Source organism: Salvia splendens, chromosome 12 (assembly GCF_004379255.2).
Source record: "Salvia splendens isolate huo1 chromosome 12, SspV2, whole genome shotgun sequence".
In the NCBI taxonomy this organism is placed as follows: domain Eukaryota; kingdom Viridiplantae; phylum Streptophyta; class Magnoliopsida; order Lamiales; family Lamiaceae; genus Salvia; species Salvia splendens.
In genome coordinates this window covers 31519629-31591717 of record NC_056043.1, presented here as the reverse complement: position 1 = coordinate 31591717, position 72089 = coordinate 31519629, and the positions used below count along the sequence as shown (strand labels likewise).

The following is a 72089-nucleotide window of genomic DNA, read 5'->3' as shown; positions in this document are numbered from 1 at the left end:
GAATTTCAAATTCAATGCATACATGTAACTAACAGTACTACTACAAAATTGATTTAATGCAAAAAGTAGAGTAAATCGCACTATAAATAGTAGTGCATTCCCATAGATTGAAACACAGAAAATCAAAACAAAAACACAATTAAAGATTTGGTCGTAGCAAAGCAATGGGTTACAAGCAATCCCCGGCCTTGATTGTGGTGGCTCTCCTCCTCTTGGCCACCGCGACTCCTCTCGCCTATGGCCAATTACTACGGAATCCTACTGGCATCATCACTGGTGCAATCTGCTGCACAATCAGCGGAGCCTGCCCCCCTGGGGCTGTAGGGATCCCAGGAGTGGCGGTGAGGCTGAACTGCACCACTCTCCTGGGAAATGTGGTGACGCTCGCCCAGGGCGTCACCAACTCCACTGGTGTTTTTAGTCTCACTTTACCAAATTTACTTGGCCCGTTGGGCCCTGTCATCAACACAATCCTACCATGTAACGTCGTCGCTGACCTTCCTCTCAATTCCACAGTCTGCCCCATCCTCAGCACCGTCAATGGCACCCTTACCGGCATTCCCATTCTTCTAAACACCGTCCTTAACGGGTTGCTCGGTCTGATTTTTAATTTTGTTGTGCCGGTGTTGAGCATCGTGAGGATTAGTTAGGGGGTTGTATAGTAATAGTCTTCTCCATTTATGCACCAACTAATAAAATAAAATGTACGTAGATAAACAAGCACTAAGCATGCTTATATGCATGCATATAATATTATAGCTTGTTTTGATGCTTCATTTTGTATATGTTTTAAGTCCTATGATAAATAAAGCATGGAGAAGATTATTGTATATGCATTTTGATTTACAAATAACTACAATGATTGCATGCAACACTTATTATTTGGATGTGAAAAATAGCCCGACAATCTGATGATTTGAAATTTGAATGGTTATCGGGTAATGCAGGAATTTTATTTTAAAGAAAAAAATAGAAATGGGGAAATAATTATTTTGCTGGTTTAGAGAATCGATGTTTATGGAGTTGTGTATTGTCTTATTGTTATGTTAGAAGAGGAAGTGTAGGAATGATATCAAAGAAAAGATCTAACTTTATGTCAATAGTAGTGATCGTTGGTTTTCTAGATTACAAGAGATAAACACTAGCAGGACGTAATACAACCTAAAGAAGGAATAAAGAAAAATAAACTGAAATGAAATTACAAAGAATAATTCGAAACAATAAACCGTAAAATAGTGGAAATAAGCCGAGTCAAGGAGACATCTTTCTGCAAGACGAGATACGCTCCGGTAGCGCTCTCGGATTGGCTTGTCGTCCCAAAAATAAAACGACTTACGTCTTTGATGAAGGAGCACCGCTATCAGCAGAGCTTCGATAGAAGAACAATGCAAGAGAGGGAGAGAGCTTTTGCTTTGTATGCTTGTGAATTGATGTAAGGATGCAAGAGTATGCACCGCTATTTATAGGCCAAGTCCAATGCATGTGGAGGTGGAGTCAAATCACCCATTAAGCTTATTGTACTGGTCGACGGTTATAGACATTACAAACGTCAATCATAGAGCATGAACCTGGACGAATGTATCTGACACATCTCACGTAGTTATTCATTCCAGAAATGTATCTGGACGTCGCGATCAATGTGCACGCATTCTACAAAGCTTTCTACGTGTGCTAATTTTCCACATTGTTTTGTCTACGTGTCCAAAATAGGTTAATTAATTAATTAATTTCATATCTCCATATATCATGACATATTTTAATATATTATTTCTCACTAACCGAGAATTGGTTTAGAAAAAAGTGAATATATCACAATCATCTACTCTGAGCGTAGATCGATTATACAATATTTAATTGTTTCAAAATAAAATAATCCGTCACTTGTACGACCGGGTCCAATTGTGTTAACCGGACCACGATTCCATCAGTGATTTTTTCTTGGTCGGCTATGTTAATATTGAGATAAAATTGAGTATAACAAAAGAAGAAACTTTCCTTAAATGGATGATCTGGTCTTGAATTGTGGTCTTGAATTGTGGTCTAGAATTGTGGTTATGGCTGGAGGTATGAGCATAAATAAAGGATTATTCATTTTTTTTACCTGCTTTGCACAACTCTCTTTCTCTCTATCAATTTATGTTTTAATGTTAGTTTATGACTTTTTTGGAAGTTCTGTTTCTGTGCAATTCTCTTGGTCTATTAACATTGCATTCCTAGAATGTATAGTTAAAAAATGGAAACATTTTATTAATTGAGTTCATTCCCGTTCATTGCTTTATGTTAATAATAAATATTTTAGAACAGGCAGTTCATGTTGCTGCTCAGTATGGCCAAACAGCATTCCTCAATTACATTGCACTAAAGTGATAACTAATCATTTCAGTTCACAAAATTGAATGAATCTTGGATAAAATTCACTGTTAATTTCTACTGTCAATTATGCATTCCGTTGTTTATTCTTTATGATAAAATTATGCATTATTTTTAGTATTGAATCTGTTATGCATTGCATTGCATGTACTAAATCTGATATTATTTGAAAACTATCTTCTCTTCCCTCTGACCTTCTCCGCTTTGTTTTTTTTTATTCAGTAGTTTGAATTTATGATTTTAATGTTGCTTCTTTTGTTACAAAAATAATCCAAAATGTTCAATATTGTGCTAAGTTAATTATCAAAGCTGATAAGTATTAGTGTAAAGTAAAACAGAAGAATGGAAAAATAGTTAAAAGTAAGTGAGATGAAGAGAAAAAGTAGTAAAATTAATGTTAGTAGAAATTGTAGTATTTTCTATAATAGAAAGTTTCTAGACCAAAAGGAAAGAGTTTCTATTTTTTAAAAACGGAAAGAGTACAAGAAAATCGAATTATTTTGTAATACAAAAACATCAAAAAAATTACCGAAATAAAATAGTTTTGGGAATTTCCCAATTTAGTATTTTCTTTTTTTTTTGGAAAATAAGTGTACGTAACCTTTAATGTTTCAAAAGTTTGGGTGCCCGAAACCTGGTGGTTAAGGGTTAGGGTTGAAATAGCCTGACAATCCAAGTGGTGGACCCGAACTGGTTATTCCGATTGACATCCATGTAACTGTAACTATGAATAATTGTAACAACGAAAATATGACTTTCAAATTCAACGCTTTACATGTAAATAATACAAAATTAATGAAATGCTGAAAAAAGGAGCAAATAGCAGTAGTGCATTCCCATAGATTGAAACAAAGCAAGTCAAAATAGAAACATAGCAATGGGTTATAAGCAATCCCCGGCCTTGATTGTGATTGTGGCAGCTTTCCTTGTCTTAACTCCTCTTGCTTACGGCCAATTACTGCTGAATAATGGCGGCATCAGCATCGTCAGCGGCAGAATCTGCTGCACATCCACCGGAAACTGCGCCCCTGGGTCGGTAGGGATCCCGGGAGTGAGGGTGAAGCTGAACCTGAACTTCACCACTCTTATCGGCGGCATGGTGACGCTTGGCCAGGGCGTCACAAACTCCACGGGAGTTTTTAGCTTGAGTAATATGCCATTTAAAGTAGTCGTTAACCTTCCTCTCAATTCCACCGTCTGCCCCATCCTCAACACCGTCAATGACACCCTTATTGGCATTCCCGTTCTTCAGTTTGCAATCGGAAACTCGGTCATCGGTCCCGTTTATTATTTTGTTGTGCAGGTGTTTAAGATCGTTAGCATTGGTAATTAATTAAAAGTTTAAAACTCTTCTTCATTTATGCACGAGGTCAAAAGATAAGAATGTAAATAGAAAGGGTGTCAGTCGTTTATACTTGAGATCATCCAACATGTAATGGTGAAGGTTATAAAGAAAGTTATGAATAAAATAATCTCTTTGGGGCCTTGGACCTTCTTTGAAAAAAATAGAAAGCCATTAGCTACTTCGATCAAAGCAACTTCCTCCATCCCGCCATATATATCCACAACACCTGCATTAAATGTACTACTACATGTATGCCTATTGCATAAATATATATTCTTGGTAAAACAGAGTTTCATTATTCACAAATCTAGTCTTAAAGACCGAACTAGAGATCAAATTAGGGCCCTTAGATCGAGATTTTAATGGATGAGATGACATGATGTAGTGAAAATTTTTGCATTCATTAGGTAGCCAAATTACTTCAACCGAGGGTCATTTTTGTCAAATTATATTCATAGATTATTACTTCATTCTAGCAGGTTTATTACTTCATTCCATTACTTAATTACTTCATTATAGTAGTTAATTACTTCATTCCACTTTGAATATGAAATCATTTAAACTTTTTGCAAACTTTAAAGCAAATTGACTGTATGGAGTGTTTTAAAAATGAACTATTTTTTTCTTTATTATGATTTATTCGTATGTCAATGTTGATAAAGTTATAACCCCACTGGTAAAGTTATAACCTCACTTAATAAGAGAGCGAACTGAAGTAATAACGCACTTGAAGTTCAATGAAGTAAAAATCTATTTTGATGAAGTGATATACTTGTTGAATAATGTAAATGCACGTATGAATGAAGTAGTGATCACTCTTCCTCATCTGCTCCACAGTCATTTAGACTAATAACCTAATTGAATGAAGTGATGCAACTATTTGAATGAAGTAGTAACATAAAAAATGAAGTAATTACCTAGTCAAATGAAGTAATAACCTAGTTGAATGAACTAATAATTTAACTGAATGAAATTATAGCCTAGTTGAATGAAGTAAAATCGAAATCTAAATAATGACGATTTTCACACTGCTCTGCAGTTTCTTCCTCTTCTTCGCCACCAATGGCAGCTCGTCCAACATCCTCTCTAGCTTGTTCCCCTATGGCCCCATAACCTCATCAATTATCTCCTTCTGCATCTTCTTATTCACCATTTTCCCTATGTTGAACATCAAGTGCTGCTTCACTCCGCATAGTGCTGCTTCTTCCTAAGAGTGATGCTTCTCCATCTCCACCAGATCGGAGATCCACTCCGCAGAGTGCTGCTTCTTCCTCGACTCTGATGCGGTGGGGCGGGGAAGGCCGCGCGCCGGAGGTAGTTGGCGTGGGGGATGAGTGAGAATTGTAGAGAGAGAGAAAAGTGGGTTGGGTTTGGGAAGATAGGAGGAGATGCATACACAATAACTGCATACTATTTGATCTACCAAAATTACCCTTTTGTTAATAAAAAAAATCAGATATTTTGTAATTATTAATAACCATTACATGTGATTAATGGGTGGATGAGATTTGGTCTCTAGTTCGGTCTTTAAAATTGATTCGACATTGATCACAACTCTATATAACATACATATAAGAAATACTACTACATATTTGTATTCTAAGGAATAGTAGGACTTTTGAAAGAAGTAAAGGATTCAATTTGGCAATGCCTATTGTTGCTATTAACTTCTTTTTTTTTTTGCTTTTACGTTTGACAAAATGCACTTGATACAAATTGAAATGCTAAAATTAAATGTTACAACGATTGTATTGAATTTTCCTATCTTTGTTCCTTGTTAATTGAAACATTTCTTTTCGGTACAGATATTAAGAATATGGTTTTAAGTAGACGGTGAATAAAGTAAAAGAAAATAAAGTAAGAGAGGGGATTACTTTTTACCAAAATTAAAAATGACTTGATTATGTTGAAACTTCCCAAAATAGATTAATGACTCAGGTAACATGGAATTAACAGAGGGAATACAACATTAGGCTGACTTGTAGCTTAGAATTATTTGCATAATGAAGTAAAAGATAACAAGGCATGCATTCATTATTTTTAGATATGATATAATTGTACTATTCAATAATGAACAGACGACTTTCAAATTCAACACTTAAAGATGAGTTTCAAATTCAACATTTAAAGCATTTTTGTTCATAGAATTTCATCCCTGGATGAGTTATCTAGTCTACCAAATGTCCGCTTAGATGTAAATAATGCAAAAAGGGGGGATGAAATTAAATCAAAATAGAAATGGGTTGTAAGCAATCCCCGGCCTTGAATGGTGGGTCTACTTAACTAAAATGAAATAAAGTAAATGGACACGGACATCCAAAAATGGCAAAATGAGACTCTAAATTATGGACGGAGAGCTGTTAAGGCGTGTAATAAATATTGGAGAATAGTACTTCCTCCATCCCGTCATAGTTGAAGCGCTTCTTTTCGGCACAAAGATTAAGAAAATTTTTTTTATTGTGTTGAATGGAGGGAGAGAAAAGTGAGAGAGTAAAAAGTAGAGAGAAAAAAGTAAGAAAGATAATGTAGTAGGCAAGGAAAAGTGAGTTAATTATTGTCATATACTTTCTTCTTTGGTGCCTCGACTCCATTGACGATCGTGCACCGCACCTCCTTTCAAGACTGCATTTTTCTTCGGCCATATAGCTATCCACTATTGTTGGTCCTTTCAGGGCTTTCCTCTTCTCATCGCCAAAGTCCTTAGCCAGGAATTTTGTGTATTCTTCATCTGTCACCCCTTGGATGATGTGAAAGCTATATGGCTGCGTAGTCCAAAGGGTGACTAAATGAAAATTAGTATTAGTGGACTGTGTGGTGCATTTGTTAAAATGAAAATTTTCTGTTTTTAGTAAACGGATCAAAAACGTTTTTTTTTTTAAATTTTAGGACCAGAAGTAGCACATTGGGACGTTATTTCATGGCCGGAGTGAGTAACAATTAAATTCCACGAAACATGAACACATATGAGGATATACAAGAATGATTTGCATAAATTAAAGTACAAACAACGAACCAGTTGACAATACATAGATTGAATTATTGGATAAAATTTGGCAGTGCCTATTGCCTAAATATAGAAGGCTATCACATAAGCACTAATGTTGCCAATAACTCATTTGGTATTACTACGTTTTACAAAATGCATTTGATGAAAAAAATTACAATGTATGAATCCATTATTTGTAAATATGAATAATTGTACTCCCACCGTCCCACTAGAATATGCACTATTTCCTTTTTAGTCCGTTCCACAAGAATATGCACTTTCTAATTTTGGAACGTTTTTCTCTCTAATGAGGTGGGACTCATTCTCTACTAACAATACTTTATTTACTTTTTCTGTCTATCTCGCTCTTACTTTTTCAATTTTGTATTAAAACTAGTGCCGAACTCAAAGTGCATATTCTTTGACGACGGACGGAGTAGTATTTAATAATGAATAAATGAATTTCAAATTCAATGCATACATGTAACTAACAGTACTACTACAAAATTGATTTAATGCAAAAAGTAGAGTAAATCGCACTATAAATAGTAGTGCATTCCCATAGATTGAAACACAGCAAATCAAAACAAAAACACAATTAAAGATTTGGTCGTAGCAAAGCAATGGGTTACAAGCAATCCCCGGCCTTGATTGTGGTGGCTTTCCTCCTCTTGGCCACCGTGACTCCTCTTGCCTATGGCCAATTACTACGGAATCCTACTGGCATCATCACTGGTGCAATCTGCTGCACAATCAGCGGAGCCTGCCCCCCTGGGGCTGTAGGGATCCCAGGAGTGGCGGTGAGGCTGAACTGCACCACTCTCCTGGGAAATGTGGTGACGCTCGCCCAGGGCGTCACCAACTCCACTGGTGTTTTTAGTCTCACTTTACCAAATTTACTTGGCCCGTTGGGCCCTGTCATCAACACAATCCTACCATGTAACGTCGTCGCTGACCTTCCTCTCAATTCCACAGTCTGCCCCATCCTCAGCACCGTCAATGGCACCCTTACCGGCATTCCCATTCTTCTAAACACCGTCCTTAACGGGTTGCTCGGTCTGATTTTTAATTTTGTTGTGCCGGTGTTGAGCATCGTGAGGATTAGTTAGGGGGTTGTATAGTAATAGTCTTCTCCATTTATGCACCAACTAATAAAATAAAATGTACGTAGATAAACAAGCACTAAGCATGCTTATATGCATGCATATAATATTATAGCTTGTTTTGATGCTTCATTTTGTATATGTTTTAAGTCCTATGATAAATAAAGCATGGAGAAGATTATTGTATATGCATTTTGATTTACAAATAACTACAATGATTGCATGCAACACTTGTTATTTGGATGTGAAAAATAGCCCGACAATCTGATGATTTGAAATTTGAATGGTTATCGGGTAATGCCGGAATTTTATTTTTAAGAAAAAAATAGACATGGGGAAATAATTATTTTGCTGATTTAGAGAATCGATGTTTATGGAGTTGTGTATTGTCTTATTGTTATGTTAGAAGAGGAAGTGTAGGAATGATATCGAAGAAAAGACATAACTTTATGTCAATAGTAGTGATCGTTGGTTAATACTGATGTAAAAAATGACTTAATTATATTAAAACTTTCCAAAATAGATTAATGATTCTAGTAACATGGAATTAACAGAGGGAATATGACATTAGGCTGACTTGTAGCTTAGAAGTATTTGCATAATACTGAAGTAAAAGATAACAAGGCATGCATTCATTATTTTTAGATATGATATAATTGCACTATTCAATAATGAACAGACGACTTTCAAATTCAACACTTAGATGAGTTTCAAATTCAACATTTAAAGCATTTTTTTCATAGAATTTCATCCCTAGATGAGTTATCTAGTCTACCAAATATCCGCTTAGATGTAAATAATGCAAAAAGGGGGGAGGAAATTAAATCAAAATTGAAATGGGTTGAAAGCAATCACCCGCCTTGAATGGTGGGTCTACTTACCTAAAATGGAATAAAGTAAATGGACTTTATATCACGAACATCCAAAAATAGCAAAATGAGACTCAAATCATGGACGGAGAGCTGTTAAGGCGTGTAATAAATATTGGAGAGAAAAAATATTTATTGTGTTGAATTGAGGGAGAGAAAAGTGAGAGAGTAAAAAGTAGAGAGAAAAAAGTAAGAAAGATAATGTAGTAAGGAAAATTTAGTTTATTATTGTCATATACTTTCTTCTCTGGTGCCTCGACTCCATTGACGATCGTGCACCGCGCCTCCTTTCACGACTGCTTTCTTCTTCGGCCATATAGCTATCCACTATTGTTGGTCCTTTCAAGGCTTTCCTCTTCTCATCGCCAAAGTCCTTAGCAAGGAATTTTGTGTATCCTTCATCCGTCACCCCTTGGATGATGTGAAAGTTATATATGGCTGCGGAATCCAAGGGGTGGCTGAATCACACTCAGGTGAATCACACACACTCAGGTGAATCACACACACACTCACACTCACAGTTGTATGATCACTCACAATGCAGAAGAACACACACTCACACTTAGAGTATCGAAGATGGTAATCTTGGAGAGAAAACTTGAAAACTCTTTATTGATTTTCACTACTAACTACGTACATGGTTTTGAGCTATTTAAAGCTCTACAATCAAGTAGCAACTGCTACTAACTAACTACAAGAAGAATCAAGAAAGCAAGAAGAATAACTGCTACATCTCGGCTAACTAACTGCTGCACCAACGGCTAGTTTCTCTAGGCCGAACTTCCTTCTCGGTTCAAGCCCGAACTGTTGCTTCTTCTTTTCCCGGCTCAAGACGAACTCTATTCTTGACTCAAGACCGAACTTTCTTTTCGGCTCACAACCGAGCACTCTCTTCGGCTCACAACCGAGCTCCCTTCTCGGTTCATAAACCGAACTCCTTTCTCGGTACACAAACCGAACTCCTTTGCTTCTCGGCTCAAGACCAACTGTCTTCTCGGCTCAAAGCCGAACTCAAAGCCGCGCTCAAAGCCGAGCTTCCTTCTTCTTCTGCTAGTTCCAAGCTAGTTCCAGCTCGGTAAGCCGAGCTTACCGAACTCCTTTCTGGCCGAGCTTCTTCCAACTGAAATGAGCACTCCATTATTACAATTCTCCACCTGAGGGCTCATCTCAGTTCTTGCACAAACATTGATCAACTTCTTGCAATGATCAAACTTGTCTCTACTTAGAGATTTAGTTAGCATATCTGCCGGATTGTGCAAGGTGTTAATCTTAACCACCTTCACCCTTCCCCTTTCAATCTCATCTCTAATAAAGTGCAACTTTATGTCTATATGCTTGCTCCTCTCATGGAAACCCGGATGTTTAGCCAAGCATATAGCTGAGCTGCTGTCACAATGAATCACCATTGTTTCTTGGTCAAAACCAAAATCAGAAATTACTCCCTGGATCCAAAAGCTTTCCTGTACAGCTGCAGTGAGAGCTATATACTCTGATTCTGTAGTTGAGAGAGCAACTACACTCTGCAGACCTGATTTCCAACTGATCACAGTTCCAAACATGGTGAACACATAACCTGTTTGAGACTTTCTGGTGTCCAGATTTGCAGCATAGTCTGCATCACAATACCCCTGCACAACCTCCTCAGATCCACCTTCCCAGCCACTGAACACAATCCCCCAGTCCTTAGTTGACTTCATGTACCTCAATATCCATTTAAGAGCATTCCAATGCTCCTTCCCCGGGTCTGCCATGTATCTGCTAGTCACTGAGATAGCATGAGCAAGATCTGGTCTTGTACAAATCATAGTGTACATGATACTCCCAACAACACTAGCATAAGGGATAGCCTCCATCTCATCAGCCTCTTGCTTAGTTTTAGGAGCTTGTTCCTTTGATAATCTGAAACTCTGGGACAAGGGTGTTGAGGCAGGTTTAGCATTCTCCATTCTGAATCTCTGCATAACTTTGTCAATATAATCAGTTTGCAGCATCCACAGCTTCTTGCAGCCTCTATCTCTCTGAATATGTATGCCTAGGATCTTCCTTGACTCTCCTAGATCCTTCATTTCAAAGCTCGACTTCAGATCTTGTTTAACTTTCTGAATTTCTGTCATAGAAGGGCCTGCAAGTAGCATATCATCCACATAGAGTAATAGGTAGGCAATGGGAGTCCTGCCTGCCTTCTTGATGTAAATACAATCATCATATTCTGACTTGGAGAAGCCAATCTTCTTCATCTGTGCATCAAACTTCTTATTCCACTGTCTAGGACTTTGCTTAAGTCCATAAAGACTTTTCTGTAGCAGGCACACCTTACCTTCTTCTCCAGTCTTCACAAAGCCCTCTGGCTGTTCCATAAAGATAGTCTCCTCTAGATCCCCATTGAGGAAGGCTGTCTTCACATCAAGCTGTTGTAGCTCCCAGTCTAGCTGGTTCACAACTGCCAACAAGATCCTAATAGAAGTGTGCTTAACAACTGGAGCAAATACTTCATTGAAATCAATTCCTTCTTGCTGTGTGAAGCCCCTAGCCACCAGCCTTGCCTTGAATCTGATTCTATCTTTATCAGTGGTCTCAATCTTTTTCTTAAACAACCACTTACAACTGATCAGCCTCCTTTCTTTTCCATCTGTAGTCAGTCTGGATTTATCCACCAAGATCCATGTTTTGTTCTTGAGTAAAGATTCCATTTCCTCATTCATGGCTTCAATCCACCTTTCTCTGTCTTTACTCTTCATGGCTTCTTTATATGTGAGAGGATCTGCAATATCAATGCCCTCAGCAGCACAAAGTGCATAGTAGACCACATCAGAGAACCTTTCAGGTGGTCTTGTATTTCTTCTGCCTCTATCTCTTGCTATCTGGTACTCTCTGGCAGAGTCTGCTGTAGGCTCATCAATTTTTCTACCTCGAGCTAGAGCACCATCATCCTCTGGTTCAGACTCACTTTCTGAGTCAGAGGCTCCACCTGCTCCTTGGCAAAGTCCCACTGGCTCCACCTTGAGGAAATCACTCTCAATTTCATTGGAGTCCAGCTTCCTTTTTAAGTATGGCATCTGATCCTCCAAGAACACAACATCCCTACTCACCACCACCTTCTGCCTACCAGGCTCAATGCACCAGAGCCTATACCCCTTAACACCCCTCTGATACCCCAGCAATATGCATTTTAGAGCCCTAGCCTCAAGCTTACTTTGCCTAGCATGAGCATAGGCTGCACACCCAAACACCTTGTATTTTGAGTAGTCACTATGGGCTCCATACCACATGTAATCAGGAGTCTCAGACTTAAGGGCAGTAGATGGACACTTATTTATGAGATAGGCTGCTGTATACACAGCCTCTCCCCAAAATCTGTTGCTCAGACCAGAACTGAGTAACAAGCACCTTACTCTCTCTAGGATAGTCCTATTCATCCTCTCCACAACACCATTTTGCTGGGGGTTACCAGGAACAGTGCGGTGCCTCTTCATCCCCTTCTCTTTGCAAAACAGATCAAACTCAGTAGACAAGAATTCCAAGCCATTGTCAGTTCTTAGGCATTTAACACTCCTTCCCTTCTCTAGCTCCACCTCTTTACACCATATCTTGAATTTTGTGAATGTCTCTGATTTTTCTTTCAGTATATACACCCACAGTTTCCTAGTGTAGTCATCAATAATAGCAAGGTAGTATTTCCCACCACCAATTGAGCTTACAGGTGAAGGGCCCCAAAGATCACTATGTATGTAGTCTAATGGGGCTGTAGAAGAGTGAATACCTGTAGGATAGGGTGCCTTCTTTGCTTTTCCAAGTATACACTGCTCACAGGGGTCCATCTTGTTGAAATCTCCAGAGATCAGGCCCTTCTTGATGAGTTCTTTCAAGCTTCCTTCTGCTGGATGGCCCAATCTCTTGTGCCATAGCATTATGGAATCATCTGACACTGCATTGCTTTCTCCATCAACAGCCTTAGCCTTCAGATAATAGAGAATGTGCTCTCTGTCAGCCTCCATCATCACTGCATTCCCAGATTTCACAAGCATCTTTCCCTGACTCATCAATATGGTGAACCCTTTCTCCTCCAGCATTCCTAATGAGATGAGATTTCTTTTCACTTCCGGAATATACCTCACCCCAGTTAGGATCTTTATAGAGCCATCTTGCAAACTTAGCTTCACTTTCCCTATCCCTTTGATCTGACACACATGGTTATTTCCAAGAACTACAGTCCCTGATGCTTCCTGAAGATCATGAAACCAAGATTTGTTGGGGCACATATGGAAGCTGCACCCTGAGTCCATTATCCACCTGTGACTGATCCCATTATCACTTACATTCATGAGTTGAGCAGGGGGATCAGTACTCTCTACACAATCAGAAGTGTTGTGGCCCTCAGAGGCTAGTTTTCTCTTCCAGGCATGGCAGTCCTTCTTCAAGTGCCCTGGTTTCTTGCACCAAAAACATGCTCTGGTTTCCTTCTGAGCATCAGAACTTGAGGGTTTAGAGCCCTCAAACTTTTTCTTGAAGTTCTGCTTTTTGAACTTCTTCACATTCAAGGCCTCTGCAGTTTGAACATTGGAGCTTGCAGAGCTTCTGCTGGTAGTCTTCTGGAGTTCCTTAGCCATCAAGGCCGAGTAGACTTCTGCATAGGTGATAGCCTTATCTCTGCCATAGATAATTGCATCACTCAACTGGTCATACGAGCTAGGCAAGGCATTCAATGTAAGAATGGCCTTGTCTTCATCTGAAATTTTAACATCCACAGAGCCCAGATCATCAATGATCTTATTGAACTCCTCCAACTGCTCTATGATAGATTTTTCACCAGAAAAACTATAGGCATAGAGCCTCTTCTTGAGATACAGCCGGTTAGCCAAAGATTTTGCCAGGTACACTTCATCTAACCTGTTCAAGATCTCCACCGCAGTCTTGGCTTCTTGAACTTCCCTCAAGACCTTATCTCCAAGGCACAGAATCACTGCAGAATGTGCCTTGAGCTGCATCTCCTCCATCTTTGCCTGAGCTTTATCATCAAGCATTGGAGCCTTTCCTTTCTCTTCTGTATTTGCAAGAACTGCGGCCAAGCCTTGTTGAATCAAGACCGCCTTCATCTTCATCTTCCACAGGCTATAATCATTCTTGCCTGTGAACTTTTCTGCATCAAGCCTTGCTGCCATCTTCCCACAGACGGCGCCACTTGTTGGGATTCAATACGCACAAGACTTTCACACACTCAGGTGAATCACACACACACTCACAGTTGTATGATCACTCACAATGCAGAAGAACACACACTCACACTTAGAGTATCGAAGATGGTAATCTTGGAGAGAAAACTTGAAAACTCTTTATTGATTTTCACTACTAACTACGTACATGGTTTTGAGCTATTTAAAGCTCTACAATCAAGTAGCAACTGCTACTAACTAACTACAAGAAGAATCAAGAAAGCAAGAAGAATAACTGCTACATCTCGGCTAACTAACTGCTGCACCAACGGCTAGTTTCTCTAGGCCGAACTTCCTTCTCGGTTCAAGCCCGAACTGTTGCTTCTTCTTTTCCCGGCTCAAGACGAACTCTATTCTTGACTCAAGACCGAACTTTCTTTTCGGCTCACAACCGAGCACTCTCTTCGGCTCACAACCGAGCTCCCTTCTCGGTTCATAAACCGAACTCCTTTCTCGGTACACAAACCGAACTCCTTTGCTTCTCGGCTCAAGACCAACTGTCTTCTCGGCTCAAAGCCGAACTCAAAGCCGCGCTCAAAGCCGAGCTTCCTTCTTCTTCTGCTAGTTCCAAGCTAGTTCCAGCTCGGTAAGCCGAGCTTACCGAACTCCTTTCTGGCCGAGCTTCTTCCAACTGAAATGAGCACTCCATTATTACAGGTGCCTCGACTCCATTGACGATCGTGCACCGCGCCTCCTTTCACGACTGCTTTCTTCTTCGGCCATATAGCTATCCACTATTGTTGGTCCTTTCAAGGCTTTCCTCTTCTCATCGCCAAAGTCCTTAGCAAGGAATTTTGTGTATCCTTCATCCGTCACCCCTTGGATGATGTGAAAGTTATATATGGCTGCGGAATCCAAGGGGTGGCTGAATGAAAATTAGTGTTAGTGGACTGTGTGATGCATTTCTTAAAATTAAAATTTTCTATTTTTAGTAAACGGACCAAAAATGAAAGAATTTTTATTTTTAGTAACAGAAGGAATATTAGATTCATTGTGAAATGCGAGTATAAAAATTTAACGGAATGTTGGTCCAGTTTCTAAAAAGGGATAAAAAAAAGCAAGTATGATTAAAATTGTGGACGTCCCAAAAGTAGCACATTGGGACGGTATTTCATGGGTGGAATGAGTAACAATTAAATACCACGAAACATGAACACATATGAGGATATACAAGAATGATTTGCATAAATTAAAGTACAAACAACGAACCAGTTGACAATACATAGATTGAATTATTGGATACAATTTGGCAGTGCCTATTGCCTAAATATAGAAAGCTATCACATAAGCACTAATGTTGCCAATAACTCAGTTTGGTATTACTACGTTTTACAAAATGCATTTGATAAAAAAAATTACAAAGTATGCATCCATTATTTGTAAATATGAATAATTGTAGTATTCAATAATGAATAAATGAATTTCAAATTCAACGCATTACAAGATTGATTTAACGCAAAAAGGAGAGTAAATCGCACTATAATTAGTAGTGCGTTCCCATAGATTGAAACAAGCACTAAGTATGCTTATATGACGCCCCGCTGGGTCGGTAGGGATCCCGGGAGTGGCGGTGAGGCTTAACTGTTAGGGAGTTTAAACAAAAACGTGAACAATTTGGATATCCTGAAAGGCGTGAAATACTTTCAGATCAAATCAATTTGGCGGTTCTACCAATATTTGATCGGATACAATTCAGGTTTCGAAGATATTCGTACGTTGATTCTGTATGTCTTCTTTGAACCGAAAATTGATCAATAAGAAGAGGTTAAAACGAAACTTTGCGTCTCTTCACGAAGAGTTGCGTCTCTTCGTTTTGGGTAACCGAATTTAACCAATTTTCAAAGGGTTTCTAAAATTGCAAATTAGTCCTTCGACCCCAGCCAGGGGCTCTGCCCCTTGGACTTCGCTACTCGGGGGCGCTGCCCCCGAACCCTCGTCTAGTCATAACGAATTCAAATAAGTGTACACTCCGCACTTCCAACTTATTTGATGTCTCATTATGATCACGTTGATCAATCAAGTTAATCCAATTACACTCAAATAACCAACATTAACTGCACCACTCTCCTGGGAAGCGTGGTGACGCTCGCTCAGGGCGTCACCAACTCCACTGGTGTTTTTAACCTCGCTTTGCCAAATTTACTTGGCACGTTGGGCCTGTCATCGGCACAATCCTACCATGTAACGCCGTCACTAACCTTCCTCTCAATTCCACAGTCTGCCCAATCCTCAACACTGTAAACGGCACCCTTACCGGCGTTCCCGCTTTTGTGAACACCCAGCTCCTTACCTCGTTGTTCGGTTCGGTTTTTAATTTTGCTGTGGGGTCGCTTCGCATCGTCACGATTGATTAAGGGGTGGTATATTACATATCATCATTAATAGTCTTATCTTCTCCATTTATGCACCAACTAATAAAATAAAATGTACCTAGATTTAAACAAGCACTAAGTATGCTTATATGCATGCATATATAATTATATCTTGTTTTCCTGCCTCATTTTGTATCCGTAAGTCTTATGATAAATAAATCATGGAGAAGATTATTTGTATATGCATTTTGATTTACAAACAACTACAATCATTGCATGCAACACTTATTTTTTGATGTGAAACTGCGAAAGCGTTGAAGACCATAATTCAAGAATCGAAATAAAAGTTGAAAGCTTAGGATTCAACGATTTTGTACAGTAATTTTCAATTATAAATTTGACTACGTTTTACCGGATTATAAACAATATACAAACCAAAGATGAAGTATCATTTTTAACACACACTATATAATCACAGCGATTATTGTAAATGATATTTTATAACATTGGCGCAAGAGCAAATCGTCGGTGCAGAGGCATGGGCAAGGATCGACTCCTACTTTGAAAGCAGGGAGGATATGAATGAATCGAAACACGTCTGAAAAAGAGGAATTCCAAAAACATGCAAATACATATCGAGGAGGCATTAACAGATTTATAGGTGCTACTAGTACTATACCACCTAATTACGTGCATCTAAATCAGTGTTATTTAACAGTACTATACAAATTACCACCATGAGTATAGAAAGCAGTGTTAAACAAACACGATACTTAATTGCATCAAGTTTGGTGTTCAATTTGCTTATTTTACTCACATAAAATTCACAACTAGAATATGATGAATTTTGTTAAATACTACTACTAGTAAATAGCGTTAGATCGATTTTAAAAAGGTCTCATTGAAATTAATTATAAAGGTTTAAAGTTTTATTCAAATAATAATAATAAAAATAAAATAAAAATAATCTTTAGATACTCCCTCCGTCTCACAATAAGAGTCATATTTTGTCATTTCGGTCTGTCCCACAATAAGAGTCTTATTTTACTTTTATCACAAATGGTAAGTAGGTCTCACGTTCCACCAACTTATTTCAGTCACATTTTCTTATAAAATTAATATATATAAGCGGTACTCATATTCCACTAACTTATTCAACTCACTTTTCTTTACATTTATTAAAACTCGTGTCATAACTAAATAGGACTCCTATTGCGGGATGGAGGGAGTATTTTACTAAAAATATACTCATACTACTAAGTATGTAGAGTACTGATTAATATTAAAGTCAAAATAAGTTTTAAAAAATGTAGCTGATGCTCGTCAACTACAGTAGAATCAGATGCACTTAAACTCTCAAACCTCAAACCCTAAACCTCCATAAAAAATTTCAATTTACATCCATTTTGATGTGAAGAGAACACAGGAATTGAAGTAAAAATTCGTTGATTCTCCAATGGCGTCGTCTGAAATTGAAATTGAAATTGAAATTGAAATTGAAATTGTAATGTGTATGTGTGCAGTTGGTGTGTGTGTGTGTATTCAGACGTGCGGTGTGTAGTGTGTGTTTATGTGTGTAGCGTGTGAAGGTGCTCAATTTGATAATTATATGGAATTTCAATTTTTAAATTTTGATATGTAATTCAAATTGTAGAATTGAGATGATTGAAATCCATATTCAATTCCAAATTCAAAAATTTTGCAGTATCAAACATTGAATTTGGAATTAAAGTCTCTTTAATTCCAATTCCGCATGGTCAATTTCATGATTACTGAACGGAGCTTTATGATAATTAGCTATATTGATTTAATCAAAAGATTGAGATAATGGTGTTAACTTTAATCAAAAGATTAAAAAATCAATAATTAGGACTTGTTCACTTAGTCATTTAGGAAAACTCATATTTATAATTAGGACAGAATTGAATATGGATTGCCCACCAATTAATGGATCAAATATGTCCATTCGGTATATGAGATTTGGGTGAGTTATCATGTGGGCCCCACCAATCACGTACTTTGGAAGTTTTAAAACTGGAGAATGTTTAGATGAATAGTGCGGGCCGTGTTTTATATATTGGGCTTCACAGTTTCATAACTTAAAAGTTGAACACCCATATTTCACCAGTTTTGAGCCCAAAACTGGTCAAAACCGACAAAGTGAACGGGCTCAAACTAGTCAAAACCGACAAAGTGAACGAGTCCTTAACTTATCAGAATTTGTGAGAAAACCAGATATACATACATATCATTTCATATTAAATTTTGGCTCACGGTTTGGGTAATATATTACAAACGCAAAGGTGCATTAGATATGAAGTGTTGGTTATCATATAACTACTCATGGGCGGACCCAAAGTGAAAGGGGAGGGCTTAAGCCCTATGAAATAAATTTTTTTTTTTACATTTTTCTATTAAACTTTTTTGAAATTTAGTCAAATTTAGTGTAAGTTATAACGTGGAAGCCCCGACAAATTATCTAAATTACTCAAGAATATACATCAAAATAAAATTTAGGAATCTCAGCCCCTATCGATAATTCCGCCCTTGAACTACTCTAAAATCTAAATAAAGCAAATACAAGGAAATCGAGATTATTTATGACAGGATAAGTGGAGAACGTCTAGGAAAATGTTAAAATTGAAAATAAAATGTAATTAGTTAGGTTGATTAGTTGAATTTTTGTTCTTTTTACTTAGCCTATATATAAGGCTCCTTATTGTAATTTGCTAGAATAACTTTCCAAAATGTAATCCATTAATGAAAATTCTCCTTTTCTCTTCTTTCTCTCCAGCGACGGTTTCTTCAGTTTCTTCTTCCAGGTTTCTCTAATTCTCCATTTTTCACAGAAAACAAATACTTAAATTAAATAGTTTTGGGAATTTTGGAAATTGGCCCAATATTAGTTTTTGTTGGAAAACAAAGTCCGTATTAGTTTCTAAATAAACTAACTAATTAGAAAATAATTAGAAATAGGTAAAATATTAATTTAAGGGAGTTTGATTAATGGACTGATAACGTTGGTCATAACTCGTAACTAGCTGGCGTTGGTTGAATTTATTTTGGGGAAGAAAAAATCATGTAAATAAATAAGGCCTAAATTGTAGCCCAATTAGAAAACAAAATTGTACTTAGAATTTGTCATTAGGCTAAATAGATATTTTTCGAGATGGAATAATAAATTAATGATTCAATGCACGTTGTATCATATGGCCCATCTCTATTTGTTTAAGCTTATATGTAATGTGTGTGTGTTTTAGGTTGGGCTGCCTTCTTTTGTTAGGCCTGATGAAATTTGCAAATGGAAATTAGGGTATTACTCTCTCCGTTCTTTGTTAATAGATGCATTTCTTTTCGGCACGGGGTTTAAGAATATTGTTTTAAATTGATGGTGAAAAAAGTAAGAGAGGGTAAAGTAAGATAGATGAAGAGATAATAAAGTAAAAAGGAGAATTACTTTTTACCAAAAATAGAAATGACTCAATTAACTTGGAACTTCCCACAATAGAAAAATGACTATTAACATGGAACATAGGGAGTATTTCCTTCTTAAACCTAATAATTTTACACATACTATAAGATTATATAGATAACGATTTATTAAAATAATTAATTTCAAATTAACACATATACAATTAAACCTATGAACTTTTATTTTTTGTAAACATCTTATTTTGTTCGGTTTTTGTTTCTAAATTTTCTTTTATTTATATCTATTATCTGAAAAAATTTATTGATCCGTGCATAGCACGAGTGTTAAAACTAGTGTCGTGAAAACATGGACATTCCATTATTTACTCCATAATAAAAAATACTCCGACTGTGTTTAAAGGCGGTTTGGCAGTACCTATTGCCTATATACAAGGCTAAGTTGGCTCAGTCAATGTAAATGTTTAACATATATTGGTACCAAAACAATATATCATGGACCAAAAGGTCACAAACTTAATGTATGAGACAAAAAAAATTAGGGCAAATGTAAAGGATCAAAATTGAACTTTAGTAGACTAAAAATCTACATTATAAGACTAAAATGCTACATTATTATCCGAGCTACATTTTTAGGCTAAAAATCTAAATTATTGGATAACACATGTCATTAATCTAACTGTTAGATCATAAGATCCAATGGACGACAAATGTTTTGTGTTTTCCTAATATTTAGTATAAGGATATGAACACATCCCCACAATGATATGAATATTTCAATTTACGTACACGTAAACTTCAACACAGTTTTATAGATATTTTACATGCATTGTATTAAAACTTTTTGATGTATTTATTGAAATAAAATATGTTTATCAACATATACGAAAATTGAAATAAATAAAATTTCATCATCAAATTGTCGTCGGAACATACGCAATTGAGATCTCGTTAGAATCCTTATAAAATTACCTTTAATTTGATATATATTTAATGAAAAAATAATTTAAATCGGGAGTGTTATTTAAATTTAAAATTTTAAGATAATTTTGAGAAGAGAAAGTGGTCAGATTTAACTATCATAAGTACTATAAGATTTGACAATAATATATTGTAATTTTTAAATTAAAAATATAATCCACTTGACATTATTTCAAATCTCCTAATCTAATAATTAAAAATTAATTTTAATTTAAGATTATTAATTAATTAATCATTGGTCATACTTCTAATAAAACATTCATAAACTTATTATGATTTTAGCGCTACTGTTGCCATAAATTTATTAGGCTTTTAGCGCTAATGTTGCCAATAACTTCTTTAGGTATTACTTTTGACAAAATGTACTTGATACAAGTTGAAATGCTAAAAATATATTGAGAATTGTACAATGTTAGGCTACTTTAGGATATAAGTTGAAATGCTAAAATTAAATTGAGAATTGTACAATATTAGAGCATCCGTAATGGCGCCCGTTCCAGCGGACGTCCGACCTGCGTGCCGGACGTCCGGGCGGGACGTCCGCCGTTGTGCAAAGGTGACGTGGATACGGACGTCCGCTGCAGACACCGGAGTTCCGCGGCGTTCCCGGGACGTCCGTCGCGACGTCCTTGCGGACGTCCATCATTGCGTTGAACTTCATTTTATTCGCACCACTTGTATTAACGAGTATCTCTCTCTATCAGAAATTATATTTCCGGATGAATTTTCTACACAGCAACTTTAATGGAAATACAGCTTGTTTTTGGCGCATGTCGAGTAGCTCGACCCCAGCCAGGGGTTGCCGCCCCTTGGACCTCGCAACTCGGGGGCGCTGCCCCTGAACCCCTGTCTAATCATAATAAATTCAAACAAGCATGCACTCCGCACTTCCAAACTTATATGATGTCTCATTATGACAATATTGATCAATCAAGTTAATCCAATTACACTAAAATAACCAACACGACATGCGCAAAAAACAAGCTCATATTCGACTCCAGAACGATATAATTGAAGAAGTATGGCAGCGGAGGGGTCGTCGTTGATTGAATTTGTATTTATTGAAGTGTACTTTTTTTTAGTTTTTTTTGTTGAAATGTACCTTTCTTTTTTTTATTTAATGAAATTTTTATTCCGTAATCGTGGTGAAATTTTTATTCCGTAAATTGTTTAATTTGATGAATTTGTGAATTTTTATTATTGTGGGAAGTCCGTCGGGATGTCCTTGTGGATGCCCGCCACTGTGCAGTGGGAAGTCCTTATGACGTGGCAGGAGGTGTTTTTGGGATGTCCGCCGGGACATCCGCACCACTGTGGATACCCTTAGGCTACATGAGGATATAAGTTGAAATGCTAAAATTAAACTGAGAATTATACAATATTAGGCTACTTGAGGCTTAGAACTATTTTAATGAGGCTTAGAACTATTTGCATTAAAAATATATATCAAAGCATGCTTGCATTATTTGTAAATATGAACAATGAGTCCCGTTAAAAATACTAACTAATCTGTCCATTGTGTTGACATTTTTAATACAATATGTTGATTAGTTAGTACTCCCTCCATCCTACGTTACTTGAGTCACTTCTTTTTTTGCACTGGTTTTGAAAAAAATATAATAAATAGTTAAAGTGGAAAAAGAGTATAGTAAGAGAGAAAATACAAAGGGGAAAACTCTTCTCTACATTATTCTCTCACTTACTTTATTTTTTTCTACTTTAACTATTTATTACCCCTTTGTCCCGCTTTAGGAGTCCCGGTTGATCAATTTCGGGTGTCCCAATTTAGGAGTCTCGGTTGGAATAAACTAGTAAAAAATTGTTAAAAGTGGGTCCCAACATCCACTACAATATTTATTTATTATACACTCAATTAAAAGTAGATCACAACATCCACTACAACATTTATTTATTATACACTCAAACACTTTTTAAAAACATGTGCCCGACTCAACCGGGACTTTTAAAGCGGGAAGGAATGGGTATCATTTTCTCAAAACGGGTGCTGAAAAGGAATGACTCAAATAATGTGGGATAACTCAAATAATGTGGGAAGAGGGAGTAGGGCTAGGTTTGATTACACTACTATGAATAATTGTAGTACTAGCATTTAATACGACTTTCAAATTCAACTCTAAATAATGCAAAAAAAGGGTAGCAAATACCACTATAAATAAATAGGTGCATTCGCATAGATTGAAACACACCAAATCAAAATAGAGACATAGCAAACTAACAATGGGTTACAATCAAATTGTGGTGGTGGCTCTCCTCCTCTTAACTCCTCTTGCCTACGGCCAATTACTGCCGTATACTGGCTTGGACATCATTGGCAGAATCTGCTGCACATCCAACGGAAACTGCTCCCCTGGGGCCGAAGGGATCGCAGGAGTGGCGGTGAGGCTTAACTGCACCAATATCTTGTCCGCGGTGGGGCCGGTCGTCACGAACGTCACCGGCCTCAATGGAATTTTTAGCCTCACTTTGCCAATTTTAAGTACCTCGTTAGGCCCGGTCATGAACGGAATTTCACCATGTAGCGTTCTCGTTAACCTTCCTCTTAATTCCACGGTCTGCCCCATCCTCAGCACCACCACCGGCACGCTTACCAGCACTGTCTCTCTCGTGAGAACCTTCATTTCCGCGCTGCTCGGTCTCGTTGGGGTCTTTGTCGCGGACGGGTTTCAAATCGGGACCAATAATGTTTAAGGCCGGGGTAATATACTACATAGCATACTAAAAATGTTACATCAAAACAAGCACTAACCATGGTTATATGCATGCATATTATTGTACTTTGTTTTGATGCTTCGTTTTGTAATAAATCAGTGAGAATATTTAGTACTACTATTTGTATATGCGTTTTTATTTACGTACCATTCAACAACCTAATAAGCAACTTCACCCATATAAAGATATAAATACATACAAAGCTTATCTAAAAGATTTCTACTAAATTAATTCTTGAGAGGCATAAAAGATTTCTCCTAAACCTAATTCTTAAGAAAGGCTTGTTTAGTGTTTTAAGTAAATAGATAAAAAGTTAAGAAATGGAAAAAAAAAATAGAGAGAATAGAGTAGAAATTGAATAAAATAAGAGAGAGAGTAAGGTAAGAATGGGAAAATGTGTTAACATGGAAATGAATCAATTATGAGGGAACAGATGGAGTAAGAGTAAAATGAGACAATAAAGAGATCGGACGAAAATAGCAAAATGAGACAATTAATAAGGACCGTCATTGTGTAATTATTTCTTTTTCGCTAAATTGGAAATATGTTAGTTGTCTAGAAAAACTTAATGAGTCACCTAAATTGATTTATGGACAGAAGATTGTCTCATCTTTCTCTCATCTTATTCCCCCGCAAGAGAAAAAAAGCCAATCCCTCTTTCCACAATTACAAGATTTGGCTGAGTTTAACATGAGTTTTAAGAAATATAAAAGAAAGTGGGTGGAAAAAGTTCGTAGAATGTGAGTCACATTTTTGTATATTAGTGGGTGGAATAAACGTGAGGTTTACTTGCTATTTATAGTCAAAATGCACTGAACGAATGGAGTATCTTTGAATAAAATTAATAAATTTCTAATTTTTTGCTTTGTACTTTTGCACGTGCGTTAATTAGAATGAATAAATTAAACTATATCAACGAATTTCGACTTATCCAATAGTACAAGAACTAGGGGGCTCGACGTCTTCGTTATACTCCCTCTATCCCAACTTGGGTGAGTTAGTATTTCATTTCGGGCTATCACAAGTTAGTTTAAGTCGTTTAATTTTATAGCAAAAACTTTATTCTTTTTTTAGTTTACTCTCTCTCTCATTGTAACACCCCGACTTTTCTACCTTTTTATTTGTTCTTGAAAGGACATCGTTTGTGCATCTGTAAAAAAAATTCGTCTTTATTTATTTGACGAGAGAAGTATTTCACTCTTTGGGCCTGATATGTTATTTATTCTTCCTATAGCCCGATTAGTATTATTTCAATGGAACTACTTTTATTCTAGCTAATTATTTCCAACCCCTATTTAGTCAAATCCGGTCAAATAGTTTTCGTCCCAATTTTTCTATCCTACACTTTTTTTTTCAATATCTCCATCTTCCCTAAAATCTCTCAAACAATCAAATCCATCAATACCTATCAGTTTTGTATATATATATATATCCCACGTTCACATAATCATACACAGTTTTTACCCACTTTCTTTCAAAACCCTAGCAACAATCACACATCCAATTTTGGAGAGAAGAGATGAGAGGAGAAAAAGAGTGAGGCAGCGGTGGATGAGAAAGAGAATTGGCGACGTTAGGAGCGTGAGGGCTCCGGTTCAATCGAACGCAGCAGCGGCTGACCGGCCACGACGGTGCTGAGACGGAGACAGCGGCAGCGCAGTATCGACTCCGGCGACGATGAGCAATGGAGACGGCGAGCATCGAATATGATGGTGCCGCAGAGCGATTAACGGCGACGGCTCTGTGTGGGCAGCAGCGACTGTGGCGATTAAAACAGCCTCGACACGACAGCGGTGGCGGTGATTCGGAAATATAAGCAGAGGCGGCAGTGGTGACGGCGGAGCGGAACGACAGCGATGGCACTGCTCGGCTGCTCGACAAATTCCGAACAGCAGCAGCAGCGCAGGGCGACGTTGCCTGCGCCGTTGGCCTGGACGTGAAGCAACGGCGGACAGCAACTGATCCTCGGCGGCAATCGATTAAAGGCCGTGCTGGTCCATGGCAGTCCAGTGAGGAAATTCCAGCGGCGGCTATGGAAAGACAATGTGCCCCTGAAACGAACAGCAAGAGAGATGGACGGAGCTGAATAGAGACGGCAGTGGCGTGAATTAAAGGAGAGGAAAAATAAATAGAGAGAGGAAGAGATGGCAGATTTGAGAAAGAGTAGGTTTTGTGAATTCGGGAATTTTCAATTGGGAAGAAAGGAGAAAGAGATAGGTGATGCTGCCGATTTGATTAGCGTGAAGAGAGAAGATGCGTCTGCCTCTTGTATCAAAATGGGTGTGACAAGTTTTGGGTCAATTAATTAATTTTAAGAGGCTTGGGCCTTGGTAAAGAATAAAGGGGGCTGCCCAATTTGAATAACTACAAAGTGGGCTGGGATTTTATTTCATGTTAAGCTGCTATCATTCTTGGTTTGGGCTCAGGAATTAAATAAGTGTTTTGGCTGATTTTAAATGGGAAAGTGTTAAGTTTTGAATGGAAGAGGAGGATGGCTGGCCGACGTCGCCCGCAACGCCTCGGGCGGCCATGAAAAATCCAAAAGAGAAAAAGGACGATCTCTGCGAGTTAAGGGCCAAGTGAGATATTTCGAGTTAAAGAATTTTAAACAAACGAGATGGGCTTTCTATCATACATTAATGTGTAGGCTTACTTTTAAATTTACGCAATATTTTTCAAGTATGAGTTATGTGCTTAAATTCTAAATATGTTGTGTCATGCCGTATTTTGTTTTTAAGGATGTGCCTATCTGATCACCTAGTGGGGAGTGAGTCCCTACTAGAAGTTGAGTTTAATCGAATTCGGGTTTGTCTAGGGAGTGAGTCCCTATTCAAGCTAGTGTACACAGAGGGTATCGTGCGCTATCTTTCGAGTTGGCCGGTCCAGTGATCGAGAATGTGGTCATGTTCTCGTTTCACATATGAGGTTCAGATATGGTACGAGGAGAGAGAAAAATGGGTTGCAGCTATACTTTTGAGCGAGAAAATGTTTTGGTGACTTGGTCTTTTGTAAAACCCCGAGTTCACTTTAAAATGCTGAGACAAATGTGTTCACTGGGTGCATCAAGTACTCAGCCCTGCATTTCTTTTTAAAAATATGCAGTTTGAGCGTGACGGGTGCGGTGGGTGTTGAGCAAGACCGTTAAAGAAATTTAAGTGTCTAGAATGTGTCATGTCTTCACACGTGGCATATTCTTTCTCTCAAATGCTTCCGCTGAGTAGTTGTCCTTCTTTTGAGTTTTTGGCTCGCTGAGATAATATTCATTTTTTAGTTGTTAATTGTTGAGATACTCTGATTTTATTGGAGCTATTCTCATTTGTTTCGAGCTATGGTCGAGTTGTGTTGTTTTCCCCTTTCTTCCCCGCTTCTTAAATCCTCCCCTAGTCGTGATCAACGGTGTTTTCTATCCTTAGAAAATGTGGGCGTGACACTCATATTTTATTCCCACTTAACATTTAAACATCACATTCTTAAATTTATTGTCCAAAATAACAGTCTCAATTTATTTGGAACATAGGAAAGTATATACAATAGGCATGAAAAATTCCAGAATAACATACAAAGATTAAAACACCAGCATAAAATGTACATGTATATGAGAGATATTCATATTCTAAGGAGTAACAAGAATTATAAAAGAATTATTGAATTCAATTGGGCAGTATTTATCGCATAAATAGAGTAGGGTTTAGCACCACTTTTTACATTAACATCTTTTATTATAACGTTTGACAAAATGCAGTTCATGCAAGTTGAATGCTACCACTGCCTCCATCCCGGCTAAGGTGACATATTTCTTAGTCGGCTCGGGATTTTAGGAGTTATTGGTTAATGTGGTTAATTGGAGAGAGAAATATCGGGTGTAAGTAATAAATGGAGAGAAGAAGAGAGTTGAATATATAATTGGAAGGAGGAAATAGTGGTTTGGTGTATTAATTGGAGAGAGAAAGTTACCAAAAATAGAAATGTGTCATCTTGGTTCGAAGAAACTAAAAAGGAAAATGAATCATCTTAGCTGAGACCGAGGGAGTACTATATTAAATAGACAATTTTTCAACACTTATATATTGCTTCCAATTTCCTATCATTCTCCGATATGGTACTTGATATACTTATTCATTTCTTTTTAAATTTAGGCCTCACGGTCTATGTTACTCCCTCCGTCCCACAATAAAAGTCACATTTTGTCATTTCGGTCCGTCCCACAATAAGAGTCATATTTCATTTTTACCATAAATGGTAAGTAGGTCTCACATTCCATTAACTCACTTCACTCACATTTTACTATAAAACCAATATAAAAAAGTGAACCACATATTCCACTAATTTTTCCAACCCAATATTCTTTATATTTCTTAAAACTCGTGCTCACACCAAATGTAACTCCTATTGTGGGACGGATAGGGGTGAGTATGTATGGTAAACCTTTACCGTACCTACCATACCGTATACCTTATCGTAAATTCGATAATGCGAAAAAAATCATACACAATTTTATTCCCACTTAACATTTAAACATCACATCCTTAAATTTATTGCCCAAAAGAAGAGTCTCAGTTAATTTGGAATGGAGGAAATTATATACAATAGGCATGAAAAATTCCTCAATACGTAACATACAAAGATCAAAACAACAGCATAAAATGGAGTACATGTATATGAGAGATATTCATATTCTAAGGAGTAGAAAGAATTATAAAAGAATAATTGAATTCAATTGGGCAGTGTTTATTGCATAAATAGAGTAGGGTTTTAGCACCACTCTTTACATTAACATCTTTTGTTATAACGTTTGACAAAATGCAAGTTGAATGCTACTACTGTATTAAATAGAGAATTTTTGTTTTAGCACCACTCTTTACATTAACATCTTTTGTTATAACGTTTGACAAAATGCAAGTTGAATGCTATTACTGTATTAAATAGAGAATTTTTGTATTAGCACCACTCTTTACATTAACATCTTTTGTTATAATGTTTGACAAAATGCAAGTTGAATGCTACTACTAAATTAAATAGAGAATTTTTGTTTTAGCACCACTCTTTACATTAACATCTTTTGTTATAACGTTTGACAAAATGCAAGTTGAATGCTACTACTGTATTAAATAGAGAATTTTTGTTTTAGCACCACTCTTTACATTAACATCTTTTGTTATAACGTTTGACAAAATGCAAGTTGAATGCTACTACTGAATTAAATAGAGAATTTTTGTTTTAGCACCACTATTTACATTAACATCTTTTGTTATAACGTTTGGCAAAATGCAAGTTGAATGCTACTACTATATTAAATAGAGAATTTTTGTTTTAGCATCACTCTTTACATTAACATCTTTTGTTATAACGTTTGACAAAATGCAAGTTGAATGCTACTACTGTATTAAATAGAGAATTTTTATTTTAACACCACTCTTTACATTAACATCTTTTGTTATACGTTTGACAAAATGCAAGTTGAATGCTACTACTGTATTAAATACACGTGTATATTGTTTCCAATTTCCTTTCATTTTCCGATACGGTATTTGATATACTTATTCATTTCTTTTTAAATTTAGGCCTAACGCTCTGTGTTATTTTGGTCCGTCCCACAATAAGAGTCGCATTTCACTTTTACCATGAATGGCAAGTAAGTCTCACATTCCATTAACTCACTTCACTCACATTCTATTGTAAAATCAATATAAAAAAGTGGACTTCATATTCCAATAACTTTTCGAACCCAATATTCTTTACATTTCTTAAAACTCGTGCTCACACCAATGAACCCTATTGTCGGACGGTCGGAGGGAATAATTTGTTAAAAAACTGTGTTGTGTAGCAAATTTTGGACTCCCTCTGTCCTATTGAAGATGGCTTACTTTCCTTTTTAGTTTGCCCAACCAAAATGACTCATTACTTAAATGGAAACACATTTATCTCTACATTATTCCCTCTCTTTTACTTTTCTCTCTCAACTTAATACACAAAATAAAGTTGCATAAAATTCGATGCCACCCAAGAAAGGGCAGAGGTGCTTTAGATTTGATTGGTTATCATGTAATTCCTCGGAAATTCAAATAAAGCAAATATAAGAAATTAAAATCGAGATTTTTATAGTAGGACAACATCTAGTAAAAAAAAACACTGATATTAAATAGTTTTGGGAATGATAGAGATTTCTTGGCCTCCCCTGCAGCAGGTGGCCAGATAGCATATGCGAATGATAGAGAAGCCCCATGTTGTCACATAATAATAGACTAATGTATTTGATTGTTAATATCCTCTTGTATAATGCAACATTACTGATTAAAAAAAACAAGTTGATGAGAATAAAAATATGTTTCAAATAATTATAATGATGGAAAGTTGATGAGAATAAAAATATGTTTCAAATAATTATGATGATGGATTGTTATATGAATTACATACTATAATTTTATATTAATTTTTTTTCTGTTTGAATTACATCAAAATCTAAATCAATACTACTCACTCCACCCCATTAAATACTAGTATGAAATATTTACTTTTCGGCACATGATTTTATATAGTGTTATTTTATAAGTTAACGAAGAGGAAGAGAGAATAAAGTAAGAGAGTGGAAAAAGTAGAAATAAAGTTATTTTCATTTTAGGAATTTCATTTTAAATGGAATAACTCAAAAAAGAAAACGTTTCATATCTAATGGAACAGAGAGAGTATTGAATAGCAAATGAGAAAACAACGGCAGATTTAGTTAATTAATCGGGCTGATTTGTAGAAATAATGAAGTTGACTTGGGCTAAAAAAACAAGTGAAAGAATAAATGTAATAAGCCCAAATGTGTATATTATTTTCCTTCTATCGACTAAATGAAACGAAGGCTAAAATTGACTTAAATATTTGACATTATTTTGGGAACAACTAAAAAGGATTGGAAAAAGTGGGCGTGTTACAAGAATAGACAAATAAAATGGAAAGGATCAACTCTGCTGAATGCCAATGTTTGTTTTGCATAGGCTTCAGAATTTCTTCAATCTCTAGTAATAGTAATTCATTTATCAAGAAAATGAAGCATATGTATTGTAAAACAGTTGAATTCATTAACAAAATGTTTAACAAACAAGAACTAGCTCGCTATACAGTCAATATACCAACTAAAACAAGACCAGCAACAACTAGTAATATATCTGAAACTAAAAAATTATACTTTTTTATTTGTGATAAAGAGAAAAAGAAGCAAAACACTATGCTTCACAGAAGATTGTGATAAAGGTACTAAGTCAGGATTTACCAATTACCACGCTTTACAGAAGATTGCAAAAAAGTACTAAAGTTTTACATAGTCTATGTATTAATGTATATATATACACACACATATATATCATACATAAATATATATAACTATGATCACATAATCGTTTTAGTAGCTAAGTGTGGCATCATTCAACTGTAGGGAGAGCTTTTAAGCGAGCTTTTTTCTTACCTAGTCCAAGCTTCAAATGAGCTTTGTGGTGCAACTTGGATTGTTGATGGTGTTGCAGCACCTTCCACCACTGAGACTTCTTCACTGTCCTCTTCTGCCCAAACTCACTCGTACCTTTCTCTCGTTCCGGCTTCTTTGAATGTCGTACATGCCTCACCAGACCTCCCATCAGCCCACCAAAATGATTCTTCTGCCTTTTCTCACCAGTCTTGGATTTTCCAATCTTTTCAACAGCCTTTGCTCCTCCATGCATGTCATCATGTATTTTAGGACTTGTGGCTTTCCCTTTGTGCTTGTCGAAGGAGGAGCTACGGCTCATATTTGTGTCATCTTTAGTATGAGCACCGCGATTATGGTGGTGGTGGTGGTGGTGGTGATGATGGTGGTGGTGGTGGTGGTGGAAGACTAGCGCCAGCTTATCTTTCAGCCTCTTCAGTATCCCAGTTTGCTTTTTAAGGGTCGCGCCAGCCTTCCCGGCCTTGCTGGGGCCTGGTTTTGCATTGCTTCGGATTGGCTGTTCAGACGATGAGTACTCGTTTCTACTGCTGCTACTGGCAGTAGATTCACGAGCTCCCTTTCCGCTAGATGAGGAGTAAACATCTTCCTCACTGGCACTTCCATGTGACAGAGGGGAATCCCAACTTTCACTGCTTTTACTCGAAGTAATATACTGAGGCTCTCTACTTCCATCTGTCACCGAATAATCTTCACTATCGCTATCACGACTGCTTGTTTGCTGAGTGCTCAAGCTGGAGTACGAGTCAGTAGCTGTATCGTCCGATTCTTTATTCTGCAAAGAAGTCCTTCCTCCAGCTGTGTAGTGCCTGTTCTTTCCAACACCAGCCTTGTCCCGTGCATCCGACTGATTTCCATGGAAACCTGAGCTCGGTAAAAGGCGAGTCACTTTCTTATTCATGACAAGTGGGTGGTTTTTTGGATTCGCGAAGCTGACTGATGGCTTGCTTTCTCTGTCCTCCACGACAGTTCGGCTTTGACAAATACTCTCAATGTTAGAAGCAGAAGAAGCGGGCCAACAAGGGGTAACATAGGATGTCTGATTCGGAATTAGTGTAACACCACCAGGCACGTAACCATTCGAACTCACTATCCAGTTCCCTGGCTCGATTGTCTCCACAAAGGCATTCAGATTCTGAACATAAATCTTGTTTACTTTCTCTGTCGGAAACCTGAATCTGTCGGTAGACTCTTCTGATAGGTCTAAGACTTCAGTGTACGGAACTGGTTCATTCTGGATGATTTTGTTTTTTGATTGCTTCAGCACAGCCTTAGTAGGCCGAGCCGTCTTGTACCTTTGACTCGAGGAGAAATGTGGCTGGTTTCCCTCTACTGCTGACATTCTAGGCAGTTGATGCATTGGATAAACGAAATCGTCCATATCCCTTTGGCCTGAAATTTCAGACACGGTCATTAGATTCTCAAGTAAGAAATTTCTGACAACAGATTATTTCTGGTCATCAGATTCTCACCTAAACTCGTTCCAATGTTTGGAACTGCATCGTATTTTGTCATCTGCAGTTGAGAAGAAGAAGTCTTCTCATACAAGTCCAAGTGATCTGCTCCCACACGCAATGCTGACATACATGATTCAATCTGCTTGATTGCATTGGAAGCTTCTTGAGATAAGCAGTCAGGTACATCAGCTTTACTTATGGTTTGCATATCAGAATGACTCATTTTTGAGATGTCAGTTTCCATTCTATTAGATGAATCTGCATCCCCAACCACGTTCAAATCGGACGGCCTCTGCTTCCGCTTCTCATATTTTGAATCATCCGACACGTGACTTGATAACCATCCAACTTCTTTCTCTCGGTTCTCAACACTATCCTGCCGATGCTGATGATCAGCGTATGTGTTTGAGTTCTGAGCCAGTTCATGAAAATGAGTATCCCCTGTGGATCCAAGTTGTTTGACAGTGTTCCTTTGACAAACCCTGCAACGTTTCTGTCCAATTGAAGGCACTCTACGAATTGAGGGTTCCGTAGCACCTGCTTGACTCCAGTCAGGAGTGAATCGGCCATTGAAACTTTGATCACGTTCTGCGGCTAATGACAATCTTGAACGTGGAGCAGGTCGTTCCTCAGAGGATGTCTCATCTAGTTGCTGAAGCCGAACAGGTGAAAACGCCCCTGATGTTTCTGCTTGACCTGCAATGACCTGTAGCACTTGATCAGAGAACTAGTTTGATACGTTTACAGGGCTAAACTGAACAGATCCTTTCATTTGGACCTTAACAAAAAAAGGAAAAAGTGAGCATACATACTTCTGAATGTGTCTTGAGGACTCTCTTAGTCGCCAAATCCAAAAGATTCTTTAAGAAAACCCGCGAATGCGAATCAAGCTGTCCAAATGACAAAAGATAGTCAAGCCTCCATACACATGGAAACATTATCCTGAATGAATGAATGAAGAGAAAAACTCGCGAAACATACAAAACTCAGCAGATATACATAAAGTGATAAAACTAACAGCGTTTTGGCAATATAAGGTAGATCACCACCTCTATTTAGTGACAGAAAAGACTTGAGAGTTTGTAATGAACTAAAATCGTGCTTTGCATATGAACGTGTGAAGTCAAAAACTGATAAGTTAACAAACTGCAAGGCAAGACATAACAAGAAAACAACTTAACTAGTTTCTGTAGAGAATGCGTACAGTCAAATCTACAACCATCGAGTAAGAGATGAACCCTTGACAATGTGCAGAGTCAAAAATATGCTTTGGATGCTTACATCCAAGGCTCTCAGTCCACAAGAGAAACACTTTATTTGTAAGATTTAGTTCAAACTTCAAATAGGTTACACATGTTATTCTTATGGATGATGGATCTCAATTATGATAGAGAAAATAACTGGTGATTATCATTGTATTTACCACATTGAGTTTGTAACAAGAACCTGGACATGGAAAATTATAGGAGGACCATATTGTTATAAGACTCTTGTTTTCTTCACTTATATGCAAGCAGCTGCATTTTTTTACCAGGTACACAAACACTATGAAAATAAGTGCAAAAAACTAAACTATTTTTAACAGCCTTGAAAGTAAATGAGTAGCACGTCCAGTAGTTTCAAGTTCACTTCAAGCTGGCCTATTATTACCGGAAAACCAAAAGGATATAGAACAAAAAGTACCTACAAAGAAAGAATGTAAACATATGTATACACATTTTGATTCGGCAAAAGCAGTCATAATCTGAAATTAGAGATAACATGAGCAGGATAATCTCAATAAGCATAACACCATACCGAATCAGAGCCAGGGTCTGATGCTTCGCCTTCATCTTTTTGGAGAAGGCCGTAGAGTCTTTTAAGGGCATGGAGATCTGATTGGATGTCCTTCCCATCCATTACCTTCTAAAAATCTTTGCCTAATATCACCACGTACAGCACTAAACACTTAGTTAATGCAACATATTATATTTCTGATAAACACAACAGAATGCGAGTATTCGCTCAAACTACGTACTAAAGCATGCGTCTAGCCACAAAAAAAGGGGGAAATGAACTACATATCTAAAGATAATCCCCACGAAAAATGTTGGCACTGTAATTCAGTAAGTATTTCACCATATTCATGCCGAAAAATTACTAAATAAATGTATCAGTGCTCAAACCCACACAAGTATTGGATAGCCTCAATGCCTGCATCAGTTTAACAATCAAAGCATCATTTTTAGCAGCGCGCCAATCATCGATCAAAACCATGATTTGGAGATGCGCAAAGGCAAATCAAATTGTGAATGAAACTTCGAAATTAAGACGACATCAAGGTCTCAAACAAATCCTCACTCAATTTAAAATGAAATTACCTATCAAAATCGCATATAATCGCAAAGGCACATAAAATCAGTGGCGGCCGAGAAGGTTGAATTGTACTAAGGTTTTACCAGAAAAGGCCTTGGTCGCCTCCTCCTCAGAAAAAAATTGAGAGAGAAGAAGACTTGTTAATCGAGCAGAAGTGGAGAACGATCCAATATCAGAAGATGATTTGAGATAACAAAGTTATTGGAATATGAAGATTATGGTGTTATTGCCGGAAATGGAGATTTTAAGGGTATGCGGATACCTCCAAGTACACTGATACTATTGCGTTCGCCAGTACGAGATGGATCTACGGAAGCGCAGTACGAGAGGAGCGATGGAAGCGCGGCGGCGGCGGCAAGTATTAGAGGCGGAGACGGCGACCGGTGACGTCGATCAGAGTGAGAGGGTGGCAGGTATCGGATTCAAAATAGGGAGGGAGAGAACATTTAAAATATTATTTATTATTTATATTTCAGAAAATATTATTTAAAATATTATTTATATTAGTAGTACTATTTAAAAATTCATTATATGAAACAAAATAACCAATGTGAACTATTTATTATATGAAGATATACACGACCATTATTGATGTCTGTTCTTTTTTAAAGTATATATGATGACAATATTATATTTGACTGCCTACAATGAGATTGTATTTTCTACGGTCACATACGTATACATGTAAAATAACAAATATATCACTATATAATCTCTATAGAAAACTACAAAACAATGATGCAGAGTGGTAAATATACAAAATTATCTAATCAACCGATTATTTCCCAATAATTAAAATTTTCATCATAAATAGATACGTCGTCGTAGCATCTTCTCGAACATGAATTATGCTAGTAGTATATTTTAATTTAAAAAATCGTCATAGTGACTTCAAGTGTGCGTTACAGTGTAAGGCTAAACTATATATAATAACATTTCTCCAAATTTTACTAAACACATCGTAATTAAAATCATTACAAAGCACATTTTTTTCATTACAAAAGTTTATTTACTAGTTTTCTTTAATGTCTTCAACGTTTGACTATATGCTATGGCCGCATTTCGACTCACATTCACACATATTAATTAATATTCAACTAAATAAAAATTTGTTTAACTTGATTTTCAAATCAAGTAATCGTGCTTTAATAAATACATGGACAGTGATATCTCAACATAATAATTGTATTACGAATTAAAAAATTCACAATTCTTTAATTTATTACATCAAGATCTGTAAGCAATTTGAATTCGTCGAGTCAATTTCTTGGGATTAAGACATAGTTAAAATATAGGAGTCATTATTAATTAATTATCTATCTATTTGGATTTTGAAAACGACAAAGCTTTGTCTTTATTCATAGCTTAAGACATTTGATTAGCATAATTCACGAGATATTGCAAAATAATAGGGACTTTTATTACTCTTTTTTGTAAGTTTTATAATAGAGCGTTGGATTTTGAAAACGACAAGACTCTGCTCTTTATAGATAGCCAAAGACATTTGATTAGCATAATTCACAAGATAATTGCAAAATAATAGGGATCGACTTCTAATATTCATTTTTAAATAAAATTAAAAATTATTATTAGATTATGCAGTAAAGAAGACATTCTGTTGTCTACTGATGGAACATTTATTTGTCTGCACATATATGGTAGTTCAGTAGCATATTAATTACTATATTCAGTTTATTTATTATTCGATATATGTTTTCAAGTCTATTATTACACTTTTTTTTCTTTTTATAGGATCTTTAAATTTATCAAAATTATATGTAAATTCTTATACAGTACAAAAGTTCTTAGTCGTGAAATGATAATTCACCTAAAAATTATATTTTTGAATAACTTTTAGTTTAGTTCCGGCCACTAGTGCCTTGTGATTTAATTTAAATGTAAAATTAGGTGATGACTATTTCTTATTAATAATTCAGTCACATAATTTGCAAATTGTAGAATTAAAGTATTAAACTGTCGCAAGAAACACATAACGTTGGATATGACGTCTTAACCCCAAAGGGAGACCTTCAAGATTTGGTAAGTAATCAATACTGATAATCTAATTAACTTTTGTTTAAGAAAAAAAATCTAATTAATTAACTTTTTTACTAAATACAGTATATAAATAAATTGTAGAAAAAGAAGAAGAAGTCATTATTTATTAACCTTTTCTATACTAATGTTAGATAAAAAAAAATACTGCAATATATGTCATGCTAATTAATCAATCACACCATGTTCATTATCTTTGTTAATTAATTTGTTTATTTTTGCGTGCATGCTTGTTGATTGTGATTGTGCTGGTCTCTTTAAAGGTATATGCAACTACCTCTTGTAAATTAATCTGTATTAGTATTAATTAAGTGGCATAAGCTTTCACACTATACATCTATAAGTAGGAGGCAGTGTATTTTTTCTAATTAATCCAACAATTTTATAATCTACCAATTGACAATGCCTAGACCAATCAACGTGAACTATAGAATAAGTCTATTGGTCGAGTAATTTGGACGATCAACATGCATCTATTTTAATTATGGGTTAGTTAGGTGATGGGGTACGAACTAAACAACTAAACCCTAGTTGCGAGCCCAATAACAGCGACGGCCCGTCAGCCCAAAACCCAAGAAAGAGTATCAGTTCGGCACAACCAAAGAGTTCGGTCACAGCCTATAGCTCGGTAAAAGCCGACCAATCGAGCTCAACTCTCAGATCGGCACAACCAAAGAGTTCGGTCACAGCCCATAGCTCGGTAAAAGCCGACCAATCGAGCTCAACTCTCAGATCGGCAAAAGCTGATCGGCAAAGTTCAGCAGTTCGGTCTCAGCAGTTCGGTCTCAGTATTCGACCGAACAAGGAGATAGTGGACCCATGCAGGATCTCCACGACCTCCACTACACCCACGATCTATTTAATGGTATTAAGCAGTTATCAACCCCACTACCAGGGCTGCAAACCACGATCTTAGTTCGAATGTATAAATAGAACATAGATCAGATAGACGAGGGTTAAGCTCTCTAGATCCTGAATCTTATAGCAAATCAGTATTGTAATCTGTAAGCGAGACCAAGCAATTCAAATTTGCCCTCTTTTCTTCCCGTGGACGTAGATTTACCTCAGTAAATCGAACCACGTAATTTTCCGTGTTGTGATCATTTATTACTTGCATTTATTGCCGAACCGAAAAGCCCTACCAATGATGAACCAACACAGCCCCAGGAACCCGAAGTAGAGCCGCCGGACTGTTGGATTGGATTCGTAGATGGAGCTTCGAATAAGACGGGAAGTGGAGCTGGTATTCTATTTATCGCTCCCGACGGACACGAGGTAACTTATTCACTTCGGTTCTTATTCCCAACCACTAATAACGAAGCCGAATACGAAGCCCTTCTTGCCGGACTTCGGTTAGCGCAAAGTCTATTTATCAAATCTCTCAAAATCCATTGTGATTCACAAGTCATAGTGAATCACATGTTGGGTACAAGTAAAGCCCGAGATGAAAGGATGAAAAAATACTTGGACAAAGCGCAAAGCATTAGCCGAAGTTTCTCTTATTTTCGGATAATCCGCATTCCCAGAGCGGAAAATGGCCGAGCAGATACTTTAAGCAAGTTAGCCTCATATCCGAGCTCAAAAGTGGAGGAATTACCGCACAGAAGCATTGATGATGCTGAGGTACTTTCAGTAACCAGCTCGCCGAACTGGATGACGCCAATATCAAAGTATCTAGATCAAGGACAACTGCCCGAGGATAAGAGAGAAGCTCGAAAAATCAAATGCCGAGCACTTCGGTATGAACTTCATGAAGGAGTCCTATATAGAAAGTCCTACCTTCAACCGTTATTGCGATGTGTAGGACCAGAAGAGACGGACTACATCCTTAGAGAAGTTCATGAAGGATCGTGCGGCAGCCACATCGGAGCTAGAGCTTTAGCTAAAAAAGTTCTGAGATGGGGATATTATTGGCCAACTTTGGTACAAGAAGCAGTACAGCTCGTTAAGAAATGTACGAAGTGCCAAATCCATGCAAATATCCCAAGGATGCCGCAGACCGATCTATGTGCTATGCAAAGCCCTTGGCCTTTTATGCAATGGGGCATAGACATAGTAGGACCACTACCACAAGCTCCTCGGCAAATGAAATTCTTGATCGTTGCCGTGGACTACTTCACAAAGTGGGTGGAGGCTGAACCATTAGCTACGATAACGAGCTCGAAGGCATTGGATTTTGTTTAGAAGAACATAGTTTGCCGATTTGGCATACCCCATATCCTCATTTCGGATAATGGAACTCAGTTCACCGACAAGACATTCAAGAATTGGTGCCAAGAGTTGAATATTCAACAGCGGTTCACTTCGGTCTCTCAGCCACAAGCAAACGGACAAACGGAAGTAACAAACCGTATTTTGGTGAAAGGATTAAAAGCTCGGTTAGAACAAGCCAAAGGACAATGGGTAGAAAATCTTCCTCAAGTCCTATGGTCTTACCGAACTACACCAAAAACCTCCAACGGTGAAACTCCGTACAGTCTAGTGTACGGCACTGAAGCCGTAATTCCGGTTGAGATCGGCATACCCAGCCCCCGAACACTCAATTTCTCAACAGAACTGAATGATGACGGACTGAGAGCCGAACTAGATCTTGCCGAAGAAAGAAGAGAACTGGCCTGCATAAAAGCAGCCAAGTACAAGGAGCAAGTAACCCGGTATTATAACCAAAGGGTGAAAAAGCTGCAGTTTCAAGTGGGAGATCTCGTATTGAGAAACAATGAAGTAAGCCGAGCAGAAAAGCTGGGCAAACTTGAACCCACATGGGAAGGTCCGTATCGGGTGTCAGAAGTCCTGGGAAAAGGGTCTTATAAATTGACTCACATGTCAGGAGAACAAGTACCCCGAACATGGCATATTTCCAACCTCAAGAAGTTCCATTTGTAAGAGACAAGGTCCGGTCAGTCTTGTATCTAGTTCGGTCCTAGGGATATGTGCTTTCATGTTTCTATTTGTCCTTTATGCTGGTCGTTTTATAAAAGTTTAAAATCTTTTTCGTCTTTTTTATTTGTCTTTATGTGCGTTTAGTCTCTATGTGCGTTTTGTCTCTTATAAATATTACTGAGGTATATTGATCTTTAAAGGCTGATCCCCTTTTTAGATCATGTATTAAAGACAATTGTGAGTCCAAGCTTCTAAGGAAGATACAAGACCACAATTCAGCTTAAGAAACAAGCAGTTCGTCTGAAACGGACTGCAATAAGCCGAAAACCACTTCGGTCAACCAGGGAAAGTCCAATCCAAGCGATAAAACTCACCAAATTAGGACACAAAGGGAAAGTCCAATCCAAGCGATAAAACTCGCCAAATTAGGACACAAAAGGAAAGTCCAATCCAAGCGATAAAACTCGCCAAATTAGGACACAAAGGGAAAGTCCAATCCAAGCGATAAAACTCGCCAAATTAGGACACAAAAGGAAAGTCCAATCCAAGCGATAAAACTCGCCAAATTAGGACACAAAGGGAAAGTCCAATCCAAGCGATAAAACTCGCCAAATAAGGACACAAACTCAGTCCGGTCAAAGAAGAGTTTTCTTCATAAGACTGAGGACGAGTCCGGTCAAAGAAGAGTTTTCTTCATAAGACCGAGGACGAGTCCGGTCAAAGAAGAGTTTACTTCATAAGACCAAGGACGAGTCCGGTCAAAGAAGAGTTTACTTCATAAGACCAAGGACGAGTCCGGTCAAAGAAGAATTTACTTCATAAGACCGAAGACGAGTCCGGTCAAAGAAGAGTTTTCTTCATAAGACCGCGGACGAGTACAATAAATGAAATAAAAAATCGCTGAACTGTAAATACGCAGTGATAGAAGCGAAATGAAAAAATTTCATTTATTAAGTCTTGTTTGGCATACAATTTCGCTGCCCTACGAGAAGGCGTTACACCATTACAAAGGACTATTCTACTGTCCACGGTTGCCAAAGTTGAGCCACCTATCCAAAAAATCCCCACGATGCTGAGTTCGGGTGTTCCGAACAGTTGAAGAATAAGTAGGTCGACGAGATGCTCTGATCGACCTACCGCCCCTTCCCTGAGTCCGGGAAGTTCTAGCACCTCGGCGGCGAAGAGTCTCTTCACGAAGCATCCGCTGATCTTGCTCACTCATAATCACAACTCCTCTACGAACTTCAGGGCGTTCTCGTCTTGACATTTCCGGTTGCTCCGGAGTCCGTTGCTGACTTGGAGTACGTTCTCGTCTTGACTTTCCGGTTCATCCTGAGTCCGTTGTTGGTTTGGAGCAGAATCTTGAGCAAGTGGATTAGAGGTTTGAGTTGGAGTGTGAGCATCTGTTGGCGGGAAACGCCTAAGGAATCTCTCGATTGAGGGACGCCGGGAAAGAATGATGTCGTACCGAGAAGCCAAGCGCCGCAATGACTTCACAACTTGTTGGCAAGCCGAGCTCTCCAGCGCATTGTTCTTCCGGAGTACATGAAGCTCCTCCCACAGTTCATCAACTTGATTCTGAACTTCAGATATGGTCATTCCCCCGCGCCCGCAGATGAAATCCTCATATGCAGTCCTCTCAGCGATGACAGTGTTCAGCTCGGCATCCAGATCTTTCTTTATGGACTTTAAGTCCTTATTGTTGGACTCCAGCTCCACTAACCGAGCCAAGAGTTCGTCATACTTCACCTGGTCATCTATGGCTTTTTTCTCAGCTTCGTTTAAAGCCGAAGAGTATAGCCGCTTCCAGTGAAGTACCTCCAGCTCCTTAGAGTTAAGAATACAAAGCAGCTATGTCAGTTCGGCATTTCAGTTTACCGAGCAGGCAGTAAACCACAACATGAGTAAAAGAGATTACGAAAAGCTATAAAGAAGACACGAGTGTAGAAAGAAGAATTTTTTCATTCACAAGAAAAATTTTTTACACAAGGAGGGCTTCAAGGCCATTTTACAAGGAGAGAAAGAAACTAAACTAAGAGAAGGGAGACGAAATCATACTCCGCCAGTTTCGTCTCCGGCTCCTCTGTGGGTTTCAGCCTCCTTCTCCTTGTCTACTTCGGCTTCAGCCTCGGCCTCCCTACCCCCTCCAGCCTGCTCGGTGCCCCCATCGCCGATCTGCTGCACCTCCTGCTCGGCATGCCCGTCGCCGGCCTGCTGATCCGTCTGCTCGGTCTCCTTGCCGGCCTCGTTTTCCTGCCACACTCTTCGTTAAAGATTGAAGCGGGTGAAACAGGTCCCAAGGAGGCAAAGATGGCCTCCATGTTCTCGTCCCGGTCAGCGCGGCAGTTACGGACTCTTTCAGCAGAGAGCAGGACCGAGGAAGAAGCAAGCTCCTCAAGGAGCGGCAGACTCTGGAGACGAGCTGAAATCTCTCGGCCATACAGCGGCAGGACGACTTCGGGTCCCTGCTCAGCGTTATCGGTCATCAATTTCAGCAGATCACCGATAAAGGCCGAAAATTGATTGCTCAAAAAGAGTTTCTCCGTGAAAACACGGAGAGCCTCCCCCTGAGCAACCACGGCGGCAGCCTCCCTCTGTTTAGATTGCTCTCTCTGGATGATGAGCTGGTTTTTGGCACGCTGAGCTTCATCCTGAGCCGAGATCCTAGCGGCCCTTGCCTTCTCAAAGTCTGCCCGAGCCTGTTCGGCCTGGTGACGAGCAGCATTCAACTTCCTCTGCATCTCAGCATAATCGTTGGACGCTTTGGAGAGTTCAACGGCGACGAGCTTGGAGAGCATATTGTTCCTCTGAAAATGGAAAAAGGAAAAAGTCAACAGAGGGGCCACAAAAAATACAGGAAAAAAGCAAGGCCAGAAAATCAAGAAGAGAATTCACCTCTACAAAGTCCGTTGGCCATGCAAAAGGCTCACAGACATGTTCCGAAGGGGCCGCCAAGACAATGTCTTTCTCCGGCGCTCTTGGGGGTTTCTGAATCTTCCCCTTCCCCTTTGCCGAAGTCGACTCCGGCTTTTTTGGATCCGAAGAAGAGGTCTTCTGCCTTTTCGGATTCTTCTCGGCATCAGACGCCGAGCCGGTGGCTTTCTGTCTCTCCGGCTCATTAGATTCGGAGGATTTGCGACCGAGCTTGTTTAGCATGTTCACTGCCAAAAAGCAAGAAAACAAGGTTAGTCTTCGTCGTTAAAGCAGTAAAGCATAAAAAAGAAATCCTCACCCTCAGTCTCTTCGTCCGAAGACGAGGAATCGAACACGAAGTCACCCTTGACGAGCTCAGATTCCGAATACTGTTTCCTAATCATGGGAATCTTATTGAGCTCGCCCTCGAGCTCGTCCAACGGTTCTACCCGAGGATGAGGAATTACGGACTTCGGCCCTCTCCAGGAAAAGTCCGGAGCCGCTGTCCTATTGTAAAAAAAGAAACGATTTTGCCACTTCGGCCATTTGGTTTTACAGAATGCTCTGAAGGGCTGTAAAGGGATCAAGTAAAACCAAGATCCCTTTCTCTTAAACTGAAAGAAATTAAGGATTGCCCTCAGAGACAGATCCTTTTCTAGTCTACGCAGCTCGGCAGCAAAGGCCGATAAGTGCCTCCAAGAATTTGGAGTCACCTGACCTAAAGGAAGTTGAAAAAAATCAAGAAGCTCTACAAAGGCAGGGGGAAGAGGGAAACGAAGCCCGCATTCTAAGCAGGCTTCGTAAACGGTGGCATAACCCTCCGGCGGCGAGTTAGCCCTATGAATGTCGTCGGGAATCACCACTAACCCCCCAGGAAGAAAATATTTTCCGTGTAAGGATATCACAGTATCCTTACTCAAAATGCTGTGAAAATATTCTACCGTCTTCTCCCCGGACCTTTTCCGGCCAGAAGACCCCTCACCCCCCTTCCTACCACTACCTGATTCAGAAACAGATTCAGAAGAAGAAGACATGATTCTTACTCTCTGATGGTCGAAAGTCTGAAGAAAGTCTTGAAGAAGCGGAAGAAAATTTTTCGAAAAAGGGAGAGAATACAGAAGAAATAATCGCAAAAGTGTTTCCAATGATGAAGAAAGGAAATATTTATCGGATTCGCAAAGGCATTTCAAATCCGTCGCGCCGTTTCAAATCCCACTTTTTCTGGATTCAACGGCCGGATTTACTGTCACATTTAATGCAGACACGCGCATGGCACGTCCCCTGACGTCAGCCTCCCCCTTACATTTATCCAAAATGCCGAAGTGATTCACTTCGCTTTTCGGGGGGGTGGTGATGGGGTACGAACTAAACAACTAAACACTAGTTGCGAGCCCAATAACAGTGACGGCCCATCAGCCCAAAACCCAAGAAAGAGTATCAGTTCGGCACAACCAAAGAGTTCGGTCACAGCCTATAGCTCGGTAAAAGCCGACCAATCGAGCTCAACTCTCAGATCGGCACAACCAAAGAGTTCGGTCACAGCCCATAGCTCGGTAAAAGCCGACCAATCGAGCTCAACTCTCAGATCGGCAAAAGCTGATCGGCAAAGTTCAGCAGTTCGGTCTCAGCAGTTCGGTCTCAGTATTCGACCGAACAAGGAGATAGTGGACCCATGCAGGATCTCCACGACCTCCACTACACCCACGATCTATTTAGTGGTATTAAGCAGTTATCAACCCCACTACCAGGGCTGCAAACCACGATCTTAGTTCGAATGTATAAATAGAACATAGATCAGATAGACGAGGGTTAAGCTCTCTAGATCCTGAATCTTATAGCAAATCAGTATTGTAATCTGTAAGCGAGACCAAGCAATTCAAATTTGCCCTCTTTTCTTCCCGTGGACGTAGATTTACCTCAGTAAATCGAACCACGTAATTTTCCGTGTTGTGATCATTTATTACTTGCATTTATTCCCATCAAAAATTCGCCACATCATCATTAGGGTTTTAAATAAATTTTATAATTGCTAATTAAAATTAATTAGTACAAATGTGCCATGCATTCGAATGCATAGTGACTCTTAGTTCCCCAACATTGTTTGAGTTCTTAATATATAACAACATCATATCTAACATACGAGTTTCTATAAAACTATCTAATTAATCCAATTTTATAGCTTCCAGTTTCTCGCATTTCATATTTTGAATTAATTGTAAGTGAATAAATAGTATGTTACCAATTTCCAGTTCGGGTCCCCGTCTCATTTTTTTGGTGTCCAATCAATCATATGCCACTAAATTTCACTATTATCAAATGTATAAAAAAGTTTTATGAATAAAAATATTATACAGTATATAGGATTGAGAGAGATCAAGTGAAATGATACATATTTGTGAGAACTGAGGATGACAATTGACACATAAATACGAATTATGAGTTCATATATAGGCAGCTAAGGCATGTTAATTCAATATTGCATAAGAAATCAACGAAAAAGTGCACATTTTCAAATCTTATGAGTGGATAATTATTTACGAATTTCTTATGCGAGAAATTTATAGTGTTATGCATATGCAATTTGTAGTTATGGGTTTTCAATTAACACACTATGTATAATTCTGACTGCTATCATTTGGCAGTGAACAAAATATTGTTTGGTTTCATGCATTTTAAATCTAAGTTTCAACTTTTATTATTTTCATTAAAGTTTGCAGGATGCATTAGTTTTTGCGTGGCAATTAAAAGTTTATTAGAAGTATATCTAAACAACTACTCAAGGGGGACGTTTACATTGAGAAACTAATGGTCTAGATTGATAGAAACAGTGTAATTAAGTTAAATTTATTAGTACTATTTACTTATTTAGTTGGATTAATTGAAATTTTGTGATATTCAAAGACATTTGATAATTTCTATCATTTGAGCTAATTTTACTTTATTCTTATCCCTTTGAATTAGTAGAATTATTAGAAATAAATCCCAGTGATAGAGTTAAATTTTAACACTCAGTCATCTATAGTGTCAATCATAAAAAGTAAATATGTTCATTCAATAAAGATATACTCCCTCCGTTCCGCGGTAGTGGATGCGTTTCTTTTCGGCACGCGATTCAAGAAAAACTGTGTTAAGTGAGTTAAGTAAAATGAATAATACAGTAGGAAATGAAAAAGGTAGAGAGATGAAGAGAATAAAGTAAGAGATGGTAAAGTAAGTGAGAAGAAATGTGTCGAGTTTTACTAAAAAGATAAATGACTCAATTACTATGGAACGTACCAAAATAGCAAAACCTACTACTATGGAATGGAAAGAATAGTAATTTTTTTTGTGTGTAAACATGCATATTTAATATTTTGCATTTGATTACAAAAAATATATTCCACGAATTGGTTATGATTGTTATTGAAATGCAGATTATTAATTAAAATGTAACATGTTTCTAACTATGAAACAACACTGAACTATCAAACACATATAGCTAGATATCAATTACTGAACAAAACAACTGGCGATCACATTTTAAATAGCATAAAGAGACCAAATCAAGAACAAAAATTCTCAAAAGTCTCAAAAATCACAACAACCTTAACTTCCTGTCTCTCACCATCCACCAAAATGAAAACCCTAGCTAACTAGGCTATGAGGTAGTTACAACAGAAGGGTATGTATCTATAGAAACATGGCCAAAACTATTTTTGAACCATGAAAAAAACCAACTCATGAGAGAGTTGGGAAAAAAATAAAACCCTTCTTCAAAATAAACCCCATAACAAAACTCTAGAGGTGATGATCGATGCCATCAAAAATGGTGGATAGCTACTCAACACGAAAATCAAGTAAAAAGACTATATATATAGATATAGATATATCGTCGCCGTATCATCAACAACTTGCATTCCTTCATACGATAGCACTGCGTAAACTCTTCACCAGTTCCTTCATGTTCACACCGGACTCGCCATCCTTCTGCAAATAAACCAGCATATCAGTATAAAGAGAGAACTGAAACTATTTCACTATTAGTCTCCTAAACTATTTAGACTGATTAATTGAGCCAACAGTATATCTAAGAGAGTGGTTTTAAAATGGATTTCTAACATAGTAACAGACTGGATCGTCGACTGTGTGTTGAAACCTTAATTAAGTCAACAATATATCTGAAAAGGTTCGAAGGGTTTGAGGGAGGGTGTACTGACTAATAAAAAAAGCGAACAATATCCGACATCGGTGTATACCTGTGCGATTATTGTTATGCTAAGGGAAGAATCTCCGAAAGTCATGGCGCTGCTGTTGACAACCGACAAATGGAGCTTCTCAATCTCTGCAACGATTTTCTCCAAAACCCCTTTCCTCTTCTCGCAGTGGATGCTAATCAGCACATCCTTGTCGCAGAATCTCGCTTCAATCTCCGGGAGCGGTTCGCAGACGGCAGCCTCGTTGGAGGAATCCCGATCGCCGGTGCCATCTCCACCGCTCACTTCGTATTTCTTGATGAACAACACGGATTCCACGGTCGCCTTCTTCGCCTTCTCCTCTAGCGCCTTCACCTTTTCCTGGAGCTGCTTCATGTACTTGATTGCGTCTCCGAGAACCGAGGCCTTATCCATCTGCACGAGCGGACGCAGAAAAAAAAATAGTTAAAGCTATATATTCTCAATTTCAAGTGGCAAGACAGTAATTTTCTCAAACTTCTTTTTTTTTGTTATGGAAAGAGCTTCTGCACAATTATTAAAAAAGAAAAACCTAAAATTCGACGATATTATATAAATAAATAAAACTAATTGTATGTGAAATTTAGCATACGAATTTCTGATCAAATTCTGATTTTGCATACCAACTTAATTAAGAATCTACTTGAGAATCTTATGAATTGGGCATAAATCCAACTCGTGAGCAAAAACAGATGAAATCGAAACCTCGTATTTACCTTTTTGAGGCCGGGGACGAGGGCCGACAATGCGATGAACCTTTGGCTAAGCTTCTCCCTCCTCTTTCTCTCAGCCAAGATGTGATCTTGTGCTTGAGCAAGCTTGGTGTTGGATGAGTTGATCCTCTTGATCCCATGGCATGGCTTGATCACATTATTCGAGGTTTGGTCAATGGTTTGAGGGAACCATGTCTCCTCTTTAGGCCTCACAACTCCCACAATAGGGCTATGTGCAAAGCTTGTCAATGGAGGGGGTGAATTGGACATCCTCTCTTGCTTCAGCTGCTTCGACGGCCGGGTTTCCCCGCCCGGGCCCGCCTCTGCCGCCCTCTTGAGGTCCGGCAGAGGCGGATTCGGGATGTAGGAGTGATGAAACCCTTCCGAAAAGGCACAAGAAATTGAGTTGAAATCATCCATTATTGGCCATTGCTGGAAAAAGAGAGAATCATCCATAGTTCCCTGCAATTAATTATACAAAAAAATTAAATACTTTACTTGATGATTTTTTGTGTAAATTGGAATTAATCAAAAGTGAATTCTTACGAAATCAGCTATGTTTCTGAAGGTGGAAATCTCCATTTCTTCACGAGAAAATTTATAATTAAGCTAACCGGCTGCATAAAAATCAAATAAAAATCAGTTTGTGTGACTTTTTTTCCCTTTCAAAATTGTCAATATTCTCTCAAGGCGTAAAGTCTCAAGCTTTGAAAAAAATGAACAACTCACCTCCAAATTCTATGGACAAAACTGCACTTTTTTCTGTCTTTTTTTGTTATTTTCCACTCAAGAATTAATCTCTTCCAATTGATAAGAACTTGTGCTGGTTTTATATATAGGTCTAACTAATGTGATTTGGTAATCTTTGTAGCATTATTTTATTGCAAAGTCTGCTGATGTGAACTGGCGTTTTTGGACATTTAATTTATTTCAACGTATCTTTCATCAATTATATGTGAACTTGTTGTAATAAAGTAATAATTCCGTTTTATTGGGATCTAAAAATGGGATAATCCAAAACTTTAAGGCAGGTGTAAAGCAGCGATTAAGTAGAGCTGTCTTATTAAGAATTTTTGAAGACTTTTTAGAAGTTGGATTTGAAATTGCTAGTGGAAAAGCTTTACCAATAATCATACCTGTTTTTGTTTCTTGATTTCAACATTTTATTTCGGTCACACCAATAATTAGAGGTGGCAATAAAATATCCATTGATATGAGGCCACCCGCGTGACGATATCCATTGATATGAGGCCACCCGCAACGCGTCACGCGGGTGGCCCGTATCCCGTCACTCAGGGACGGGACGGCGGCGTGGCGCGTTGCCGCGCCCCATCTCGTCCCCAGCCCGTCACCCATCTCGTTCCGCCGTGACGAAACGCGAGACGGCTCGCCACGCTCTGAGGCGATGTGGCGCGCTCTCAGGCCATGCGTGACGCTCACTCGCCGTCCCGCGAGTGAGCATCGTAACGCTGACGCAATAATTCATTTTTAAAAAATTGAATTAAATAAAAATAAAAAATGTGAAATGGTAATATTACCGTTAATAGCCATTTTTCCTTTTTTTATTATTTTTATTTTTTTACTCTTTAAATACTCCTAATTCATCCTCATTTCACACACAACTACACATCTATTCTTCCCAAATCATCTCCATTTCCTCTCCAATTTTCATTTAACATCTCATCACAAAATGTCCGGCGACGGAAACTCCGGCGGTGACTAGGGGAGCATGTACAACACATTGGGTGGTTCCGGTTTGTCGACGCTGGGGGGTTACCAACCACCCAATTTTTATGTTGATGCATACGCCCGTCCCTCTTCCCCGCGGTATTCGCAGGGATTATCCCAGATTCAGGAGGATTATCCGGTTCTTTATCCGGTTCAACCCACTGCGGAAGAAGGCCGAGGCGGGGGAATCTCCAGGGCAGAGGCCGAGGCGGACGAGGAGAAGGAGGGGGATATAGGCCGGCATCCGTACAGTCCCAAAGAAACGCTGGCGGTGTACAACGCATGAATCAGCGTCTCGTACGATCCCATCGTCGGGAATCAACAACCCCGGAAGTGCTTCTGGGAAAAGGTCACCGAGGCCTACCACGAGATTAAGCCGAAAAAGACCCGCCGCTGCACGTATAAGATGTTCCGCGCTCACTTTGACCGAGTCGACAGAGAGGTCAAACGATTCTGCGCCATCCACAAGGATGAAGCGGCTCATTACCAAAGCGTAGCCACGGGAGTCGACATTCTGAGATCGGATTTACGGGTCTACTACGACTACACCGGCAAACAATTCAAATATGTCGATGTTTGGAAGGTCGTCAAGGACGAGGAAAGGTGGGCCGGCGGTGTGCGGTCCAGCACGGGCTCGACGTCGAAGCGCACGAAGCACACGGCGAGTGGCCAATACTCGTCTGGTGACGGTTCGGGCAGCGGGTCACAAGAGTTTGCCTCGCAGGAGGTTGAGACCCCGGCAGACGATGCCGGGGGATCTTCCCGTGGGCGCCGTCGGCCGCAAGGGAGAAATGCGGCGAAGGCGGCTAGAGGGAGGAGGGGCAGAGCCGAATCAAGCCAGGCGGGCTCGGGGGGACCCCCCAACTCCCTTATGGCCATGTACATGACCGCCACAATGGCGGACACTTCCCGCTTTACGCCCGCCCAATACCAAGCCTAGCTTAACGGAGTTTGGTTTATGGCGGCACAACTTGGCATTCCGCCTCCTCACGACTTCAGTGCACCTCCAGCGCCTCCGGGGGATGATTCGCCGGCGGAGTAGTTTTTTTTTATTTTCTGTAAAATTGTATTTTAAATTATTTCATTTTTTATTTTTTTAGGATTTTAATTATGTCTTTTTTTATTTTTTTTAATTTTAAGTTGTATTTTTTTTATGTTGTAATTTTATTTTATTTTTAATGAAGTGTGTTTTTTTTAATTGAATTTGGTTGGAAATAAAAATAAAAAATGAAATTGAATGAATAGTAATTTAAGGGACGGAGGGTTGCAGGTTCCGACACTTAGTTAAGGGATGGAGTAAAAAAGTACAGTGGGGCCAGCAAATAGTAATTTAAGGGACTGTTAAGGAACGGTATAGTGACAGCATTGTGGATGGCCTGAAAATCCAAAAATCTAAAAATTAATAATTTACATATAAACATATATATGAAAATTCAATTTATGATTAATTCGATTTTTATGCACCCAAATCGAATTGATTTGAAAATTTCAAAATGTACCAAAAATTTAAAATCAAATTGAATAAAATTCAAAAAATTAATCAAATCTTAAATTAGACATAGTTCGGATTAGATATTTGATTTTCAAAAAATTTGATTTGGAGTAACCAAATAATTATGATTAGTATTTCCAATCAAATTTCATTAACTCCACATTTCTCGGGGGCTTCCTATCCACATCGTGATGACTCACATATTGATTAAATATACCAAATTGAGCACATGATCAAATATGCTTATCTTGATTAAAATAACAATTAGAGTGTAATTATTAAATTTTGAATGTTCTTTTCATAATAGTCAACTAATGGATTTGACTCTCCGGCCAAATGATTTCATTCTCATTGCCATTAATTCCGTGTGTCAAGGTTTGTGTGCGGTAAATGGGTCGGGTTGAGTCCGGAACATCATCATCCACACTTAGATATATATTTAATTATTACAGTATTTTTTTTACTATATAGCATATTTATTAATTTTTACTTTGAGTAGTGTGGAATATTTTCTTCCACCTTAGTTGGGGGAAAAATTGTCACGATGGATTCTGTGAGTATTAAGAGCATTCTTAACGCTAGGAGCCGGGCCGCACCTGGGTCCCGGCCCGCGTCTCGCAGCGTTGGAGGAGAGGGAGTTGTGGCCCAAGCCGGGCCTGAGGACTTGTAATTCTTCAACATTCTTCCACATATTTCTTCATTTCTATCCTCTAAATTATTTCAATATTTTTTCTAGAACTTGTAATTTTTTACTTTCTAGGGCTTAATAATTTTTTTTCTAGGATTTGTAATTTTTTTTCTAGGATTTGTAATTTTCTTTTTTCGACTGAACAATGAATTTTTTCGGTTTTAATTGTTCGGCGTATTGCATTTACAAGTAAAATAGGTTGAAATTGTGAATAGTGCAATTTAATAGTTGTGGCCCGGGATGGGGCCTGCAGGATTAGAGCATTTGTGGCCTAGGACTCAAATTTAGGGGAATGATGACGTGGAGAGGACTTGGAGCCTGAATCCGGGCCAGGGTTAAGGATGCTCTAAAGGGATTTTCAATCTTTTCTAACAAAGAGCGAGAATATATTCTACATTAAATTTGTCGCACCATATATTCGTGTCTTACTAGCTAGTAAGTCTCATTCATATAAGATTTATAGCTATGAAAAAATATTCTAAATCAGAAATGGGACGCCAGAGAAGAGTAGTTTATATAAGTAATAAGTTAAAAGGAGAAATTCTAAGATCATTCATAACACACGTTTCTTAACTGTTTGTTTCTAATTTATCACTTCTCATACTTGAATCCGAGACCATTGGGTTCGGCTTCTTTAGAGATCCCTAGAGAAGCACACCATTTTTATGACCATCGTTTAGGAAAAATTGTGTTAAGTGATACCCATATAAAAATGTCTCAACAATTAATTCAGTTGCAATTAACAAGCTATAATGAAAGATTATACAACATCATTTAGTTGGCAATCAATTATCCCAATAATCTATTTGGGGGGAAAAACATAATGCATAGGATCATGATCCATGAAAAGTTGGAATCATCTTGATATATCATATTTAGGATTTGGATCCTCCCACAGCCTGCATCTTGTCTGGCATCAACATTTACAACTCAAAATTCCTAGCTATAAATGTATTTATTTATTTTTTATATGCACTAGGCGACAATGAGCCGTGGTTATATATAGGTGATATATGTGCGCACGTAACAATAATTATTTAAGAAGACCAAATTAATGCAAACAGACAAATTAAATTAAATTAACACCAATTATTAATTACAATAAGCCAAATAATTAATTTATACACGCATTTACTATTTAGGGAGTATCGTGCACAGGATACGATGTGATTGTGTTACCATTATTTAGTGGTTTAGCAAGTGGATTTGGTGGATAATTAAGCCTGCTTAATATATGTGCTAAAATCAAGTAGGCCGTGCCCATATCTTGTAAGACATGTAAATAATTCAAGAAGATTAATTTTATAGAAAATTGGTGGAGCAATTGATTAATTGGATGATTTTTTAATGCTTTCTGTAATTTCCTAATTACAATTACTTTTGGATGTATTCACAGTACGTACAACTAAGATACAAGAAGAATGAGAATTAAGGTGATCTTAAGTCGAGATATATTGTTAAAATAAATTTGGATTGATCAATGTGATTATTAATTATCATAAATTGAGGGGGGTTTTTTTAATTTCTTTCTCTTTAAATGAAGAAATTTGCTGTCGGTGAACCAGTGGTCAGATTTATTTGGCTAGAAAAAGTTATACATTGAAGAATAATGATTTAGACTTTTGAAAATCACAGGAAATTTCTTGAAAGCTGGCATCAAAAAGGCATATATAGTAAAAGTAAGATTAGTAAAAAGATTGAGAGTTGAAAAGTTGATTCTTAGCTAGTATTCTATTCTTGAAATTTAAAATTAAATATTCTTTTTGTGATGAATATATAAAATCTTGAATGGGGTGCTTTTCCAATTTTTCAATTTTCTTCATGATTTTTAAAATTTCCAATCGAAAATGAGGTGCCTTCTTTCTCATCATTTTCAACCTTAATTTTTGTTTTGATGTTCAAATTTTCTCTAAGACCTTTTCTTTTATGTAATAAGGATTTGTATTTGAATTATTTTCTAAATGTATTACATTATACTCCTCCGTCCTATAAAAATGTATACTTTCCATTTTCATCTGTCCCATAAAAATATGGTCATTTCCATTATGAAAGGTTGTCTCAAACTTATTACTCATATACATCAATTTATTTGCAACTTGTACTACTATAGCCCACCATTACATCCCAGTAAATACTAATAATAATATGAGTTTCAATATCTAACACTACTATAACCAATGTTTTAAAAATCAGACCGGACCGGACCGGCCGGTTCGACCGGTTCGGCCGCGAACCGGTAAGTGGTCCGTTCCGGTTAGTCCTATAAAACCAGTGACATGTTTAACCGCCATGAATCGCCAAATCGGCCGGCCGGACCGGTCTGACCGGGAATCGGAAACCGGTTCAAATGCTTTTCAAATTTTTTTTAAAAATTTCGGCATTGATAGGAATAGAACTAAAGACCTCCCGGTGAACTTACTAACAATTCTACCACTACACCACAAGGGCTTCTTGGTAATAACATGAACATAAGTTATTTTTATATGTTAAACACGAGATATTTTATCTATATAAACTAATCATTCGTGTTTAATAGCAAAGTAATTAGTAATACTAATTATGATATTTAATTATCATCCACTTTATTTATGTATCGCTTACTACTGCTAGTTTTATTATTATTTGTATAATACGTATATATGTATATTATGAATATGTGATTAATTATACTTAAAGTTTACTACTATTTGATTATATACTAGGAGTATTTACTAAATTTATGTTTTTAATTTATGTTTATTCATATATCTTTGTGAATAATATTATTTTGCCACATTACTTTTTGAAAATAATACTATGAAATTATTTATTTTTATACATAAATATTAAATTTTTTATTTACAATAACTTACTACTAGTATAATTTATATATTTAATCATATTTATTGATAAAAAATTAATAAAATTCAATCATTCACTAAACTTTTATAGGTGGAGGTGTAATGTTTTTGGGATATACTATTAATATATTATATATTCTATCATTCACTTAATTAAAAATACTTGGTATATTATTTAATTATATATATACACATTTGTAGCAGTATAACGGTTCGACCAGTGATTAAACCGGTTGGACCGGTTGAACCATGAACCAGTGGCTTTGCCGGTTCACTCACCGGTCCGGTTTTTAAAACATTGAGTATAACTATCTTTCTCTTCGTCTCTCTTACTTTACTAATTAGTATGTATTAATTTCTATATCATTTTAAATGCACATAAAAATGATAACATGAGTATTAAAGAGATACCACCCATAGTCCAAAAAGAAATCATAATAGAACACGACATATAAGACAACTTATAAGTGTGTAATACTCCTTAATTTCATTTAACCAATAGATTAAAACTTGGAATAACAGCGACCAGCTCTTATATTTAAAGCACAAGGGACAAATGTATAATAAAACTTCTTGTTAATTTTGTTAATTTATAAATCTCATTGTTCAAGAAACTTCCGACAATTAAGATTATTAATTAGGTGTGGTTAGTATAAGGAATATACATGGAGGTTCGAATTGCAAATCCGATCAATGGATATATAACCCATCATTATTTTTTGGACCGGATAATTTTTTCGGGATTATGATGATGGAACAAATCTAAATTTAAAATAATCAATAGTATAATTATAGTCACAATACTAACCTAACAGATTTTGGCAATCAATATATAGTTTCTTTTGAACCCCAACATGCAACTAATTAATTTATCGTTATTACTTCTCAATATATAATAATTTATCATATATTGCATAGTATACGCTAGTTGGAGTGAAGACTAAAACAAAAAAGTTGTGCGAGCTTTCCTTCACTTTCTGCTTTAAAATAGTTAATATTTCTGTTGTATAAAAATATCTTGACAAAATTTTTGCTCTTATAATTAAAAATAATTGTGTCTAAAGTAACAATTAATATGTAAAAGTGAATGTTTCTATGAATAAAAATTACAATTTACATTATTATTTTCAGTTTACAGTCACTTTTATTAATTAGAAAAAGATGAATATCAGAGTCGATAAATTAAAAAAAAGGGTACAATTTAAACTTTATATATATATTAGAAAAATACTACTAGTATGAATTAGGATTATTATATTTTTAACAAATTCTTTTTTTATAATAGAAAAATATTAAAATAGTTAATTTAGCGGTGAGATATTGTAAATGATAAAAAGAGGGATAATGATTCTCATATGCATGACATATGCAACACTAATTAAACGTATAAAGTCATTGTATATACAATGAAATTAATCGCATAAAAAATGAATTTATATCTCTGCACGAAGTTCGTTCCCAAATGCTTTATTTATCCAGTAAGAAGATACATCAACCATTGATCTTCATGATTAAATGACCTTTAATAATTAGTTATGAGTAATGACCATATTTAAGAGTTCTCTATTCTATACTCTCTCACGAAATTAACACACTCATATATACAATTTTTTATGAGGAAATGAATTTAAATTTAAAGGCCGCATTACGGAGGACTCAAACCTGAGTCCTTTGGGCACGTATGAACACTGCACCAGACATGTAAAGTTTATTGCATTTATTATAAAATTAATTGCATTGAAAACAACAAATTTTCCTATAAGAAGAGTTTTTTGGGCACGCATTACCATAGTTCTTCACAATCCAAGAGTTGAAATGGCTTATGCGTTCTCACAATAAGAAGAGTTCCACATATAGTTATTTCAATATTGTATTACTCCATTAAGTTTCTAGATGAATCATACTTCCCCAGTATATATGTCTGACTATAATTAATAATATCCCGATCATCAAATTTTCATGATAAAGCATGACTTAATTGTAAATTTGTAATCAATAATATTGCTTGACTTCATTAGGGTGTCCACTAACACGCCCAACAGCCCCACCCCAGTTTTTATTTATAGCCCCAATTTTGTTGTCCACAGCCTCAAAATTCTATTTCCGCCACTATAGTGGACACCTCCAATAGCCCCCAAATTTTATAATCAATTTTCATTTTAAAATATTTTTAGTTTCAATCAAATGTAATTTAAATAATCACGGTATAAATAACTAGAAAACGAGGTAATTAGGGCCAAATATTCGTTGTATTGCAAACCGGTAAAATTATACAACGAATAATTAAAATAAAATACAACTACAAAACTCTGCCACCGTCTACTCGGTGTCGGAGTCGGCTTCCTCGTCTTCCTCTTCTTCTTCTTCTTCTTCTTCTCCTCCTCCTCTCTCGCTGCTGCCGGCCGCGGTATCCCCAGGCGCATTATCAACCAACCTCAGTCGACTCTCAATCAGAGTGATGAGCCTCTTGTAGACGTTCCTGATGTACGGGTCAGTTTCCCATGCGTATGACCTGCATACGTCTTGCAGTTGTTGCATCAACTGCACATCTATGGTATTGGCCAATACCTCGTGGGGTTGCACCGTGAGCTGTGGGATTGGGGCGGGTTGGTGGATGCGCGATCCGGACGCGCCGGCCGATAGGCGGGAGGCACTTCTACCTCCTCTGGCGCTGCGGATAGAGGCCTGTTGTCCCATGGGCCGTCGTCGCCTAGTGTGAGTATCGGCTGGCTCTTCGACTTGTTCGTCGGACTGCTCGAACTCTTGCGAGTCGCTTCCACTGCTGTAGTCGCCGGCAAGGTTGTGCCTTGTGCGCTTTGGCCCAGGAGCTGTTCCCACCTCGTGCGCCACGATCGACCTGAATTTCGGACAATCCGCGAGGACAAGATACTCTTCCCACAAGGTGAACTTCAGCCAGCCCTCCGTGTGGTATTGGCCCTCAGACAGGTTCTTAACATCTGCTGCGCTGCGGCCACTCTCAGCGTGGCGAAGGTTGTTCTCGTATATGGACGCGAACCGCTTGGTCGCATGGAGAATCCTACCCCACTTTTTCCGGAGCTGTTCTGGGTCGCGCCTCTCGGCGCCGTCGGGTTTGAACTCCTTGTATGCAAACATGACGCGCCTCCAAAAGCTCCCCTCGGCCTGATCTGTGCCCACCACGGGGTCCGAAGTGATAGCATCCCAAGCCTTCGCCACGGCAATGCTCTCGTCTTTGGTGTATGGCTTGCCCCGGTTGGACCCAGAACCAGAGCCACCGCTACCGCCAGTGCCACTGCCCTTGCCACTCGGAATGCCGGCCCCGCTGCCCTTGCGCCCACCGACGTGTCCGGTGCCACGACTGCCGCCTCCGCCCCTACCGCCTCCGCCCCGACTGCCGCTACCTCCTCGGGTCGGAACGGGCGTTTCCACCCGTGCTGCCGGCGTATCTGGGATGCCAGAACTGAGCAGACCCATCATAGTATCAATTACGTCTTGATCTGCTTCGGTGAACGAAGATTGGCTGGCTTGGAAAGGGGAACCCGGACGCGGCTGGTGAAGCGCGTCTAGGTTGGGTCTATAATCTCCAAATGCGGAACGACTCAGATTCCGCTGTAAAGGTGGCGGAGTTGGAGAAGACCTCCATGACTGAGATGGAGGAAGGGGTGGACTCGATGCCCACGGTGGGGGAGATTGATTCCAACTCCAATGCTGGGACGGAGGCGCATATCCGCCAAAGCCCGACGGCTGAGAAGCATATCCGTCTGGACCAGATGGCTGCGAAGGATAGGCCAAGGGGTTTGATGGATTGCTGCCATATCCCGATTCCTGAGAGTCGGGTGATTCATCGTCTCCTCGGTGCATTTTGTAGAGAGTGGTTGTGTAGATAGTGAGTAGATGGATTTTGTGAAAATGGTGAAAAATAGGTGGTGGGAAGTGGTATTTATAGAGGAAAAAAAAATTAAAATCGCGACTGCATGCGCTGCGGCGGATGTCCGCACTATAGTCGCCGCGCCTATAGGCGTGGCTATGTCCCCCCGCCGCGTCCTCGCCCTGCACCCGGCGATCGCCCGTCCGCCCACCCTCGCCACGTCCGCCGCGTCCGCCCCCGGGGCGGACAACCTCGCCACTATAGTACGCCCGCCGACCGCCCACCCTCGCGGCTATAGCCGTGTCCACTCCATAGTGGACACTCTTATAAAGCTCCAGCCGCAATTATGCCGTTTCATATTCTCTCGAGGATTTGAAACTACATAAATACTCTGTTTACATTCTAGGACAGATATTATATTACTTCAAGGTTAATTAATTAATTGTGTTTTAAAAAAAATAGGAAGAAAAAGTTTTTTTTTTATTTACGATTTGATTGAATCGTATACTTAACATAATATATTTTAAGAAAATACGTGTACAAGAACTTTCACTAACCTCTTCTTTAACTACAAATCGAGGCATCAAACTGATTATAGCTACATTGATCCATGAAGCCCAACAACAAAGGATGTCTATCAGTATCTATCTATATTGGCTATTTGTCTACTTTCAATTGGATATATTTAAGTGATTCATATGATAAAGATATATATTTTTTCGATCAAGGACAAGACACAAATAGTAGTATAATACAATTTAAAATAAATGAGGGAACTTTAGAGTTACAAATATATTGTTGACGTACACGTGGTATAATCTAACGAATATCACTTATATTATTCTGATTCATTCAATTCAAAAGCAAGATAGAATTACCCCACGGCCCACATCTTAATTAAATCTACTTATTAGACCTAAAGTTAAAGCATTAGTAGTTAATTTTGTTGTTCACTTAATAGTCGAATCAGATGGATGGAGTAATAATGGCTAACTCATCATTTAATTGCTAATTACAATTAATTTAAGACCTAAAAAACTTTTAGTCTACAATTTGCCACGTATAATTTTCATTTTTATTAATTAAATTGAAAAAGATAAAAAAAACTATCAAATTAGGGTTTTGGATGAAAATGTCAATACAGTGTTTCGAAAATATCAACACAATGCTTTGAGAAATGTCAACACGATGCTTTGAGAATGTTAACACATTGTTTATATTGAAATTCTTCATGTATTATATTGACATATTTTATATATCATGTTGACATTTGTTGTTGTACGAAAAATTATAATTTTTCAGAAAAAAAATTCAAATTTTGATTGCATTGGAAGCTTCTTGAGATAAGCAGTCAGGTACATCAGCTTTACTTATGGTTTGCATATCAGAATGACTCATTTTTGAGATGTCAGTTTCCATTCTATTAGATGAATCTGCATCCCCAACCACGTTCAAATCGGACGGCCTCTGCTTCCGCTTCTCATATTTTGAATCATCCGACACGTGACTTGATAACCATCCAACTTCTTTCTCGCGGTTCTCAACACTATCCTGCCGATGCTGATGATCAGCGTATGTGTTTGAGTTCTGAGCCAGTTCATGAAAATGAGTATCCCCTGTGGATCCAAGTTGTTTGACAGTGTTCCTTTGACAAACCCTGCAACGTTTCTGTCCAATTGAAGGCACTCTACGAATTGAGGGTTCCGTAGCACCTGCTTGACTCCAGTCAGGAGTGAATCGGCCATTGAAACTTTGATGATCACCTTCTGCGGCTAATGACAATCTTGAACGTGGAGCAGGTCGTTCCTCAGAGGATGTCTCATCTAGTTGCTGAAGCCGAACAGGTGAAAACGCCCCTGATGTTTCGGCTTGACCTGCAATGACCTGTAGCACTTGATCAGAGAACTAGTTTGATACGTTTACAGGGCTAAACTGAACAGATCCTTTCATTTGGACCTTAACAAAAAAAGGAAAAAGTGAGCATACATACTTCTGAATGTGTCTTGAGGACTCTCTTAGTCGCCAAATCCAAAAGATTCTTTAAGAAAACCCGCGAATGCGAATCAAGCTGTCCAAATGACAAAAGATAGTCAAGCCTCCATACACATGGAAACATTATCCTGAATGAATGAATGAATGAATGAAGAGAAAAACTCACGAAACATACAAAACTCAGCAGATATACATAAAGTGATAAAACTAACAGCGTTTTGGCAATATAAGGTAGATCACCACCTCTATTTAGTGACAGAAAAGACTTGAGAGTTTGTAATGAACTAAAATCGTGCTTTGCATATGAATGTGTGAAGTCAAAAACTGATAAGTTAACAAACTGCAAGGCAAGACATAACAAGAAAACAACTTAACTAGTTTCTGTAGAGAATGCGTACAGTCTAATCTACAACCATCGAGTAAGAGATGAACCCTTGACAATGTGCAGAGTCAAAAATATGCTTTGGATGCTTACATCCAAGGCTCTCAGTCCACAAGAGAAACACTTTATTTATAAGATTTAGTTCAAACTTCAAATAGGTTACACATGTTATTCTTATGGATGATGGATCTCAATTATGATAGAGAAAATAACTGGTGATTATCATTGTATTTACCACATTGAGTTTGTAACAAGAACCTGGACATGGAAAATTATAGGAGGACCATATTGTTATAAGACTCTTGTTTTCTTCACTTATATGCAAGCAGCTGCATTTTTTTACCAGGTACACAGAAACACTATGAAAATAAGTGCAAAAAACTAAACTATTTTTAACAGCCTTGAAAGTAAATGAGTAGCACGTCCAGTAGTTTCAAGTTCACTTCAAGCTGGCCTATTATTATCGGAAAAACAAAAGGATATAGAACAAAAAGTACCTACAAAGAAAGAATGTAAACATACTTATACACATTTTGATTCGGCAAAAGCAGTCATAATCTGAAATTAGAGATAACATGAGCAGGATAATCTCAATAAGCATAACACCATACCGAATCAGAGCCAGGGTCTGATGCTTCGCCTTCATCTTTTTGGAGAAGGCCGTAGAGTCTTTTAAGGGCATGGAGATCTGATTGGATGTCCTTCCCATCCATTACCTTCTAAAAATCTTTGCCTAATATCACCACGTACAGCACTAAACACTTAGTTAATGCAGCATATTATATTTCTGATAAACACAACAGAATGCGAGTATTCGCTCAAATTACGTACTAAAGCATGCGTCTAGCCACAAAAAAGGGGGGAAATGAACTACATATCTAAAGATAATCCCCACGAAAAATGTTGGCACTGTAATTCAGTAAGTATTTCACCATATTCATGCCGAAAAATACTAAATAAATGTATCAGTGCTCAAACCCACACAAGTATTGGATAGCCTCAATGCCTGCATCAGTTTAACAATCAAAGCATCATTTTTAGCAGCGCGCCAATCATCGATCAAAACCATGATTTGGAGATGCGCAAAGGCAAATCAAATTGTGAATGAAACTTCGAAATTAAGACGACATCAAGGTTTCAAACAAATCCTCACTCAATTTAAAATGAAATTACCTATCAAAATCGCACATAATCGCAAAGGCACATAAAATCAGTGGCGGCCGAGAAGGCTGAATTGTACTAAGGTTTTACCAGAAAAGGCCTTGGTCGCCTCCTCCTCAGAAAAAAATTGAGAGAGAAGAAGACTTGTTAATCGAGCGGAAGTGGAGAACGATCCAATATCAGAAGATGATTTGAGATAACAAAGTTATTGGAATATGAAGATTATGGTGTTATTGCCGGAAATGGAGATTTTAAGGGTATGCGGATACCTCCAAGTACACTGATACTATTGCGTTCGCCAGTACGAGATCGATCGACGGAAGCGCAGTACGAGAGGAAGCGATGGAAGCGCGGCGGCAAGTATTAGAGGCGGAGACGGCGACCGGCGACGTCGATCAGAGTGAGAGGGTGGCAGGTATCGGATTCAAAATAGGGAGGGAGAGAACATTTAAAATATTATTTATTATTTATATTTCAGAAAATATAATTTAAAATATTATTTATATTAGTAGTACTATTTAAAATATTATCTATATAACTCTCTACCAAAGGCCCATTATAGTCCAAATCCAGTATTCAATAATTTTCTTTTGAGTTTTGATAATAACACCCAACAATAAGTATAATTCTCGATATTAACTAATCAATATAGTAAAGGATCCACGATGTTCAAAATATTAATTTATATGATTAAATCTGACGTGACTAAAAATTAACGTTATTATATTTTCACAACGCAAGTTTAGCCATAACTACGTAGTTATATTGGGACAATGATTTTGCGTCGTTAGTTTTGATTTGGACCATTAAACACAATCGCGAAAAGTTATGGAATCAACTTAAACTCAATGAAAATTTATAATTAAATGCCAATTATCCCATAAAACATTAAAATGGGGGTTATTTATTCGCTAACAAAATACACCACCTACTTTTATTAAAACTCGTACACTATATTTTGGATCAATAAAATTCACTATATGAAATAAAAATTCATTATATGAAACAAAATAACCAATGTGAACTATTATATGAAGATATGCACGACCATTATTGATGTCTGTTCTTTTTTAAAGTATATATGATGACAATATTATATTTGACTGCCTACAATGAGATTGTATTTTCTACGGTCACATACGTATACATGTAAAATAACAATTATATCACTATATAATCTCTATAGAAAACTACAAAACAATGATGCAGAGTGGTAAATATACAAAATTATCTAATCAACCGATTATTTCCCAATAATTAAAACTTTCATCATAAATAGATACGTCGTTGTAGCATCTTCTCGAACATGAATAGGGTTGGAACGGTACGGTATACCTTGCTGAAATTGTCATATCGCATACCGTACCGAAAAGTGCGGTATGACCAAAAATCTTACCTTTACCGTACCGCTTGTTTCGGTATACGGCATACCGGTATACCGAAAAGTCGGTATACCAAAATTTAGATATTGTTACCTTATCGACATTTCGGTATACCGTACCATGATTACCGCAATTATGTTTAATAAAATTATATAATAATATATTTTATAAATAATAAATATGTTAAATATGGTATATTTGCGGTATATACCGCCAATTCCGGTATATACCGTATTTGCGGTATACCGTAATTGCGGTATAACGCGGTATAACGCGGTATATACAAAATGCATATCTTTACCGTACCTAAAACTGACGGTACGGTATGATACCGTACCGAAAAGTACGGTATACCAAAAATTCGGTATTTTCGGTATTTTTCAGTGCGGTAAGTGCGGTATTTCGGTATATTTTCCCGGCCCTAAACATGAATTATGCTAGTAGTATATTTTAATTAAAAAAATCGTCATAGTGACTTCAAGTGTGCGTTACAGTGTAAGGCTAAACTATATATAATAACATTTCTCCAAATTTTACTAAACACATCGTAATTAAAATCATTACAAAGCACATTTTTTTCATTACAAAAGTTTATTTACTAGTTTTCTTTAATGTCTTCAACGTTTGACTATATGCTATGGCCGCATTTCGACTCACATTCACACATATTAATTAATATTCAACTAAATAAAAAATTGTTTAACTTGATTTTCAAATCAAGTAATCGTGCTTTAATAAATACATAGACAGTGATATCTCAACATAATAATTGTATTACGAATTAAAAAGTTCACAATTCTTTAATTTATTACATCAAGATCTGTAAGCAATTTGAATTCGTCGAGTCAATTTCTTGGGATTAAGACATAGTTAAAATATAGGAGTCATTATTAATTAATTATCTATCTATTTGGATTTTGAAAACGACAAAGCTTTGTCTTTATTCATAGCTTAAGACATTTGATTAGCATAATTCACGAGATATTGCAAAATAATAGGGACTTTTATTACTCTTTTTTGTAAGTTTTATAATAGAGCGTTGGATTTTGAAAACGACAAGACTCTGTCTCTTTATAGATAGCCAAAGACACTTGATTAGCATAATTCACAACATAATTGCAAAATAATAGGGATCGACTTCTAATATTCATTTTTAAATAAAATTAAAAATTATTATTAGATTATGCAGTAAAGAAGACATTCTGTTGTCTACTGATGGAACATTTATTTGTCTGCACATATATGGTAGTTCAGTAGCATATTAATTACTATATTCAGTTTATTTATTATTCGATATATGTTTTTCAAGTCTATTATTACACTTTTTTTCTTTTTATAGGATCTTTAAATTTATCAAAATTATATGTAAATTCTTATACAGTACAAAAGTTCTTAGTCGTGAAATGATAATTTACCTAAAAATTATATTTTTGAATAACTTTTAGTTTAGTTCCGGCCACTAGTGCCTTGTGATTTAATTTAAATGTAAAATTAGGTGATGACTATTTCTTATCAATAATTCAGTCACATAATTTGCAAATTGTAGAATTAAAGTATTAAACTGTCGCAAGAAACACATAACGTTGGATATGACGTCTTAACCCCAAAGGGAGACCTTCAAGATTTGGTAATTAATCAATACTGATAATCTAATTAACTTTTGTTTAAGAAAAAAAATCTAATTAATTAACTTTTTTACTAAATACAGTATATAAATAAATTGTAGAAAAAGAAGAAGAAGTCATTATTTATTAACATTTTCTATACTAATGTTAGATAAAAAAAAAATACTGCAATATATGTCATGCTAATTAATCAATCACACCATGTTCATATCTTTGTTAATTAATTTGTTTATTTTTGCGTGTATGCTTGTTGATTGTGATTGTGCTGGTCTCTTTAAAGGTATATGCAACTACCTCTTGTAAATTAATCTGTATTAGTATTAATTAAGTGGCATAAGCTTTCACACTATACATCTATAATTAGGAGCCAGTGTATTTTTTTCTAATTAATCCAACAATTTTATAATCTACCAATTGACAATGCCTAGACCAATCAACGTGAACTATAGAATAAGTCTATTGGTCGAGTAATTTGGACGATCAACATGCATCTATTTTAATTATGGGTTAGTTAGGGTTTTAATTAAAATTTTATAATTGCTAATTAAAATCAATTAGTACAAATGTGCCATGCATTCGAATGCATAGTGACTCTTAGTTCCCCAACATTGTTTGAGTTCTTAATATATAACAACATCATATCTAACATACGAGTTTCTATAAAACTATCTAATTAATCCAATTTTATAGCTTCCAGTTTCTCGCATTTCATATTTTGAATTAATTGTAAGTGAATAAATAGTATGTTCCCAATTTCCAGTTCGGGTCCCCGTCTCATTTTTTTGGTGTCCAATCAATCATATGCCACTAAATTTCACTATTATCAAATGTATAAAAAAGTTTTATGAATAAAAATATTATACAGTATATAGGATTGAGAGAGATCAAGTGAAATGATACATATTTGTGAGAACTGAGGATGACAATTGACACATAAATACGAATTATGAGTTCATATATAGGCAGCTAAGGCATGTTAATTCAATATTGCATAAGAAATCAACGAAAAAGTGCACATTTTCAAATCTTATGAGTGGATAATTATTTACGAATTTCTTATGCGTGAAATTTATAGTGTTATGCATATGCAATTTGTAGGTATGGGTTTTCAATTAACACATTATGTATAATTCTGACTGCTATCATTTGGCAATGAACAAAATATTGTTTGGTTTCATGCATTTTAAATCTAAGTTTCAACTTTTATTATTTTCATTATAGTTTGCAGGATGCATTAGTTTTTGCGTGGCAATTAAAAGTTTATTAGAAGTATATCTAAACAACTACTCAAGGGGGACGTTTACATTGAGAAACTAATAGTCTAGATTGATAAAGACAGTCTAATTAAGTTAAATCTATTAGTACTATTTACTTATTTAGTTGGATTAATTGAAATTTTGTGATATTCAAAGACATTTGATAATTTCTATCATTTGAGCTAATTTTACTTTATTCTTATCCCTTTGAATTAGTAGAATTATTAGAAATAAATCCCAGTGATAGAGTTAAATTTTAACACTCAGTCATCTATAGTGTCAATCATAAAAAGTAAATATGTTCGTTCAGTAAAGATATACTCCCTCCGTTCCGCGGTAGTGGAGGCGTTTCTTTTTTGCACGCGATTCAAGAAAAACTGTGTTAAGTGAGTTAAGTAAAGGAATAATACAGTAGGAAATGAAAAAGGTAGAGAGATGAAGAGAATAAAGTAAGAAATGGTAAAGTAAGTGAGAAGAAATGTGTTGAGTTTTACTAAAAAGAGAAATGACTACATTACTATGAAACGTACCAAAATGGCAAAACCTACTACTATAGAATGGAGGGAGTAGTAATTTTTTTAGTGTGTAAACATGCATATTTAATATTTTGCATTTGATTACAAAAAATATATTCCACGAATTGGTTATGATTGTTATTGAAATGCAGATTATTAATTAAAATGTAACATGTTTCTAACTATGAAACAACACTGAACTATTAAACACATATAGCTAGATATCAATTACTGAACAAAACAACGTGGTGATCACATTTTACATAGCATAAAGAGACCAAATCAAGAACAAAGATTCTCAAAAGTCTCAAAAAACACAACCACCTTAACTTCCTGTCTCTCACCATCCACCAAAATGAAAACCCTAGCTAACTAGGCTATGAGGTAGTTACAACAGAAGGGTATGTATCTATAGAAACATGGCCAAAACTATTTTTGAACCATGAAAAAAACCAGCTCATGAGAGACTTGGGAAAAAAAGAAAACCCTTCTTCAAAATAAACCCCATAACAAAACTCTAGAGGTGATGATCGATGCCATCAAAAATGGTGGATAGCTACTCAACACGAAAATGAAGTAAAAAGACTATATATATAGATATATAGATATAGATATATCGTCGCCGTATCATCAACAACTTGCATTCCTTCATACGATAGCACTGCGTAAACTCTTCACCAGTTCCTTCATGTTTACACCGGACTCGCCATCCTTCTGCAAATAAACCAGCATATCAGTATAAAGAGAGAACTGAAACTATTTCACTATTAGTCTCCTAAACTATTTAGAGTGATTAACTAAGCCAACAGTACATCTAAAAGAGTGGTTTTAAAATGGATTTCTAACATAGTAACAGACTGGATCGTCGACTGTGTGCTGAAACTTTAATTAAGTCAACAATATATCTGAAAAGGTTCGAAGGATTTGAGGGAGGGTGCAATGACTAATAAAAAAACCGAACAATATCCGACACCGGTGTATACCTGTGCGATTATTGTTATGCTAAGGGAAGAATCTCCGAAAGTCATGGCGCTGCTGTTGACAACTGACAAATGGAGCTTCTCAATCTCTGCAACGATTTTCTCCAAAACCCCTTTCCTCTTCTCGCAGTGGATGCTAATCAGCACATCCTTGTCGCAGAATCTCGCTTCAATCTCCGGGAGCGGTTCGCAGACGGCAGCCTCGTTGGAGGAATCCCGATCGCCGGTGCCATCTCCACCGCTCACTTCGTATTTCTTGACGAACACCACGGATTCCACAGTCGCCTTCTTTGCCTTCTCCTCCAGCGCCTTCACCTTTTCCTGGAGCTGCTTCATGTACTTGATTGCGTCTCCGAGAACCGAGGCCTTATCCATCTGCACGAGCGGACGCAGAAAAAAAAATAGTTAAAGCTATATATTCTCAATTTCAAGTGGCAAGACAGTAATTTTCTCAAACTTCTTTTTTTTGTTATGGAAAGAGCTTCTGCACAATTATTAAAAAAGAAAAACCTAAAATTCGACGATATTATATAAATAAATAAAAAAAACTAATTGTATGTGAAATTTAGCATACGAATTTCTGATCAAATTCTGATTTTGCATACCAACTTAATTAAGAATCTACTTGAGAATCTTACGAATTGGGCATAAATCCAACTCGTGAGCAAAAACAGATGAAATCGAAACCTCGTATTTACCTTTTTGAGGCCGGGGACGAGGGCCGACAATGCGATGAACCTTTGGCTAAGCTTCTCCCTCCTCTTTCTCTCAGCCAAGATGTGATCTTGTGCTTGAGCAAGCTTGGTGTTGGATGGGTTGATCCTCTTGATCCCATGGCATGGCTTGATCACATTATTCGAGGTTTGGTCAATGGTTTGAGGGAACCATGTCTCCTCTTTAGGCCTCACAACTTCCACAATAGGGCTATGTGCAAAGCTTGTCAATGGAGGGGGTGAATTGGACATCCTCTCTTGCTTCAGCTGCTTTGACGGCCGGGTTTCCCCGCCCGGGCCCGCCTCTGCCGCCCTCTTGAGGTCCGGCAGTGGCGGATTCGGGATGTAGGAGTGATGAAACCCTTCCGAAAAGGCACAAGAAATTGAGTTGAAATCATCCATTATTGGCCATTGCTGGAAAAAGAGAGAATCATCCATAATTCCCTGCAATTAATTATACAAAAATAAATAAATAATTTACTTGATGATTTTTTGTGTAAATTGGAATAAATCAAAAGTGAATTCTTACGAAATCAGCTATGTTTCTGAAGGTGGAAATCTCCATTTCTTCACGAGAAAATTTATAATTAAGCTAACCGGCTGCATAAAAATCAAATAAAATCAGTTTGTGTGACTTTTTTTCCCTTTCAAAATTGTCAATATTCTCTCAAGGCATAAAGTCTCAAGCTTTGAAAAAAATGAACAACTCACCTCCAAATTCTATGGACAAAACTGCACTTTTTTCTGTCTTTTTTGTTATTTTCCACTCAAGAATTAATCTCTTCCAATTGATAAGAACTTGTGCTGGTTTTATATATAGGTCTAACTAATGTGATTTGGTAATCTTTGTAGCATTATTTTATTGCAAAGTCTGCTGATGTGAACTGGCGTTTTTGGACATTTAATTTATTTCAACGTATCTTTCATCAATTATATGTGAACTTGTTGTAATAAAGTAATAATTCCGTTTTATTGGGATCTAAAAATGGGATAATCCAAAACTTTAAGGCAGGTGTAAAGCAGCGATTAAGTAGAGCTGTCTTATTAAGAATTTTTGAAGACTTTTTAGAAGTTGGATTTGAAATTGCTAGTGGAAAAGCTTTACCAATAATCATACCTGTTTTTGTTTCTTGATTTCAACATTTTATTTCGGCCACACCAATAATTAGAGGTGGCAATAAAATATCCATTGATATGAGGCCACGGGCAGCGCGTCACGCGGGTGGCCAGTATCCCGTCACTCAGGGACGGGACGGCGGCGTGACGCGTTGCCGCGCCCCATCTCGTCCCCTGCCCGTCACCCATCCCGTTCCGCCGTGACGAAACGCGAGACGGCTCGCCACGCGCCGAGGCGACGTGGCGCGCTCCCAGGCCATGCGTGACGCCCACTCCCCGTCCCGCGAGTGGGATCGTAACGCTGACGCAATAATTCATTTTTTTTTAAAAAATCAAATTAAATAAAAATAAATAAATAAATAATGTGAAACGGTAATATTACCGTTAATAGCCGTTTTTCCTTTTATTTTTTTATTTTTTTACTCTATAAATACTCATAATTCATCCTCATTTCACACACAACTACACATCTATTCTTCCCAAATCATCTTCATTTCCTCTCTAATTTTCATCTAACATCTCATCACAAAATGTCCGGCGACGAAAACTCCGGCGGTGGCGGTGGCAGCTCCGGCGGGTGGGATGTCAACGCGTTCGGCGGACTAGGGGAGCATGTACAACACATTGGGTGGTTCCGGTTCATCGACGCCGGGCACCCAGGGTTCGTCGATGCCGGGGGGTTACCAACTACCCAATTTTGATGTTGATGCATACGCCCGTCCCTCCACCCCGCGGTATTCGCAGGGATTATCCTAGATTCGGGAGGATTATCCGGTTCTTTATCCGGTTCAACCCACTCCGGAAGAAGGCCGAGGCGGGGGAGGAGGCCGAGGCGGGGGAATCTCCAAGCCTGAGGCCGAGGCGGACGAGGAGGAGGAGGAGGATCGAGGCCGGCATCCGTACGGCCCCAAAGAAACGCTGGCGGTGTACAACGCCTGGATCAGCGTCTCGTACGATCCCATCGTCGGGAATCAACAACCCCGGAAGTGCTTCTGGGAAAAGGTCACCTAGGCCTACCATGAGATTAAGCCGAAAAAGACCCGCCGCCGCACATATAAGGTGCTCCGCGCTCACTTTGACCGAGTCGACAGAGAGGTCAAACGATTCTGCGCCATCCACAAGAATGAAGCGGCTCATTACCAAAGTGGAGCCACGGGAGTCTACATTCTGAGGTCGGCTTTGCGGGTCTACTACTAGGACACCGGCAAATAATTCAAATATGTCGATGTTTGGAAGGTCGTCAAGGACGAGGAAAGGTGGGCCGGTGTGCGGTCCAGCACGGGCTCGGCGTCGAAGCGCACGAAGCACACGGCGAGTGCCCAATACTCGTCTGGTGACGGTTCGGGCAGCGGGCCATAAGAGTTTGCCTCGCAGGAGGTTGAGACCCCGGCAGACAATGCCGGGGGATCCTCCTGTGGGCACCGTCGGCCGCAAGGGAGAAATGCGGCGAAGGCAGCAAGAGGGAGGAGGGGCAGAGCCGAATCAAGCTAGGCGGGCTCGGGGGGACCCCCCAACTCCCTTATGGCCATGTACATGACCGCCACAATGGCGAACACTTCCCGCTTTACGCCCGCCCAATACCAAGCCTGGCTTAACGGAGTTGCGTTTATGGCGGCACAACTTGGCATTCCGCCACCTTACGACTTCAGTGCACCTCCACCGCCTCCGGGGGATGATTCGCCAGCGGAGTAGTTTTTTTTCTATAAAATTGTATTTTAAATTATGTCATTTTTTATTTTTTTTAGGATTTTAATTATGTCTTTTTTTAAAAAAAATTTAAGTTGTATTTTTTTTATGTTGTAATTTTATTTTATTTTTAATGAAGTGTGTTTTTTTAATTGAATTTGGTTGGAAATAAAAATAACAAATGAAATTGAATGAATAGTAATTTAAGGGACGGAGGGTTGCAGGTTCCGTCCCTTAGTTAAGGGATGGAGTAAAAAAGTACAGTGGAGCCCGCAAATAGTAATTTAAGGTACTGTTAAGGAACGGTATAGTGACAGCGTTGTGGATGGCTTGAAAATCTAAAAATCTAAAAATTAAGAATTTACATATAAACATATATATGAAAATTCAATTTATGATTAATTCGATTTTTATGCACCCAAATCGAATTGATTTGAAAATTTCAAAATGTACCAAAAATTTAAAATCAAATTGAATAAAATTCTAAAAATTAATCAAATCTTAAATTAGACATAGTTCGGATTAGATATTTGATTTTCAAAAAATTTGATTTGGAGTAACCAAATAATTATGATTAGTATTTCCAATCAAATTTCATTAACTCCACATTTCTCGGGGGCTTCCTATCCACATCGTGATGACTCACATATTGATTAAATATACCAAATTGAGCACATGATCAAATATGCTTATCTTGATTAAAATAACAATTAGAGTGTAATTATTAAATTTTGAATGTTCTTTTCATAATAGTCAACTAATGGATTTGACTCTCCGGCCAAATGATTTCATTGCCATTAATTTCGTGTGTCAAGGTTTGTGTGCGGTAAATGGGTCGGGTTGAGTCCGGAACATCATCATCCACACTTAGATATATATTTAATTATTACAGTATTTTTTTTTACTATATAGCATATTTATTAATTTTTACTTTGAGTAGTGTGGAATATTTTCTTCCACCTTAGTTGGGGGAAAAATTGTCACGATTGATTCTGTGAGTATTAAGAGCATCCTTAACGCTAGGGGCTGGGCTGCACCTGGGTCCTGGCCCGCGTCACGCAGCGTTAGAGGAGAGGGAGTTGCGGCCCAAGCCGGTCCCGGGGCCACAGTTGCGGCCCGAGGACGCGCCCGGAGTCCGGTCCGTCTCTGAGTTGGAGCCTCCTGGGCCGGGCCCCAAACCCCCAAATTTTTTTTTTTATTTTTTTTGCCTATTTATACCTATTTCTTCAACATTCTTCCACCAATTTCTCCATTTCTATCCTCTAAATTATTTCAATATTTTTTCTAGGACTTGTAATTTTT

General features: G+C 37.7%; 3 protein-coding genes across 7 annotated transcripts; all 3 read right to left on the bottom strand.

Moving 5' to 3' along the window:
• Positions 1-30490: 30490 nt before the first annotated feature.
• LOC121759236 lies at positions 30491-61930 on the bottom strand. Of its 5 annotated transcripts, XM_042154749.1 has the most exons (7): positions 61784-61930; positions 61527-61629; positions 60965-61086; positions 59970-60047; positions 59355-59863; positions 32273-32457; positions 30491-32192 (listed from the first exon to the last, which is right to left on the bottom strand). In XM_042154749.1, exons 3-7 carry the CDS (start codon positions 61064-61066, stop codon positions 30742-30744), a joined length of 2325 nt encoding a protein of 774 aa, XP_042010683.1. In that variant the 5' UTR covers positions 61067-61086; positions 61527-61629; positions 61784-61930; the 3' UTR covers positions 30491-30741. The 5 variants fall into 5 exon arrangements, with proteins under 5 accessions (XP_042010683.1, XP_042010685.1, XP_042010684.1 ...); XM_042154751.1 differs by lacking the exons at positions 59355-59863; positions 59970-60047; positions 60965-61086; positions 61527-61629; positions 61784-61930 and adding exons at positions 33070-33147; positions 34055-34176; positions 34618-34717; positions 34875-35051 and having other exon boundaries at positions 32273-32963; XM_042154750.1 differs by lacking the exons at positions 59355-59863; positions 59970-60047; positions 60965-61086; positions 61527-61629; positions 61784-61930 and adding exons at positions 33070-33147; positions 34055-34176; positions 34618-35051 and having other exon boundaries at positions 32273-32963.
• Positions 45974-48175, bottom strand: LOC121759237 (transcription factor bHLH25-like). The gene is made up of 5 exons (XM_042154754.1): positions 48114-48175; positions 47931-48001; positions 47388-47846; positions 46696-47067; positions 45974-46426 (listed from the first exon to the last, which is right to left on the bottom strand). Exons 2-5 carry the CDS (start codon positions 47964-47966, stop codon positions 46361-46363), a joined length of 933 nt encoding a protein of 310 aa, XP_042010688.1. The 5' UTR covers positions 47967-48001; positions 48114-48175; the 3' UTR covers positions 45974-46360.
• A 4854-nt stretch (positions 61931-66784) lies between the features above and the next one.
• On the bottom strand, positions 66785-68740 carry LOC121758341 (transcription factor bHLH25-like). The gene is made up of 5 exons (XM_042153750.1): positions 68697-68740; positions 68515-68585; positions 67971-68429; positions 67276-67647; positions 66785-67006 (listed from the first exon to the last, which is right to left on the bottom strand). The coding sequence occupies exons 2-5, from the start codon at positions 68548-68550 to the stop codon at positions 66941-66943; spliced, it is 933 nt and encodes a 310-aa protein (XP_042009684.1). The 5' UTR covers positions 68551-68585; positions 68697-68740; the 3' UTR covers positions 66785-66940.
• Between the last annotated feature and the right edge of the window lie 3349 nt (positions 68741-72089).

What these genes read in the sequence shown, in the direction of transcription:
- LOC121759237 (XM_042154754.1), bottom strand. Translation starts at nt 47,966, where the DNA reads ATGGAGATTTCCACCTTCAGAAACATAGCTGATTTC. An exon ending in TCGTCCCCGGCCTCAAAAAG is followed by an intron (nt 47,068 to 47,387) that starts GTAAATACGAGG and finishes CCGCTCGTGCAG; the next exon opens with ATGGATAAGGCCTCGGTTCT. An exon ending in GCATAACAATAATCGCACAG is followed by an intron (nt 46,427 to 46,695) that starts GTATACACCGAT and finishes GTTTATTTGCAG; the next exon opens with AAGGATGGCGAGTCCGGTGT.
- LOC121759236 (XM_042154749.1), bottom strand. Translation starts at nt 61,066, where the DNA reads ATGGATGGGAAGGACATCCAATCAGATCTCCATGCCCTTAAAAGACTC. An exon ending in CAGACCCTGGCTCTGATTCG is followed by an intron (nt 60,048 to 60,964) that starts GTATGGTGTTAT and finishes TCATTTGGACAG; the next exon opens with CTTGATTCGCATTCGCGGGT. An exon ending in AAACATTGGAACGAGTTTAG is followed by an intron (nt 32,193 to 32,272) that starts GTGAGAATCTGA and finishes CTGAAATTTCAG; the next exon opens with GCCAAAGGGATATGGACGAT.
- LOC121758341 (XM_042153750.1), bottom strand. Translation starts at nt 68,550, where the DNA reads ATGGAGATTTCCACCTTCAGAAACATAGCTGATTTC. An exon ending in TCAGAAACATAGCTGATTTC is followed by an intron (nt 68,430 to 68,514) that starts GTAAGAATTCAC and finishes AATTAATTGCAG; the next exon opens with GGAATTATGGATGATTCTCT. An exon ending in GCATAACAATAATCGCACAG is followed by an intron (nt 67,007 to 67,275) that starts GTATACACCGGT and finishes GTTTATTTGCAG; the next exon opens with AAGGATGGCGAGTCCGGTGT.